This window comes from Amphiura filiformis, chromosome 5 (genome assembly GCF_039555335.1).
Source record: "Amphiura filiformis chromosome 5, Afil_fr2py, whole genome shotgun sequence".
NCBI classification, from domain to species: domain Eukaryota; kingdom Metazoa; phylum Echinodermata; class Ophiuroidea; order Amphilepidida; family Amphiuridae; genus Amphiura; species Amphiura filiformis.
In genome coordinates this window covers 70,574,379-70,646,467 of record NC_092632.1, presented here as the reverse complement: position 1 = coordinate 70,646,467, position 72,089 = coordinate 70,574,379, and the positions used below count along the sequence as shown (strand labels likewise).

The following is a 72,089-nucleotide window of genomic DNA, read 5'->3' as shown; positions in this document are numbered from 1 at the left end:
GGCGGAAACTCTAATAGGCACAAAGGACCAATATGCGATACGTAATCTATTTCCTCTTCTTTCTATATCTAACCTCCTTGGGCCTACATATTAGTACTGATCATGGAGGTAGTAGAGAAGGAGAAAGCTCGCACGCATTCTATTGTACAATCATAATTGCCGCCCTTTGAGGTTTCCAGATCAACGTTTTGATTATGTAACACGATTATCACTTATAATCTTTTGTGTTGTATACATGCATGGTCGCACACTTGTGTGCGCTATAAATATGCTAAAATAGCATAAGTCATTCTAACTTGATGAAAATGATGCACATTTTATGCTTTACAACCTCTTTCATTGCCTATAGTTTAAAAGAGGGCTCAAGACGCGGTTGATTTTGAAACCTCAGGGGAGGAACAATTGTTAAAGTTTTGGGTAAACAAATAAAATCGGACCAACTCGGGCAGTACCGGGCAACACTGAGATACTTCTCGTTTGATGGGAGAATTCCTCAACTTAACAATGTGCAATTTGTTTTAATAAGATCTTCGTAATTTTAAAACAGTGGTAAAAACAATTTTACCCGTCCTTAAAATGTGTGTGAACTGCACCATTCCATAATAAACTGTTAAGAAACATTCTGGAACAACATGTTTCAACATATTATTCGTAAAAAACATCATATATAAAATGAAATATGAATATTCAAGTTCAACAGTTAAGTAAATGTATGCGCATCCATAATACATGTTTTGCGCATACGTGACTTACTTGTTACTAAATATGAACCCCCCATTAGACGGAGTCATTCCAGAAATTATCGGCAATGATCATTAGATCAAAGGTATATCTGTCTCTATTGTGTTTACAATAGGATTTACGTAATGAGCTTAACGCGAGCTCACTCCTTCTCTACTACCTTCATGTACTGATATATCATACGCTGGCGAAATTACGTAATTAATCGGATTAATTAACATACTGAGCAATAGGTGAAAACAATTTTGACAAAAGGAGTTGTCCTTGTCAATTTGTAGACATGTACTTTTGATTATTTACATAGCTTCTTCTCCAATCACTGTGTAAAACATCCATCCAAAAATCTGATTGCTATTATTATATGGATGAATGGACATATCACAAAAGGATTGCTTATCTCAATAGGGCATGTACTTAAGCATTTTTTTAACTGACCGGCGTTATTGGGCGTTTTATCGGAGGTCACCGAGTAATGCCGAAGATCAAAATCGATTTTATGTATTGTGTATGTATCATAGGACGCTCGTATTAATTGTCTCTATGCGCTTGAGAATTCAACAATATAAATAATGGTAGCTCTATTATAATACACATTAATGTTTTAAGCAGATAAAATTCCAAAATATAATACGTTTTCTGCCTTTGCTTGTCACGTGGTAGGCCTATGTTGAAGTTGCGATTATATTTTTAAATAAGTTTCAGCTGAATAACAAGAAGACACGTGGCCTAGTGGTCTAAGGCGCTAGGCTCATAGAGTACTAAGCGTTGCGCCGTGAGTTCGAACCCCGCCTCTGCCAAACTTTAAAAGAAGTAAATTAAAATTTGACTTTTTTAATTTCATATTTGGGAAATGTGACTGGGAGAATTTATGTATGGTGTGGAGTGGTGTGATAGGGCATGTACTTTAACTGGCCGGCGCGGTCCGGTGACTAAGTCTTTATTGGGCGTTTTATCGGCAGTCAACGAGTAATGCTTAATTAAGTATACCTCTGCCATAAAAGTCATCTCTTGTGTTGTGACTTGCCTTATCTTGGCACCTTACAAACCTATTTAGAAATAAGCCACGCAGTCACAAAACGCACGAGGGCCTATTTAAAATTAAAAAATTGCGCCAGATAAAACCTTTGTAATTGTGTAACTTTTATGCTGATTGTTGGTCAATGACAGGAGTGAAGTTCGAGTACATGACAAGTAAATGGGGGTTAAAATCGATTGTATTTCTTTCATGCATATAAAACAATCATCACTTTTCAAAGATAAGCCAAACGTGTTAACTAATTACATGTATGCCTAACGCATATGTATGCCTTACTCTAAGCAATCGAAACAAATCCCATTGAATTACGTGTGGACAAAGTGAATTTTGACCCTCTGACGTAAAACTAGCACCATTTTGTTAATTTAGCTTCTTTTGCTTTAATTTCTTCATCACATAATCTTAAAAAGATATACATTTAGAATATGTAACATTATCATGAATAGCTCTTCTATAATTCAAGCAACCACCCTCTGAAATTGGGTAAAGTTGTTTTTGGCCCACACTGTATATGAGATTCTAAATGCTAGGCCTATCTTCAGTAGATATAGCCAAAAAATCCTAAAACGCACACGGTTACTCTGCGCGAATAAAAAAAATCGGCATTCGGCCTATATGCCGCGCTATTAAAAAAAAAAAGCGGGGGATAAAGAGGTAAAAATAGAGAAACAGGCCGATGCGGAAAGTGATGAGTCTGTAATATCGCTTTAAACTTTCTGATCGGGACTGATGTATTAGAAAGAAAAAACTCGCCGCTACATGATGAAATAAAAACTTTAGAGAAAATAATGTAAAACATTACTTCTAGAGTAGAAAGATGCAATGAATCGAGATGAGATTAGCAAAAAATCCTAAAACGCGCACGGTTACTCTGCCCGAATTTAAAAAATCGGCATTCTGCCTATGCCGCGCTATTACAAAAAAAAAGGGGGAAGAAAGAGGTAAAAATAGAGAAACAGGCAGATGATAATCTCTGCTTTATAAGTGTCGTTTTAAATTTTGGTCAGCTTCGGCATTTTTACATTTCTTTATAACTCTGCAGTCGACCTAATGCCGATTTTTCTCTGAGCGCGGAACCCCGTTTAATGCAGTTTTGCCATTTCGCTGCCGTACTGAATCATCTACAACGCGTGCTAGGCAATATTTTTTTGTTTTGTTTTTTTAATATTATTGTAATTATTATTATTATTATTTTTTTGCTTGCTATCTTCTGAAGATAGCAATTTTGATCAGCTTCGTCATTTTAACATTTCTTTATATAGCTTTGCATTCGGCCTAGTGCAGATTTTTATACTAAAAGAAAATGTGGCGAGACATGCCGTAATTTGCTCGATTTTGGTACCGGTGTCTATAGAGGTCCTGCATTGATTTACATGGGTAATATTAAAATTGAAATATCTCAAGAACCGAATACCATATGACTCTGAAACAAACTTTGAAATAAAGCTTTTACATTTCTCTATCTGTTTTATGTCATTTTGGTGTCTGATTTTGCTATCAACTGCAGATAGCTCAAATTTAAATGCCCGTTGGTTGTCGTTTGTGTCTGCTGAACGAGATAAAGGGTACATCACAAAAAAGCTTTCCAGAGACTTCCCAGCAAAACACAAAACGTTTTAAAAACGTTTTAAATAAGTTATATTTTGGCTTTTGGTTTAGGTAAAACGTTTTAATAACATTAAAATGTCGGGTTATATAAAGGTCATGATAGCGTTTTAAAACGTTTTGTATGAAAACACACCACAAGAATATTTTTTAATGTTTTCAAAAAATGTTATTGTAAACTATTTTTGCAAACATTTTAGCCAAATATTGTGTCAATACTTAAATAACATTATGTTAAAATATTTGAACCCAGTAAACACAGAAATGTTCTTAAAATGTTTTTTTCAAAACCTTTTAATAACATTTAAATGTCGGGTTATATAAAGTTTATGAAAACGTTTTTAAAACGTTATTGAAAATATTTTGGGCAAACATTTTTCGCAAAATATTTTTTCAACTCCAAAGTAACATTCTGTTTAGAATGTTTTGTATCAAGTTTTCAAGAATGTTTTTGCAATGTTATTAAAACGTTTTTATACCCTTTATATAACCCGACATTTAAACGTTTTCTGTAAAACATTTTTGTTTGCTGAGCAGTAGATTATCAAAAAATGTTTTGTACGGTTATGAAAACGTTTTATACTCTTAATGTACCCTTTATATAACCCGACATTTAAACGTTTTCTGACAACCTTTTATAACCTTTTGCGAATGATGTCGAAAACGTTTTGTGTTTGCTGGGTTTACGTGCTAAATAGGGGTCGCGTTTTGGCCATAAGTCGAGTTACGTCCAACTTTGAAATATCTTAACTAGAACAAAATTCTGAATAACATTTCTGAAAATGACTACACATTTTAGGTCCGACTAATTTTTGAGAAAATTAGTGCTAGGCCTATATAAAAAGGCCACATTTTCCTGTGTTTACATCCGACTGCTAACCGCGTTCTGACCTCGTTTGTTCATGCGCACATAATCGTAAATATCACTCAAATTTTCGCATTTTCTTTTCAAATTTGTAGAGATCACATTCACAAGTTCTATTAAAACACGATTTTCAACGCTAAAATTGTTAATATTGTACCGATTTTCTAGAATTTTTTGTTTTGGTTTAATTTGGGACTATATGCGTTAATTTGGGACTATATGAGATTCTAAATGCTAGGCCTATCTTCAGTAGATATAGCGAAAAAAATCCTAAAACGCGCACGGTTACTCTGCGCGAAAAAAATCGGCATTCGGCCTACGAGGGTTGGTCAATAATATCCCGCAACCATTATTTATCTCCGCTCATGCATGACTTAGATGACTGTTACTTACGATCAATAAAGTTTGTACTTTTGTCTTTCAAAACGCACAACAATTAGTATCAGAGTACCTTTAATTACGTAATCTCATTTACATAAAGTCATTGCTATATGTACACTGACAATTGTCAACATTGGCGAGAAATTTGAATTGGCTTTGAGGAACCTGTAATAAAAAGAAGCAGAAGTAAGGACCAAAGCAGTTTACAAGCCTTATTTTTGGTATGAGGTAATCTGAGTATATTCGATTGATAATTGTGAAAGAAGAAATGTATCCGTCAACAGATGAGGAAAGGGACCATCTTTGAACTTCACCAAAAATAGGCCTATAACAACAAGCAAAAATGGTGTGAAAATCGCGAAAAAGAGCCCACACGGCAGAAGAAAGAATCCAAATTATCTCCAAAATAAAACAAAACCAAATATGGTTTTTGGTATGGTATAGAGATCATAGTCAGGACAATAGAATTTGTTGCAACAAAAATAGAAATATGCGCATGCGTTGATGGTATGCATGATTGAAAGTACCAAAAATGTATGAAAAAAGTAAAAATTCATCAAAAACGCGCTAAAAATATGACTAATACAAGGTTTGCGGAACAGTAGCTGTGTGAGTGAATTGCTATACCAAGTCTAATGCTAAAATTAGACACACCTTTCGAAATTCAAATTTCTTATTCAATCCAGAGCCTCTCTATGGTGTGCTACTTTAATTACAAAAACAAGACCTTTTGAAATTAAGGGTTCATTAAGAAAGAAATGTTTATGGTATTACCACTGGGACCTCCCTTTTTTTATAATCAGTAGATACCCAATCAAACCAGGTACCATTGGTTAAATTTTGTCATCGATTAATCTTTCTATCTCTTATTATGTAAAGAACAATGGGTGATAAAGCCTACTCAAAATTGGAGATATTCAACACGATTTCTTTTCTTTAATAGAAATGGTATATGTCTAAAAAGAGTCCAGCATCATGCCTATGTTATCGGTTTATAAAGCTGCAAAAACCGTGCCAGATTCTATACTTTTATTCTCGAGATATTTGGAATTATGTAACAATACCTCAATTTGGCGCGAGATTTTCTTGACTACTTTTCACCATAAATCAGGCAGTGCCCATACGCTATTGTGTTTATGCTAATGTCATTACGTAATCAAGCATTCAGCATCGCTAATACATATTCGTTTTGAAAGACAAAAGTACAAACTTGAATTTAGCGTAAGTAACAGCCATCCAAGTCATGCATGAGCGGAGATACACCATAGTTGCGGGAACTTATTGACCAGCCCTCGTATATGCCGCGCTATTTAAAAAAAAAAAAAGGGGGGATAAAAGAAGTAAAAATAGAGAAACAGGCAGATGCGGAAAGTGATGAGTCTGTAATATCGCTTTAAACTTTCTGATCGGGGCTGATGTATTAGAAAGAAAAAACTCGCCGCTACATGATGAAGTAAAACTTTAGAGAAAATAATGTAAAACATTACTTCTAGAGTAGAAAGATGCAATGAATCGGGATGAGATTAGCGAAAAAATCCTAAAACGCGCACGGTTACTCTGCCCGAATTTAAAAAATCGGCATTCTGCCTATATGCCGCGCTATTACAAAAAAAAGGGGGGGAAGAAAGAGGTAAAATAGAGAAACAGGCAGATGATAATCTCTGCTTTATAAGTGCCGTTTTAAATTTTGGTCAGCTTCGGCATTTTTACATTTCTTTATAGCTCTGCAGTCGGCCTAATGCCGATTTTTCTCTGAGCGCGGAACCGCGTTTAATGCAGTTTTGCCATTTCGCGCCGTACTGAATCATCTACAACGCGTGCTAGGCAATATTTTTTTTTGTTTTGTTTTTTTAATATTATTGTAATTATTATTATTATTATTATTTTTGCTTGCTATCTTCTGAAGATAGCAATTTTGATCAGCTTCGTCATTTTAACATTTCTCTATATAGCTTTGCATTCGGCCTGGTGCAGATTTTTATACTAAAAGAAAATGTAGCGAGACATGCCGTAATTTGCTCGATTTTGGTACCGGTGTCTATAGAGCTCCTGCATTGATTTACATGGGTAATATTAAAATTGAAATATCTCAAGAACCGAATACCATATGACGCTGAAACAAACTTTGAAATAAAGCTTTTATATTTCTCTATCTGTTTTATGTCATTTTGGTGTTTGTCTGATTCGTGTGATTTTGCTATCAACTGTAGATAGCTCAAATTTAAATGCCCGTTGGTTGTCGTTTTTGTCTGCTGAACGAGATAAAGGGTACATACCATAAAAAGGCTTTCCAGAGACTTTACGTGCTAATGAGGGGTCGCGTTTTGGCCATAAGTCGAGTTACGAAATATATATTTGATATCATCTTAACTAGAACAAATTCTGCATAACATTTCTGAAAATGACTAGGGCCTACACATTTTAGGTCCCACTAATTTTTCAGAAAATTAGTGCTAGGCCTATATTATAAGAAAGGCCACATTTTCCCGTGTTTACATCCGACTGCTAAGCGCGTTCTGACCTCGTTTGTTCATTCGCACATAATCGTAAATATCATTCAAATTTTCGCATTTTCTTAAGTTCAAATTTGTAGAGATCACATTTACAAGTTCTATTAAAACACGATTTTCAACACTAAAATTGTTAATATTGTAGCCTACCGATTTTCTAGAATTTTTATGCAAAGTTTAGGACTATTAATAGGCGTGATAAACTTTTACCGGAAACCGCTTCACAGGCGGATTTAGTGGTATATGAACCCTAAGGTTCGTATGCACAAAAGATTTTAGACCGGGTCTAAAGTTAGACCTGGTCTAAGTGGAATTTAGTCCCAGGAGAAAGGTCATTTTCCTTTACATTTGCTTCAGTTATTTTGCATTATTTTTTAACTTATTTAAATCTTTAGAATTTGCTAGCTACTCTAGGAAGGAAATAAGATTAAAGGACAATTCCTGATGGAACTAAATTCCACTTAGACCAGGTCTAACTTTAGACCCGGTCTAACTCTTTTGTGCATACGGACCTAAAGCGATATTTGTTCTACTTAGGCCTACTGTATACTATTATCTAGCCGAAATAAAATGCAGGCCTATGTTTTCATTGTCCCCTGCGCGAGATATATATTTTCGAGTCAAATTAGGCCTACTGGTGCTATATCTAGGCCTACTGAGAATCAAATTAAAATTTCAAATGTTGCGACATTTTGTTTTGGTTTAATTTGGGACTATATGAGATTCTAAATGCTAGGCCTATCTTCAGTAGATATAGCGCAAAATCCTAAAACTCGCACGGTTACTCTGCGCGAACAAAAAAAATCGACATGCGGAAAGTGATGAGTCTGTAATAGCTTGTAATATCGCTTTAAACTTTCTGATCGGGACTACTGTATTAGAAATAAAAAACTCGCCGCTACATGAAGTAAAAAATTTAGAGAAAATAATGTAAAACATTACTTCTAGAGTAGAAAGATGCAATGAATCGGGATGAAATTCTAAATGCTATATCTTCAGTAGGCCTAGATAGCGAGCAAATCCTAAAACGCGCACGGTCTGCCCGAATTAAAAAATCGGCATTCGGCCTATAGGCCTATGCCGCGCTATTAAAAAAAAAAAAAGGGGGGGGAGAATGAGGTAAAAATAGAGAAACAGGCAGATGATAATCTCTGCTTTAAGTGCCGTTTTAAATTTTGGTCAGCTTCGTCATTTTACATTTCTTTATAGGCCTAGCTCTGCACTCAGCCTAATGCCGATTTTTCTAGTTTTGCCGTTTCGCGCCGTACTGAATCATCATACAGGCCTATATGCGTGCAAGGCAATGTTGTTGTTTTTTTAATATTATTATTATTATTATTATTTTTTTTTTTTTTGCTTGCTATCTTCTGAAGATAGCAATTTTGATCAGCTTCGTCATAATATTTTAACATTTCTTTATAGCTTTGCATTCGGCCTAGTGCAGATTTTTATACTAGGCCTATGTGGCGAGAAATGCCGTAATTTGCTCGATTTTGGTGCCGGCGCGGCGGTGTCTAGCCTATAGAGCTCCTGCCAGTGGCTCCTGCATTGATTTACATGGGTATTGATGAAAATTGCCAAACATTGTCAAACTCAGCCTCAAAAAATGTCAAATCTAAAAGTGAGTTCCCCCATGTAATCATTGACCTTCATATATGAACGTTTCTGTATTGTCATGTCTGCCTTTGCCTTTTTTTCTTTAAAAGGTGCCCTGTAGGCCTAAATGTGTGCCAAAATTCACGCCTCCCCACCCCTCCTCTGCCCCATCGTTTCGACGCCATGGGCTCATAATAGCTCATAATTAATATTATTTCATAGCCCCTCATTGACATACACGTATCACCCCCCAATATGAATTCACCCAGCCCAGATTGTTTGAATTCCCCCTCCCCCTCCCCAGAAAATCCGTAAACGTCTTGCGTACTAAACATCGTTTTGAAGTACTCATCCTATATAATTGGGTGACGAGTTGTCACTAGCATGTACACCGTTGCAATTTCTCTGAGGGGTGAGCTGCATTTCGACGTTTCTCAGTTAGAAAAGTCGTGTAAAAACAGGCAATGTGCTGATTATGTTTATCTATATTATATCGATAGGTAAGGTAGGTTTATGCTTCCAATATGTGTCACAAAACGTGTTAATTTAAGCTCTTACTAACTAGTAGTATGAGTAAGCTTACCAAATCCATAGAACTTATGAGTAATGGTAGGTATGTGACTTAAAATTAGGAAAGTGTTGAATCGCCTGGAAAGTTATACCATTGGAAAGAGCACAAGAAATAGGTTTAGAATGATACCAAAATTATCACTTTAAGTCATAAAATGATGAAATTAGACTAATTTTATGTCTAAAAATTGGCCCAGTTTTGAAGCCACATTTTCAATGCAAACATATAGGAGGCACTGTTGTAGGCTGTCTGTGGTCGGGAACGGACGTGTGTTGACAGAGCTGCTGTTTTTCAACCAGTTTTTACCGGGGAAATGATATGGATGCTACACCAATCTTCCCTGGATTTGGACAACAGTTATCTGGAGTGCTTCGAGCCATTGAAAACGAACTAATTTTGGAGCCCGTCTGGACTTTAAAACGGACAACTGGGAAAATATATTTAGACATCGTATGGTCCAAAATTAAAATTCCCGCCACAAGCGACGTGTGCAAACCGGCCAATTGCGTAACACAAAAGCAGTTGGATGATGAGCATAAGGAAAATCAACGAGCCGTAAAAAAACACGTTGAACCCAATGCCAATCCTGATCCCGGCTTGAAAAAGAAAAGGAAGAACAAGTCACCTTCAACACGGAAAAGAGACAAACTGAGGCTTGAGAAATGGCTTTCACAAAAACGGAGTGGTTCTCATAATAGTGAGCATAAATCTTCGAGTGATTCAGCTGTACCATCCTCTGTAGGATTGACTGTGAGTACTGATTCTGCCACGGAAAATATACCAGCAGTGTCATCTACCCCCAAATCCGATGTTGAACATAGTGATTTCCCCAAAAACACTGTAGGCCTGTTTCCAATTCCTACTTCGCTTGGCAAAACTGTTTCCAGCGGAGATGATTGCAGTGCTGAACTTCTGACGCCAAGACAGGAAAATTTACCGTCTCAGTGCGAGAAGCAAGCAACATCCACTAGAATTGCCGCGGTTGAAAATCCAGTTGAACCCATTCTTCGATGCTTCAATTTGGACTGTTTGGTTCCTGAGAAAGAAATACCAGGAAAACTCAAGAAATGCACCAGATGTTCCATTGCATTGTATTGCAGTAGAACTTGCCAGACCAAACACTGGCCTAATCACCGTGCAACCTGTGGAAAATAACTTTTCTTTGTCTTCAAGATGTTTGTTTTATAATTCCTTGTGAAACTGTGAATTTGTGACTATTGATATTTATTATAGTAGTAGATAGCCATGCAAGGATGTGCGATACTTTTGCCCCGGATTCACGGCGATTCAGTCTGACAATTTCCGTGAGTGCACCTGTTTTCCACAGACTTCATTGGATTTTAGTTTTGTGAACTTATAAATTTGTTGTTGTTTAAACTCTATCTTGCTTTGCATGTAGTATTTGGTGCATAGTTTTTGAACTTTTGCTGACTTTATGTTTGTGCTAAGTAGTTTATAGAATCATTGTTGTTGAACTTTTGTGAACTTTTCCTTCCTATAATACCCTGTGTTTCAGGGGTGCGCCTACATAAAGGCGGGATTTACGAACTACTACTACTACTGTGACCATTTTTATCCAATCATGCATGGGTGCACAACGACCCACACACAAGTGGACTGTACAAAGTGTATTGAGTGCAGTTGATTTTTCAACATTTTCTGTGCATGCTGTTACAAATATCGTGCTCAAAAACAACATTTCGGTTTTCAGATCAACTAGATATTTGGCATGCATGTGCCTGAGTATATATACTTACTAAAAAAAAATAGTTTCAAAGAAATAAAATTCATCTGCATTGAACAAATGAAAGTTGAATTTTACCTTAATTTTTCATGATGATTTTCTCAACTTTCAAAAATCATACAATTTTTTAAAAAACATGACTAGAAAGAGAAAAATGTAAGCTTCAAATACATTATTTACTTGCCAATGTACCTTTAATAATACTATTTCTACAGGAGTTCAAACAGAGTGCTCTGTGTACAAAAAAAAAAAGCACAATTAAGAAATTGGCTTCACTAAATGCTCCAATGAGCAGCTGATAGTCACATACCTAGTAATGGTAATGTTTTTTATGTTGGGCACCAATTGCGTTGCATTATCTTCCATGGTCTATGGTTGCATGCGTATTTTTCAAGCGAATCACATGCTTTTACAGGTTTGGTACTATAACTTCAAAAGTTTACATTAGAACCCAATTATAGTATATATTCTGAGAGCATATACTCGGATGATTTCAGAAACGAAACAATGGGAGTCATTATACAGGGTGACCCATAAAATATACAGGATGTAACAAGCAAAATAAGGATGAATATATTAATTCAGTTAGGGGTGTCACCCCCCGACATACATTGATAATGTAAAAATTTGACAAATGTTTAAAATAGCTAACTTAATTGCCCACCCAGTCATATGGAACTTATGGCGGTCAAGTAATTCAAAATGTAGATACAGGGTTGTCAAAAATCTATCTATATTTATATAAATTTCTTCAAAACACACCTTATTTGGCACTGGAAATGCAAATTTTCATGATTGAGGTATATAACTAGATGTAAAATAAGCTCAACAATCCAGTTTTGAAAGTTAAAAGAGAATACGATAAAGCGTTTTTGTAAAAATTGACTTTTTTGACCAAAATTGAACGTGTGAGGCGCGCTCTTTCAGATTTGTCGCAAACCTTCTATGTTTTACTAGTTTTTAGTTTACTAAAGTAAAGAGGATCACAACCAAGGTCTGCTTAAGAAATTTGAGCATTTTAAAATGTTTTGTTTGCCCGTAGCACCCTTTTGAATGTTCCCTACATTGAATCCCTATTCAAATGCATAGAGGTCAATGAACTTTATTAGTGTAGCAACAAGTAATTAGTAAATTTTAATTGTCTAATTAACAAATACTGAGGCAATGAATGCTAAACATGATATCATTTAGCCGAGATCAAGTACAGAAACAAGTAGAAAATAGAAATCCATCAATAATGTTTATTGAAGATCATGTGGCGGAGGATCACCATTGTACAGCATTGTGATCCTCCACCACATGATCCTCCACCACATGAGCCACCCCTGACTAATTAGACTTAACGAGTTACAGTAATTAGTACAAATGAAAATCATAAATTTTTGTTTCAGAAATTGAAAGGCCAATGTCTAAGGAACAAAATAGTACTAGACAAGCTCATAATAAACATCAAATAAATAAACGACATGCATGTAAACATGTCTTGATGAGTAAGAATGCAACAGAGTCACCCTTTTTAGGTGCCCAGTATAAAAAACATGACTTAATAGTACATGAGTAATACTATAGTAAGAATTCCAATTGAATGAACGCAGCTTTCAACAGCTGCACTCGATCCAACCGCGATCGTATATCGCGTATTTCAAACTACAACGCGAACGCACGACCTTGGATACAATGCTAACCAATGACGAGTGCGTTGGCATGGTTGGATTCACTTTCGCGTTACTCACGCACAGTCGCACACGCTGGCGTACATCACGCAGTGTACGCACAAATTCGTCATGCTATTAAAAGCTGCGTTCATTCAATTGGAATTCCCACTATAGTAGTTACATCATCATCATGGCATCATTAGATTGCATACATTGCATTGCTCACGGTTGCTGGTCAGTTGCTTTTTTTAAAATTCATTTATATTTATAATTTATTTTTCCTTGTTTCCCTGTTGCTGGCCAATTTCATATTTAAAAAAAAAATTTGTTTCCTTTTTGCCATGCGGCCATGTTGGTACACCCATCGAATGTGTGTCATCAGCCCTCAGATCAGGAACCCATGGATTCGATCCATGTACCATGTTGGCCAGTTTCATTAATTTTTTTCATATCATGATTTATATTTATATATTTCGACTTCGATTTATACTTTCTTCGATTTTTTCTTTTCATCCTGACATTACATTTTGCTCGCTTCAAACATTCCAACTATTTACTTCCAATTTTTATTTTCCTTGTTTATTTTTCACCTTATACATTACAAATTTACATGTATTTTTGCCCACTTCAAAATTCAATTCCAAATTTGTTCGCTACCAGTCATGCCAATACTCATCATGCACCTGTTAATACTAGTGCGTTGCTGAAGCATGACACCGTATAAAGCAATGGAAGTAAACACAGCCGATCACAACAGGCAATCGCATCAAAAATGTTGCTAAAATTACACTTCAGCAAAATTTTAGACAGTCCAAAATAGGCAAATCTTGCTCAAAAGATACAGTTGACTCATCTAAATTTCAACATTAACAGAATAAATAACCTCCGTTGCAAAAAAATTGTACCGCTGTCCGACCGAAAAACGATAGCAACGCACTCTAGCATCGAATGCTATGATGCGTAACTATCGTGTGCAAATTCGAAGCTAGAGTTCTTGAGTAAGCATTGCATGATGATATCATAGCCATTATTGCACCATGATGTAAAGCAACATTGCAATTTGGAAGTAAGTTCCAACATTGATCACGATGGGTATAGCACATCCTGAAAAATTGTTCAAATGACATGTCGGCAAATTGTTAGGGGCTGTGCAATAATTATGAGCCCTGGTGGGAGGGTAAAATGGGAGGGCGGGAAGAAATTTTTGGCAAGCTGAAAGGGGGCGGGGCAAGCAAATATTGGCAAGCCAGGAGGGGGGGGGGCAAGCGATTTTTGGCACACATTCATGGGGCACCTTTTAAAAGGGCATTTCGTGATCCACAGCATCATTCCCCCACAAAGTTGAGATTTTTATATCACTGGAAAACTGCAGAATAATTCGTTTTGCAAAGATATCATGAAATTTTAATTTCGTTCTGGTATACCAGAACAAAATTACAACACATTCTCTATGGAGCAGTGTAATACACATAATCATGCATAACTTGCAAACGCAAAATCAGAAGCAACTGAAATTTTGGGAATAAGCTTTTTTCGTTGATATCTACTGAAATTGTCATAAGAGGATGCTAGGATCACGAAATACTCCTTTAAATCGCTCTCTAAAAAGACTTTACGAAAACAGTATGGAAACGCTTGGGGGGGGGCAAGCAATTTTTGACAGGCCGAAAGGGGGGGGGGGCTAAAGTGCCTGAAGTGGTTATCGTTCCACTTTCACTATCCAAACAGTAAGGGGGCTATCATTTTTTTTCGGAAGGAGGTCCAAAATTTACAGAAAGTAGGCGTCAATAAAATTGTGACACCCCCCCCCCCCTATTTTGGGAACAAAAATTTTATTGATCAATCAATCAATCAATCAATCTTTATTTTCATTCAAAATACAACATTACAATAACAGCAAAACATACACACTACTTTGAGCGTCATACCTCCTTGGCATTTCGAGATAAGTAAAGGACCCCAAATACATACACATTTATGACCACCCCCACCACCCCCTAAACAGGCTAAAATTGTATTGAAATCAGTCTTTTTGAATAAAATAAACATACTATCTGGGGTCATCTTGTTCATCAAAAATTTTATGACCCTCATATTTTTCTTTCCAAAGATTTATGACCCCACCCCCATCATGCCCGGTGATTACATCAAAAATGTAGTAAAATTACATTTCAGCTAAATTTTAAACTGTTCATAATAAGTGACCTTGATTTGCTCTTAAAGATCTTGGTCATCAAAAATTTTATGACCCTCATATTTTTCTTTCCAAAAATTTATGACCCCCGCCCCCCCCATCATGCCCGGTTATTACATCAAAAATGTAGTAAAATTACATTTCAACTAAATTTTAAACTGTTCATTTAAGTGACCTTGATTTGCTCTGAAAGATCTTGGTCATCAAAAATTTTATGACCCTCATATTTTTCTTTCCAAAAATTTATGACCCCCCCCCCCCGATCATGCCCAGTGATTACATCAAAAATGTAGTAACATTGTACATTTCAACTAAATTTTCAACTGTTCATAATAAGTGACCTTGATTTGCTCTAAAAGATAAAGTTGACTCATCAAAGTAAGTTTCATCCAAATTTAAATATCCACAGAACATTTAAAATGTATTACAATTGGACCTCCAATCTCGGGTAATCGAGCAATTACCATATAATACAGTTTTGGTACCGTAATGGGCAAGGGTAGCGCTAGAACTAAACACTCCAGTGTCCGCAGGGACCCCCAAACTTGCAGAAAATTAAAAAGTAGGGGGTCCGGAGTAGAGTTTGGCGAGTCTGAGTTGCACAAATGCAGCATAAATAGTATGTCTGCAATAGCGCTAGATTGAAAAACTGGAGGTCTGCAGGGACCCCTGAACTTGCAGAAAATTTAAAAACAGGGGGTCCGAACTCCGAACTCTATTTTGGTGGGTCCGGGACCCCAAAAAGCAACCTAGCGCTACCCCTGGTAATGGGAGCTTTATGGTATCAATCATGTACATGTATGTACAGGATAATTTTTTAGAATTATGTCATCTATGATATAGATAATGTTCAGTGGCGTAGTGTAGACTGGGCACCGACCATGATTGGGGGTCACTTGGTCTGAATCCTCCCAATTGGGCAGTCAACACCAGTTTGGTGTGAAGGGGACCCAGTAATGGCCAAATGAATTCTGACCATCGCTTATACAAAAAAGACACACCAAATACCAGAATTTTCCTCCGAACACCAACATTTCCTGGGAAGGAGCTTCCCAAACTCCCCACTTTTTTGAGCCATGAAAGCTCAGATCACTTGTAGTTTTGTAGAATTTGATACCGATTAGAGGAAAGGGCTGATTTATTTGTTTAATTTTTCTGTCCAGATTTTTCCTCAAAAATATTATCCCAAGAGGGAAGTCTGCCCCACCCCCTGTGGTTACATCATGATTAATCCTTTCCCTTTTTTCTTCTTCAGGGAATCTGAAAACTGTGCACAACAAACAAGGCTAATACCAGCCATACATGTGTGTATGCTATTCGTCAGAAATTTTTGGAGAAAAGAGAATCAAACATACAATCCATGAAAAGTACACATCATACTTGAACTTAGTGGTACATTGTTTTAAAACTCTTTGTTACAACACAATGGCAAAACGCAGCAAACTTCAGCTCCAAGTACTTCAACTATACAAGATGTTCTTGAGAGCATCAGAGAACAAACCTGGTGTGAAAGCGCAAGTGCAGCATGAGTTTCGGGAAGGAGCCAAGATGGACAGAATGGATTTGTTGAGAATAGAACATAAATTAAGACGAGGAGAAAGACAGCTGAAGATGTTGAAATCAGGATCTGTTGATGGTGCTGGAACATTCAGGGATGATGACTCGGGAAAAAGATGATAAAGACTTGACTTGGTGCAACAATTGAACTCAGTTATCATTTTAAATTAATTGTATAAAATACTTTATGAAAGATCTGAAATTGTACACCATTCAATGCAGACCTTATGGGGTATGAACGTTTGGACAGTATTTATTGTGGGACATTAGAGCACATATCGAATTGCATATATCTTCAATATGAAAGATCAAAATTTTCAATTGATCATCGGCTTTTCCTCCCAGCTACATACATGTACACTTAAAGAATGTATCATTAGATTTATCAAATTTACTTGAGGACTGTTATATATCAAAATGTGAAAAATATCAAATTTTAATAATTTGTCATAAAATTTGTATTATATCGTGAATTTCAAAAATGAAAATTATTTGATATCAGAAAGACATTCTTCAGTATTCAGAATGCAATTCGATATGTCTGATGTGCTCTCATGTCCCACAAAAATACTGTTGAAACGCTCAAAACGCTCATTCCAGATCCCTTAAAGTACCGGTATGCAGTGGGTTTATATAAAACTATAGCTTAACGTAACATTGGCCTTTTTGAAGTATGACGTTCACAAAAGGAGGGCAGTCTTCAATCTGGGTAAAACCCTGCAAATTCAAAAGACTTTACCCTCTTTGTGCAGCGCCATCCTATTGTGTCCGCCATATCTCAAAAAGGTTTCATATTTGGTCATAACCAGCAGGGTCTTAGGTAGGATTTGACAAGTTCGTGTCATTTTCACTAAAACTCCCTATCCAAAATTTGACCCTGAAACATCACCTTCTGGGGGGGGGTGTGTGGGGGTTCGGTCAGCTCAAATAGCTACTACTATAGAATTGGCTTATTTCCCTGGTCTTGTTTTGAGTTCACAGAACTTACTCAAGCTTTATTTTTAGAATTAAGCATTTGCCAGAGGCATTAGGGAGGGATCACTATTTACACCAGGGGAATGGAGGATTTTCATATATTTTTGCTCCAATATTAAGGTCAAAATTTCATGTCCCCCTCAAGTCAATCAAAAAATTTTGTGCCCCCCCCCCTAAAATCCTCTGTTCCCCCTCCCCCGGCATGAACCCTCCCTTAATCATGTCTGTCCCAGGAGCCAACTGTCCACCTAAAATGACGGGTGGACAGGTGGCTGACTAACACTCTGATAGTGATAACCTGTAACAAAGGCTCATTATGAGTCATACTGTAGTTATAAAGTCCCGGCAGGCCCGTACGCAGGGGGGGTGCGGGGGTGCAACACACTCTCCCAAATTTGGAAAAGTATACAAATTTTTACGCTTTTTTGAACAAAAAAGATCCAAATTTTGTCCGCTTTTCACAAAATCGCCACCCCCCCCCCTTGAAAGAGGTCCACTTTTTCAAAATCAGCCCCCCCAATGAAATCCTGCATGCACGGGCCTGAGTCCCGTATAAAGTATGCAAATTGTCTTTTTTTTTCAACATGGATATGGGAGAGTGTTGCACTGAGTCTTTGTAAAGTGACAGTTTTATTGTCAGCATGGTCAGTGCCGGGGGTCAGTGGTAGAAATTTTCCAAGCAGAGTAAACTTGGAAAAAAATCATCCCATTGAACCACTCACACAAGCAAAATTGCATAATTGCAGTTTGTACACTAATTTGGTTCATAATAAGGTGTTCTTTTGTTCACGGACAGATTTAAATAATCAAGTACCTCAATAATACAATTAGCTTTTCCAGTTGAAATCCATAAACATGAACCACACAGGGAATTTAAATTTCAAATGGAGTTACCTGAATAGGTGACTATATTTGAAATCAACACCCCGTGTGAGATATTAACTTAAATGGTCGTGTCTTCCATAGGGGGTTTAAGGATTTCAAATGAAATAACCCAATTTTGCTTGAATTTGTCCCAGAATTTTGAGGTGGGTGAAACTTACAATTCACAAATGCTACTGACATGTATGGTGTGAAAAGGACTTTGAATGACACAAAATAATGATTTACAATAAAGCACAAAATTGATGCAATAAGTTTGTAGAACTTAAAAAAAAGTATCTTTATTTCCCTGATAACACAGCAGAAAATGGCCAATTCATGTAAGTACACAATGACATTTTATATTACATAGCCCTTTTTGAAGTATGGGGGCACAAAAGGAGAGGGCGTACTTTGGTTTGGGTAATCTTTTGTCAGCTGAGAAGCATAAATCAAAGTACGCCCTCTCCTTTTGTGCCCGCCATATTTCAAAAAGGCCAAGTAAAGTAGGTATTACAGTTTTTGACTGTTTTTGATAAAAGTATCCCATTCTAAAAAAAAGTGGTTTTCAGGAAAACTACAAGCAAGTAAACAACTGATCATGGTTAAGATGTGGAAAATGTTGATAAAAGCATCCCCCATTCTAAAAAACATGCCTCAAAGCCTTATTATTTTGTACAGTTTGCAATCGTGTCTTGTAGCTAATATAACCAATTGTCATTTTAGACAAGGTTTGCTCCTGTGATTAGCAAAAATGATTCCTTTGCTAACTTATAATTCAATCTGTCGAGACCATTTTAAGATTAATCTAACAGAGGCACTGCCTGCATTGTACATTTGTGGCTAAGCAGAAGGAATGTGTCATCAGTTGTTCACTTGCTTACTTATTCTGGGTTTGTTTATTTGAAAGGCTTTTGTGAAAAATCATTTTGCCTTTAGAACCAAGGAATATCCCGAGGGTCATGAAAAATCTAAACATTTTGCCTTTGGAACCACAGAATATCCATGTATTCCGACGTCCAAAGCAAACGTTTTGATTTTTCGCAAATGAATATTCACCCTTCATGAGTATTCACCCTTCACAATGGGCATGATGACCACAACTCTGCCTTTTTGGCACAGAAATGTGTCTTAAAACACAAAACATCAGGATTGTACACTTTCATTTGTTTCCTTTTGATTACCAGTTTAAAATTACTTTGCAGTGTTTGCAAAGGTTGCTTGCTGTTTGGTGCATGTAGTAAGATTTGTGTTGTATCAAGGCCTTGCTATGGAGGATGAAGAAAATAAAAGTATACAGTATTATATTTGAAAATCTATCACAAAGTTGTTTTATTTCTTCACTTGTAAATTACAAGAGCACAGTCATCAGGTATGCTTCTTTCGTATACAGAACATAAGTTTGTACAAAACATTAAATATCTAAGGTTACAAATTAAGGTGATAACAACCCCTGATAAATTTGTGACTAATTTTGCATTTTTCTCAAAAAATAACTACACACTGGTCACTGGTAACTGGTTACAAAAGTTATGTATATTATAGGGGCAAGGAATCCAATTACTTCACTGAAATTTCAGTGATTCAAGACAAGTGGTTTGTGTGTTAAGAAATGAGGTTCATTCTAGCTGTACCTCTTTTCAGTCTAGATTTGTCCTCAAAAATATTATCCGAAGGGGGAAGTCTGCCCCACCCCCTCTGGTAACACCATAAATAACTTGCCACTTGTCTTGAGTCACTCAAATTCCAGTGTAGTAACTGGATTCCTTACCCCTATAATATACATAACTTTTGTTATCAGTGTGTTATTATTTTTTGAGAAAAATGCAAAAATATTCACAAATTTATCAAGGGGTGTAGTACCACCTTAAGCTCAACTCTATTAAAAGGAGGATGGTCTCATTTTATCCCATACCATTTCTGAATTCATTCTATGACCTTGAACCCCACTCCCCACCAGTGAAGTCTCATACCAGTATTCCCTTTTGTGTTTTTGAAGGCTCAATTTGCTGGCGTAGTGCATGTTAGAATATGACCATTGCTAGGTCAACTGGCTCACGCTTTCTTTGTTATGAACCACTGATCAAAATGATGCCATATCATAATTCAAAATAGGTGTATAAGCCTAGGCTTGAACCAGTAACCAATGGATACTAACGTGCACTACATCAGCAAATAGAATACTGTGTGAAGATCTTTCAGCCCTAATAGGCACAGGGCTTACCACTGATATTTTGATGAGGTTATTGATCAGACCATAAATAAGTACAGAAGTGATAATCTTATTCTTTAGGATGGCCAGGTCTATTTTTTTCCCAACAGTGACACCCTCATGACCTGCCAATAACCCGTGTCCTTTCATAGCTTACATAAAGTTCATTCATACTATGCCGCAATTGCTATGCGGTGTGTTGCGTTGCTGCACTGCATCATACTGCATTGTGGTATTGCAATAAAGTTAAATACATTTTAACTTTATTGCAATTGCATTGAGTTGCGGCAAAAAGTAATTGATATAATTATCGGCACCACATCCCAAAGCAATTGTGGTGTAGTATGAATGGACCCATAGCAGGGCAGACCCAGGATTTTCAAATTTGGAAAATTATCAAATTTGGGGGAAGGGATGGAGAGGCTAAAAAAAGATAAGTTAAAACAGGAAGATTTTACAAAATTTTTGTACATTTACTCAGAATTCATGTAAACATTCACAAGTATTTTGAACCCCATCGCAAACCTACCTATAGCCCCTGAATTAGTGGTGTGCCAAAGTTGGTGACATTCCAGGCTGAAGCCCCTTGGGGCTTGGTACAAAAACATTAATTTCAGCCTAATTTGGAAAACTGCAGTCAGTTAGCCCCTGCTCCCTGATTGTTTAACATCCTTGGCACTGATATAACTCTCACCCTTTATTGTACACCTTTAGTACTAGACAAATTACGTGGTATAATCAAGCAAAATCAGTCTGAAGTTGGGCATATTCAATTTTCAGTTTTTTTACCTGATTGTATAAAGCATTAATTCGCATAGCTACATTTTGCAGCAAACCTCATTGAAATTGAACATTTAGTTTCAAAGATATGAACAGTTGAAGTGTTTCTAAAACAATATGCACAAAAAGAAACTATTGTCTTTGTTTGGCTTTATCTGAAAATATACAACTTCCAACTGATTTTGTTTGATCTCATCACATATTATGAATTCAACAATATGTTGGTATTTATACAAAAAGGGTATCACTAGCTTCACAGTTCTGCACTCCTGCAATTTTAAAATAAATGTATAAAAAAACAGCCTGATTCTTTTGATTTCAAAATAATACTCGTCTTCATCTCACAAATAAACATACTAAACTTTGGTTCACCTCAAGTTTGGTAAGTGATGCAGGTTTTGCTGGTTACATTATTAAATTGCACACATAACGTTAATGTGGTAGAGCCTACATACATGCATACATGTGTGGTTTGTGGGTACACTTGTTAACATGAAAATGCATTGATGTCACTACTGAACTTGAGGTGATCCAAATTGAAGTATATATACTGCGCCAAATAAGTATCCTTACACTTGGAAATATAATCATAATTTGAAAACTGAACCATATTAGGGTAAATTTGTTTTTTTAATGGATGCGCTATCTAATAATGCACATTATGACACCCCATTGAATTTAATGTGACCTCAAGAAGTAAAGTTACAAGCAATTGAATAGACGAAGATCCAGTTTTAAAAGTGGCAAACTGGCCTATATAAGGCACAAAAAGATTCCAACAAGCGCAATAAAGATACAGCACAGTTTCTGCAATGAAACTTTATTTAAAGCAGTTTTATGTCAGTTCTTACTTCTCTGTACTCTTCATAACTTTCATTTTATTTGTCAAATCTTTTGTTTCAGTTTTCTTTTGTTCCTTTTGTTTTAAATTAAAGGCACACACAAATTAGCCATTCACCACTCTAAAACCAGATGTCTAGTCCGTGGAGTTTTGAATAGGCCTGGACCTTTGTCTAATCAAATGCATGTAACTTTGCTTCTTGAAGTCAGATTGGATTCAAATGGGTGTCATAATGTACCGGATTAGATAGTGTATCTATTAAAAACATTATTTTGTTAATCTTTTCATAACTTGTCTCTTATCATTTAAGGACTACATACATACTATGTGGACATATCCAAGTTTCCAAGGTCATTGGATGGTGTTCCAGCACCTACATGTAGAGACAGGAGTTGTCGAAAATGTTAAATCTAAAATATTTTCACTTTGTTTTCAATCCCTAGGTGCTACCCCTGCTTAGCCCCCCTCCTACGAAAAGATATCCTGATGCCGCCACTGTATACCTCTAAATTAAAAATCACTATATTTATCATGTCATGATAGTAGACTCCCATACTCTGACTTCCCTGATGATTAAATATTCAGATTTAATCTTCAAGTTTTGGTGGACAAAATCTCAATCCAATAGCCATCAGGATCTTTGATGAATGCAAGACCTGTCATCTTCCCTGCAACAACAAGAAAAGAGAAATAATCACAATTATGGTACTAGATGTATAAACATCATCAAAAACGTGCCAATCTTTTAATGCATGTTTCATACTGTAATACAGCTTGTCACTCAGTGAGCGGTGTGACGCGAGCATTGCAGACAAAAGGACACAATCAAAGCTTGTCATTGGCTGATATGCCATGCTGCTTGCCACAGCGACAGGAAATCTGACGGGGCATAAGACCTAAATATGATGTACAGTGTACATTCATACAGTGTGCAAGCATATTGAATGTGAACGGTGAATGTGTCGAGTACACAATCAACAACTTGTTTGAAGCAACGATGTCCGTTAATGCCCAAGGGGTACTCAAGTTTGGTCTGGGTATGGGTGGCCACTGAGAATTTAAAAGTCGACCCATCAATATACAGATTTTCAAGTAATTTGGCTCCATCAGCCATTGATATACCAAAAGTTAAAATTTGCAACCAAATTTAACACAAATTGTCTGGTATTTACAACTATTCCCAAACCTTTGAGGAAATTTCAAACCTTTTGGCTACAGTGAAACAAAATTGGCCTATTTTCAGGGAAAAAATGAAAAAAAGTTACCAAAATTGGACCAAAAAAAAAAAAAAGGGTCATTGATATACCAAAAGGCCAAAAAATACTACCCACGTTTGCGGCACGTCCCCATATGGTCATTTGTACGGAGTACCCTCTCCATCAATGCCCTGTCAATCTTACTACATGTATTTGCCAAAAAGTGTTTTAATACATGTTCATGAAAAATATGTAGAATCTGGTAGACTTTTTACAAAATGTCAATATGCACCACACAGATAATCATATCGACTGCTCAGTACCAGAAGTGCGAAAAAGGGAATAGCTGCTTTGTGAACATTTAGCAATTTACACACAGTATATTGTATTCATCTACACATGGCACTTACATATGGCAGCTATTGCACTTACCCACTTTTGGCACTGAACAGTCGATATGTGACTTTGATGCTTTATATTACACTGGCATACTCGGAATATGGTAGCAGTTGGAGCAACATGTCTAACTTTTCTTCAAATATTCTTTGCTGACAGAACATTTTATAAAAAAAATTCTACCAACCTTGATTTGGTTTCTTTATAAATTCTACACCCAGCTCTTCGAACCTTTTGCAAGCGTCATCTACATTAGGTACGACGACTCCAATATGTCCTGAAAAGTAAAATAATTTTGAAACAAATTCTTGAACAATCCGATAGAAGTCAATACCAATCCAATGATTATAATTTATATTGCTAAGTTGAAGCAACTTTAAAATGGCAGCCACACTCAGATCTTAACCATACATTTGTAGTTATAGATGTTTGTTTTTTTAAACTGTTTTCTAATCATCTAATTATCAAATTTTAATATTATAAAAACCCTTTATAACTTTTTGAAAAATATTTTTTAAATGTTTCAAAACATCATTTTTGTGTTTGCTGGGTAATGAAAGCTGATGTTAAGGGGTACTACACCCCTGGCCAATTTTGTGCCTATTTTTGCATTTTTCTCAAAAATTATAGCGCATTGGTGACAAGTAAGATATGTATATTATAGAGGCAAGGACTACAACTACTGCACTGAAAATTCAGCAACTCAAGGCAATGATTTATTGATCAAATACTGGTTTTCCTCATTTTTGACTGTAACTCCACAACTGTTGTCTGTGCTGAAATAAAATTTCCAGTGCAGTAGTTGTAGTCCTTGCCCCTATAATATACATATCTTACTTGTCACCAAGGCGCTATAATTTTTGAGAAAAATGCAAAAACAGGCACAAAGTTGGACAGGGGTGTAGTACCCCCTTAAATTTCCTGTCATATACATTAAGTAAATTATGACAAAAAGGATTTTTTTAATTAAAACTTCTAATAATATTGTTTTTGTTTGTTTATTTTTGTAGTAGATGCCAGTTTTCACTTTAGAACCAATTATGCTAGATCTTTGGTGTTTTCAGTAAATGATAGCCTATTGTATGTATAATGTAATAATTACAGTAACTAAATTTTCAAAAATGCCTCCTTTGGCCTCCTTTGGCCCCCATGGACCAGATCGTGTCACAATTATCAAATCTACTTTTTCATGAAGGTTTTAGCCAAAAAGTAACAAGTGAAAACAGATAATCCGAATGTAAAAAAAAAAAAAAAAAAATTTTTTTTTTTTAACATTCGGATTATTTATTATCATAAAAAGAGCCAATCGTTACCTCACTTACACCTCTGGAAGAATCAACTTTCATTAGCCTAAAACAAGACATTGAATTAATAATACAGTCTTTTGACATTACACTATGATAACAGAAAATAATATATCATCTTACCAAATCCTCTTGGATCTGAGTTACCATTGTGGTATCCTTTGAAGCTTTCATCTGTATCAGTTCCATAGTTGCTGTAAGGAGGATCAAATAACTTGAAATAAGTCACCAATGTGTTGGATGATAAACAAGATTGATATTTTACAACAGTGTTGTTTTCCAATAAATTTAAAAAAAGCGCAGTGATTTATAGTGCAGGGACAACTGTGCAGGGCATGTCAAGCATATGGAAAAGCAGAGGCCTATCCATTGACCTCAAGGTACGCCTACTTCGTGCAACTGTGTTTTCCATTGCCACTTATGGATGCGAGTCTTGGGCTATGACCAAGAATGATAGGAAAAGAGTAGATGCTTTTGAGATATGGTGTTACAGGAGGCTTCTACGAGTGACATGGAAAGACAGGAGAACAAATTCCTGGATCCTCGACAAGATTGGTACAAGTCTAACCATCAGAAGCGGCATAATGGAGAGAAAGCTGAAGTACTTTGGCCATATTGTCAGGAAACATGGAGGTGTAGAAAAACAGATTTTGCAAGGGGCTATGGAAGGCAACGAGGAAGAGGACGCCCACCAACATCTTGGACTAATGACGTGAAGCTGGTTTCTAACCAGGGAATGCAAGGTGCAACACACTTGGCATCAGATTGAGTGAGATGGCGTACTCTTGTGAAGACCACAGCAGCGCTACACAGCGCCACCTGACACAGAGAGAGACGCACAGACACAACATCTAGACGTTGATCCACAAGCCTCAGCACACTTTACAGGTTGTCGCTGACCACTATGGCCCCACATCATTCCATAAATCATTAACAACAACATTCAGGGACTTTGCTGCTTCAAGAGCGCACACCCTAGACATACCACAAATAACCATCGCAACCAGGATCAGCTCCCCGAGTTTCGTACGGGTTACGACGAGACAAATTAGCAGTGAGTTCCTTGTCCAGGGGAATTTCAAGCTAACTCAATTAGCTGCCTTTCATCTTCAAACACAATTATTACCACCCATCTCTTTTTTTCATATTTTCAAAATGTATTTTGAGTGTAATTTGTGATTACATACGAATGAGCCGTAAATGTCCTCAATTGTATTCTGAGTTACAGTGTAAAATGGGCATGAAGGTCGTATTCATAGGTACCTCAATTTGGTGCTACGTACCTCATTTAATGAGATACACGTAGCACCAAATTGAAATACCTATGAATATGACCTTCATGCCCATTTTACACTGTAACTCAGAATACAATTGAGGACATTTACGGCTCATGTACGGTCACATTTGGTATTAAATCCATTAACCAAGATTGGATGGAACTGAGACGAATATACCTAAAGGGATAGGAAGCGAGCCTATTTGTGTGTACTTTAGATGCTGCTATGTGTGTTCCACCTCTGTTATGGCATCTATTTGGAATCACCAATCCACTTTGTTGGCCTGTAACCAACTATAGATCATTGTAGGTTGACTAAACTTAGTGCTGTAATCGATTGTCCTAAGTATCGATAGTCGGAAAATACATAGACTTCCGACATGTCGAAACACTCAATGTCAGTATCGATACACAAACGACATGGCACACATGCTTAGATTATCTCAAATTGCGGATTTGCAATACCACTTTCGTTTGTTTGATGCATGATCCATGTAGTTTTAGCTGTTAGGCTTCAATACACTTGTTGTTAACTTGTTTCTGGAACTTACTGATAATAAAATTGGTAAACTCAAATCCGTGTTTCAAACAGCGTGAGTATCGATAATAGTATCGACATGTCGGATGTTTGCCTCCCGACATATCGATACCCAGAAAGCTTATCGATTACAGCACTAACTAAACTACATCAACAAATCATTTAACATGGCCAAAAAATAAAAAAATGTGAAAAATTGACAATTTTCATGCAAAAAAGTGGCAATTTGGTTAAAATCAGCTAAAATTGCCCAAAAATGCTTATTTTTGTGTCTCAATTCAGAAAAATATGGTGAACTTTTGAGATTTTAAAATGCAAACTTGACCTTGTTTAAATGTGTCTCCAGGTCGAGTTTTAATTTAAAAATCTCTAAAGTATACCACATTTTTATGAATTGAGACACAAAAAAGGGCCAATTTTTGCCATAACAGACGTGGCACACACAAAAGTGCTTGCTTCCTATGCCTTTAGGTATATTCGTCTCAGGATGGAACAACCCAACAATAACAATCGATGAAGTCCTGTAAATGTACATACCGAAAAAAATTCATTTGAATGATATCTTGGATTTGGGTGGTGTGTTTTTTTGCATTTTCAGTCTCTTTTGCACCAAAGTTGGCTATATTTCTGCTGCAAAAAATATCAGTTCCTACTTTTGAAAACTTACCAAAAACAAAATTGAGAACACCCCAATTAATTACATTTGATACTGTTCTTTCAACACACAGCTGTACAGTAAAGTTTTACATTGAATGTTATGAAAGGAAATCACACAATAATATGTATACTTACTATGTGAGCTCAATACACCCTGGTTGCATAAAAGCCCACTTTTTCCTCTCAGCTTTGTCTTTGGGAATATCTTCTGCTTTTGCAAAGCCCATGAAAAACAATGAGAAAGTCATAGAAGGGAAGTCTATCTCATGTAGTAACCTGTGAAAATATAGAATCAACAGAAAGAAATTGTTACTGGCAAGGGGCTGTGCAATAATTATTTTCCCCCCCCCCCCCCCAGTTTAAAATTTCCAAATGACCTGCCAAATCTTTAGGTTCCCAATTTTCAAACCTTAAATGGATTGTTTCTGTACTGTTTTCCTAAGCCTTTTTAGAGTGTACTATTTAAAAGGTACCCTGTAAATGAGTGCCAAATATTGCTTCCCTCCACCTCGGCCAGCCAAAAATTGCTCCGTCTCCTCAGCTGGCCAAAAAATCCCCCAATTTTACCCTAGGGCTCATTATTATTGCACAGTGAGATGGGTCAAATATCAGCTTAAATCTGATTGCATGATTGACATTCTGATGAAATTTTATGAATTTTAGTATCTTTCTATTCTAAATTATAAATAACACTATAATTATTATGTATATAACTGAAAATGGGAACCACTCCCAATGACAAATCTAGAGAAATTGCATTATTTCCTTCCAACCAACCAAACAAAAATTTGAGTTTCTAGATCCTCTCTGAAGCACTTTTCAGGCATTTTAACCAAAATAGGAGACAGGCCAACTGGAATTATCTTCCATGTGTGTATATCTGTTTAGCGTGACCAAATATTGCCACCTCGACATATATTTTCTTGGTGTGGCAATTTAAGCCGTGTGAAAATATCTGTCAATGGCAAAAACCTAGCTAGTACACACAAGGAACTATTTTTTATACAATTTTTTCAAAATAGCCCTTGTAATAAAAAAAAAAAAAGAAAGAAAAGTATTTTGAGCCCTAAATATGTGTAGTCATCCAACACCATCCATCACCAACAGCAAAAGCTACCAAGCTGATCCCTTCAATAATTGCTGTCATATAATTTTCTAAAAGAGCTGCCATAAAAAAAGAATTGCCAAATGGCAACTGAAGATTTGTGAACCAGATGATCAAATCAACCCTGACACCAGATCAAGAAAGCTGACTACACAGGTCACCAGAGGACTCACACTTAAGTTCTTCTTCTGCCATGAGAGCCCGGCCAAAGAGTCTTCAAAGACTGGGAGTGGGATGCCTACCAGAAAGTGCAGTACGTCTCAGCCAACATAACCACCCTTACGAGTTTAAAATTTTCATATAAGTTGTAGTTGTAGTTTATAGCTGTAGTTGAAGTTGCAGTTGTAGTTAATGCGGGAGTTAATGATTATAAAATGTGATGACAACTACAAATATAACTACAAAGTCAATGATAAAATACATTTACTCCACCCGAGTAGCTTCAAAATAGAACTGAATACCGCCCTAAAACCTGTACACATACTCATCTGTCATCATCAGATAGAGAAGACAAGAATAAATCGAGTACCCCAGGTTACCTCACTTACCTCATTCCAAGCACTCTAGAGTAAAAATCCAATGATTTCTTGGGATCTTTGATTCGTAACATTGTCTGCTGCATGATGAAATCCTGTTGATGACAACAAAAATTTTGAATCATAGTTGAAACAAATGTCAAAGTTGAAATTCAATTACAACTTTAATACTGGGCCCAGGCATTGGGCTAGATCCAATTATGATACCTAATCACTGGATGATCACATGTATCACCTAATGCCCAGATGATAAGGCCAAGTAAAAAAATAACATGTGTATCGTCCGCACTTTCTCAAAAATCAGTGAGGGAGGCCCTTATTATTTGTTATTATGTTATTTTTTTACCATTTATTTCTGTGTAAAATTGCAATTGCAAAGTGTTTGTCAACATATCATAAAAACAGGGAGACCCCCTAATATTTTTGTTATTTCCATGAAGCCCTACCCCTAGCTTGAAGAGAGTGTTTGCAATGTTTTTTATAAATGACCGGGATAAATGATAACCCCAAACTTCTTACATGTCTTTTCATTACAACCATTTTAGAAACAAAGTAAGGGATTAAGTATATGTAAGAAGAAAAATAACAAAAATATTTGAAAATCTCCAAAAAAAGAAGATGGCGGGGACGATATACAATTTACATGTTTTAATAAATAATAATGCTTTAAGGGGGTACTACACCCCTCGATAAATTTGTGTCTATTTTTGCATTTTTCTCAAAAACTAATAAAACAGTGGTTACAAAAGTTATGTATATTATAGGGGCAAGGAATCCAATTACTACACTGGAATTTCAGTGACCTAAGACTAGCGGTTCGTTATTTATGATAAGAAAAGAGGTACCGCTCGAATGTACCTCATTTCCTATCATATAAACTGAACCGCTTGTCTTGAGTCACTGAAATTTCAGTGTAGTAATTTGATTCCTTGCCCCAATAGTATACATAACTTTTGTTACCAGTGTGGTATTATTTTTGAGAAAAATGCAAAAATAGTCACGAATTTACCACAGGGGTGTAGTACCCCCTTAATAAATCACCAAGTCTATTTTAAATGTATTCCAGCTCCCCTCTTGGTTGAGCACTTTACTGTGGATGATTTACATTTACTTGGATTTATTTACATAACATGTTATTTATTTTATTTGGCCTAAAAACACTCACAACACTACTGGCCATCTTCTATTATTATGCATAGTTCATCATTTTTCACTTGCAACTGCCAAGTACTAGTTCCAGTAACTGTAACTCAGTATCTTCATTTATCATTTTATGAACATTATTAGATACTAAGTCCGTAAATGTCATCACGTTTTGATAGAGACTGAAGTCTTGCTGGCAGGACTACATTTGTAACTCAGTACTTCATTTCGAATACATGTACAACCAGCTGAAACAATCAATAATTTCTATTATTGCATGCCAAATAATCCATGGGTATATTCATGTTTTGATTTTGAAAAAAATGGCAGTCAGAACTGAAAAATGGTGTAATCAAAATGGAAATTCTGGCAAAACTATGACATATACATGTATAGCTCGGACCCGGTATGTGCTTTAGAAATTTGGCAAAAATCTTTCATAAGCTATTACTTTGAAAAGCTAAAACGTTGACCAAAATCGAAAATTGAAGACTAAATTTCACACCTAAAGTTTAGCACCAGGATTTAATTTAAAAAAATACAGTATCTTGCATTATGATTTTCTGCTGATATTTACTGAAAAATAAAATGCAAATTATTGCTTTTCATTTAGTCGAGAAAATGTACATGTATGAAAAGGTGTAGCTCACAATTTTGCTCATTTCAACATTGATTTCAATTCAATTCAATCCATTCCAGTGCATAATTAAATGACTGAGTGAGCCTTTTATTGTTCAAAAGGTTCTAACTAGTATGAATAAGAGCACCAATGGCGCTGTGGCTCTTTGCTTTTTGGGGACAGTGAAAGTGATTTTTCTTGGGAGTCAAATGCTAACAGGTGACATCATTTGATTATGTGACAGGTCACATGTTGGTTGGTACATGTAGCTATCTCATTTGCAGAGCATACATTAATCAATTTAGGACAAATTTGAACTCAGATGACCCCTGGGTGACCTCAGATGACTCGAAATGCCCTTCCAAAAATTTGACTCCAAAAGTTGACTGTACTTACCAAGTTTCATGCCCAGACAAGTTTTTAGTAATTTGACCTCAGATGACCCCTGGGTGACCTCAGATAACCCTGAAATGACCTTCCAAAAACTTGACTCTAAATGTTGACTGTACCCACCCAAGTTCCATGCCCATATGACAGTTTTTAGTAATTTGACCTCAGATGACCCCCGGGTGACCTGAAATGACCCCGTAATGACCTTCCAAAAACCTGACTCTATTATGTTGACTGTACCCACCAAGTTTTATGCACATGCGACAGTTTTTAGTAATTTGACCTCAGATGACCTCTAGGTGACCTCGGATGACCCCAAAATGACCTTCCAAAAATTTGACCTCAGATGATCCCTGAGTGACCTCGGATGGCCCCTAAAGGACCTTCCAAAAATTTGACTATAAATGTTGACTACCCACCAAGTTTCATGCCAATGCGACAGATTTTAGTAATTTGATCTCAGATGACCCCTGGGTGACCTTGGATGACATTGAAATGCACTTCCAAAAATTTGACTCCAAATGTTGACTGTACTCACAAAGTTTCATGCCCATATGAGTTTTTTGTAATTTGACCTCAGATGACCCCTAAGTGACCTCAGATGACCCCGAAATAACCTTCCAATGATTTGACTCTAAATGTTGACTGTACCCACTAAGTTTCATGCCCATACGACAGTTTTTAGTCATTTGACCTCAGATGACCCCGGGTGACCTCGGATGACCCCAAAATGACCTTCCAAAAAATTGACCTCACATGACCCCAGGTGCCCTCGGAAGACCCTGAAATGACCTTCCAAAAATTTGACTCTATATGTTGACTGTACCCACCAAGTTTCATGCCCATACAAGTTTTTAGTAATTTTACCTCGGATGACAGGTTAAAACAAGGGGTCATGGATGACCCCTTAACTTACTTAAAATATTAAAAAAAACACCTTGTGGTCAAATTTTTTTTAAAGGTCAGGTGAACAATTCTTATGACATTACTATGCTTATGCCCCCAACCCAACCCCTGGACCCCCTCAAGGTATTTCATTTGGATTTTTCATAATTTTTTTATTTCATCTATTTCAATCAAATTCATTTCAATAAAATTTATTTGTTTCACTTTTATTTTTGTTTATTTTTATCATATTAATTTTGCATTTTCTTATTTTATTTATTGTGTTTTTATTTTCATAAGTAGGCCTAAATATCACTATTTAAATATTATTTTATTCTATTTATTTACTTCAGCGCTCCCAATAGCATCTATATAAATAAAAGGAAGTCGCTAAATCTTGTGCGCGAATAGACTCAGAGATGATTTCACTTTCAGCTCTGATTTATTGGTACATTGATCGGGTACATATTGCCATTAAACCATCTGAGGTTCATTTTTGCCAACATTGGTGGTAACTAAGAGAATAACATCAAAAACTGTCGTGTTGCTATGCAAAATCGATCGCAGTGGCATTGTGGGTAATAAGGACAGTGTGAACCGCGTAATAATATTTCCCTTAAAAAACCATACGCAGAGCAACATTGCCCGCTTTTCTGCCAACTGCGAGGTGGCCAAGAAATGATTCAGGCTATCTAGATGCACAACAGCGCATAATTTAATAATGATCTTACGAGCTTTTCGTCCCTCACGCAGATATCGCGCCCCATTTACCGCCACTGCATCAAGGTTGGCAGCCAAGAAATTAAGGCTACGACGCGTGAATCAGGTCTTTGCGTCATCACTAAGGTAGCGTAGGAAACAGTGGTCTGGTATAGTCTAGAGTGGTGATAGTGCCTGCGCGTGGAGACCCGGGGTGTAGACAGTCAGTGTACAATTTCATTATTTATTCTAGGCCTATGAATCGTCCGGAGATTGAGGAATACGGGAAATTATTTGGTTGAAAACGGTCAACAAAATGGTTAAACCGGAATTTTTTTTCTTTTGCTTTTTTATTGTCAAAACTCAGTGGTAGCGCGCATCGTAACTAACTGGCAGCGTTGGTGTTAGTGCGTTGGCGTACAAGGGATGTGACTCGACGCGCGCGAATTAGCATATGCATAGGCCAACTTTCCGTGCCAGAGAAATAGAAAAGAAAAGAAAATAGGACAAAACTGAAAAGGTAGGCCTACTATGGATGGGTTATGGGTACAGGGTTGTGGATTAGAGTAAATAAATAAATAAATCTATATAAATAAAAGGAAGACGCATATGCATAGGCCAACTTTCCGTGCCAGAAAAGAAAAGAAAGTAGGACAAAAAGGGGTAATGGCTTTGGTTAAGAGATTACCAAAATGATAAAAATCGTAAGGATACGGGAGGCAGGAAGGAAAAAAAATGAAAGAATAAATAAATAAATAAATAATTCATGAAAAAAGGAAGCTAAAATAATGAGAACAGAATTAAATACAAACGGGAAATCACAAGCTATAACTTAGGCCTATAAGCAGGAAATATGAAAAATGGGAACAAAATAATAGAAAAAAAAACTTAAACCAAAAAGGACAAATCTAAGTAAGGGTAGATTTATAAAATAATGCATATGAACGGGGTTCAATAAATAAATAACATGGGAACGGAAAATCACAAGCTAAGCAGCATATCTATTGGAACAAAATAGATTTATGTAGAAGAAACTGAAAAGAAAGAAAGAATAAAATGAATAAAAAGGAAAAGAAAGGGAAGACAAAAAAGATACGGGTATTATACAGGTTACTAAATGAAACGGGAGCAAAATAAAGAAGGAAAGAAAGAAACTAATCAAGGAAACGTAAGAAAAAAAAGCTAAAATTAAAAACTAATCAGAAAATATAAGAAAAATGAAGCCAAAATAATGAAAACGGAATTAAATATATTAACATAAATAACGGGAAATCACCAGCTAAGCAGCATAAAAAGAAGCTAAAAGGGAAACGTAAGAAAGGACAGATTTAGAAAATAATGGGAATGCGGTTAGGCCTAAATAAATAAATAACATGGAAACGGAAAATCCCAAGCTAAATAGCAATTTTTTAATGGGAACAAACTAGACCCATGTAGAAGAAACTGAAAAGAAAGAAAGAAAGAAGCTAAATGGAAATGCAAGAAGGAACAGGTTTAGAAAAATAAAATTTACCTTTTCAATGATTCTACCTTTTCAGTAATTCCTCCTGTTTTAGTGATGGCTCCCATTTACTCATCTAGCGGGGACCCGCGCGAAGCGCGGGTATCCCGCTAGTTATGAATATTCATTAATAGCATAATGAACCAATCACTGCCGGTCGAGCTTTTGTCATACAGGCTTGATATAGCAAGTACGTAAAATTTCCACCGGTGAAATATATTCTTTTGGCGTTCCTATTATGCTCGGATTCGACTATTTGAGACAACAAAATGTCCTTATTTTAACAGTTTTATGTAAAATATACTCTATCCTATGTATGTTCATACGAAACATGAAAAAGGTTGCTTTGGTGAAAGTTATGAAATTGATGGATTCCAGCGACCATTATTTTTGAAAGATCGGAGAACATTCATCATTTTCTGGCGACAATTTTGCTTTCGTCTACGTAAATTGCTATGTGATTCTTCGAAAATTTACTCACGAAACTAGAAGCGAAGCCATAAAGTCATCATTATTGATTCTTAATCTGCTGTAAAATGTAGTATATTTGTGAATATTGATGTCAAAAGCTAAGAATAACGATAGCTTCGACATGGTTTCATCATAGCTCGATGGTTTCATGTTTACACTTTTCTTTGATGTAGCCGGCCCTATTAAATTGTAATTTGTTTTCAATAATATAATTGAAGATTTCTCCACTTATCTTTCCTTAAGGGCTCTTTCTCCTTTTTTATTTGGTGAAAATTCAGTATTCAATCTCAGTCATACGTATGTAGATAGCGAGTTGCATTCACGCGCTGCTGCCTTGGGGTTGGTATCTGGGTACCGGTAGGCCTATGGAATGAATATTTGCTAGGTTGCGATGTGCGCTACTGCAGCGCTAGCAGCGATGACCGGCCCGCTGGACATGTCCCTGGCAGGTACAAGCATGATCCCGGTATGATTGCCGTGTGGCAGGTATGCATTTTATTATATTCCAGTGATCATCATCAAGATTTACAAGCAACTAATGACATAGCTAGATCTCCTTCCACCTCCCCTTGTGAAATTGAAAATGTCAATGGTATCATTCGAACATTATTTTCTTCCTAATCATCTTGGTAAACTATTTTCATGATAATTATTTTATCAAAAGTAGCCGGCGTATTCAAAGTCCGAATGTAGAAAATCACGACCTTGACCCGATGCATAGAAAATAACCATGGATTCAGGGTTGCCAAACCAGCGATTTTGTAGCCTATTGGGCGACTTTTGAAGATTTTCCCCGCGACTTTTCCCTGCCCCCATATAAACCAATGGTAAAGAGAAAAATTGGGTGACATTTCGGTTATTTGACCCGCCATTCAAGCTGAAATTTGTTGGCAACCCTGGTTGTTTAACCAAAAATCATCACAGTGCTTCGTACTGCACTTGCGCAAGCAAAATAGTCCCCCAGGAAAGTCATTTGTTCAGATTTATTTGGGGATTTATTCAAGATTCAGACATGTTCTTGACTATTTTTTGACATTCCTTACCTATCTCTTTATTTAAATTATAAAGAAATAGTGAAGAAAAGTTAAGAAGTGGTCAAATTATTTCTGATCTGAAAAAATCTTAAGAAATGTACCTCCATTGGTTTCCGTCTGTATCACGCATCTTAAATTATACAGACCAGAATAATCTCTAGCACACACAGGGAACCAAGATATAACTTGATTATCGTGACTATTTTGGTCTTTTTTACCCAAAAATAATACTTTTATCGCCTGAATTTCAATAAAATCTGGAGTGCAATCAATTCAAAAATAACTTAGCCAAACTTAGAAACGAAACTTAAGTCTTCATATCAGTCATTAAATTATCCTTAGCATAATAACCAACAGCGTATTGTGGCCTGAAAATGAATGCTAGTTAGTTGCATGACAAAGGCACTGATAGCTCCGCTCAGAGCCAAAAACTGATAGCAGCTTGTGATACTAAGTTACATTCTTTTTCAAGAAGGTGCGAGTATTTGTTCATAAGTCACATACCTTGTTTGGCACATGTACACACAATGTTTAATATGAATATGAATAAAAACTTCTTCCTTACACAGCCCTGGCCTAATGTATTCATGTATGATCATGTATTGTGTAATTTTTAAAATAGCCAGGCTCACATCACACACTGTAGGTGGCGCTATTCGTCCATAGGGCAGTGGAATGTGCCTGTACTGTCCAAAAATGGCTTTACTGTGGGGCTCAATGGAAAAAATTACTAAAAATTAATTTTGACAACCAAAACCTAAGTGATGTTGACTTATGTTGGTACTAGCATAATAATGGATTCATAAGCTATCACATAGTGTAATCTATGTTCCACCAAGTGGACACTCGTTAAAGCATAAAAGCAATTTGTGTGTAAATCAAGACCATCCAAAACAGCTTTCTTACAGTAAAGAATAGGAGGTCATCTGGGGTCACATACAGTAGTGTACATTGTACATGTGCCTGCTGTCACAATCTCACACACAAAATTTTGGGCAATTTGGTGACACTATTTTGTCTGTAACTTCAAAAGTATATGCACTAGAAACATGATTGACCCCTTATTGTTTAGGTAATTTGATTCTCTTTCAAATGAAAGAACTTTCAGCTAAAAATATTGAACTTCAAAATTTTATGAGCATACCTATTTAAAATGATTTGATTTGTAAGCTTATTGAAAATCAAATGTGTCACTTACTTTTGTGCTGGGGTCAGGCTCTGCACACAAACTTTGTACCTCCTCAAAATTGAGGCTGCTTTTTGCCATTGTGCTGTTGTCTGTTTAGTTCACAACTATTAGATCAAAACGTATTTTAACCACTAAATTATGTAGTGAATGTGTGACCCTGGTGTGACCACGTACACCTACATGTATAGTGACACAAGTACAAGGCAAACAAATCAAGGTCATTCTGTTCATGCACGCACACACATGCAGGTCAGCTGGCGATGTAAACAAACCTCTTCACAAGCACAAGAGTCAACACTTTATTAGTACTTCCCCTACCTGTAGCGTTCCACTCTGTTAGTATAGAGATTACAACTACCCGTGGTGCTGGAATTTCAAGATCGCTAAAATAATTTACAACACTATTGCTGATTGGCGGAAAGGTCCCGTTCAGCCGTGTTTAAGGGTGAAAAAACATCCAATCGTGGAGGGGTTTTCATATGAACATGCTAGCGGGAAAGGACAATCAGTTCAAAGATGTCTACTTCGAATTCGTAAGTTATGTCATTTTCTAGCACCTTTGTTTGTTTATATCTGTCTGTCATTGCATATGTCTTGTATGAAAGGACATCAATGATATTGATATTTATTACGTGAAAGTTTTATGTAACATTGCATTGGGTGTAATAAGAGTAACTAAAAAACCGAACGTAACCCCGGTAAGCTTAAAGTACATGAAGTAACTCATCATGCTCATCACATTCACATATTCGTCATTGCCATCATCATCATGAATGATCATGAACTTCAAATATTGGGCATGATCACGACATGAAATTTTCAAGTAAGATATTTCACATGGAAATTAATTTAATTTGTTTAAAAAGGTGATTATTTAAATGTAGTACAGGGATCTATTTCTATATACGATGATTTTTATTTTTGGGTGGATCATCGACATCGTAAATCATGAAATTCAAATAAAATTCATTTTGGCAAATGAGTAATGTAATGATTATGACATCCCCGGCCCCCAACTCAACACAAAAAATGACAACCATGAGAGTTACCAAATAGCACGGAAAGGGGTAATTTTTTACCAGTACCAGTAGTAGCGCCGAGGACCATGAAATTGGGAAAATAGGGGTATTTAATGTGGACAGTCCATGAAAGTTGGATAAAAGGGTACCGTATCTGCGGTAGTTATAGGGCGGTACTTGGGAAAATCCGGTAATTTTATGTCAATATTTAGTGTCACTGAAAAGGGGTGTTTGAAATTCTAGTCATTGAAAAGGGGTGTTGGAAATTCTAGACATTGAAAACCTCAAAAAAAGGGGTTGTTTTTGTCCAAATTTTGTCCTCGATTTTGCATGAAAAAGGGAGTAAATTTGATGAAAAATCATTGCAAAGGGGTCTTTAAGGGCGTACTACACCCATATACTGGTTTGATTGGTCTAAATAAATATTTTTTCATTTACATGTTTTTGTATAGCTAGGCGATATATGCACGGATCATGTGAAATAAAAAAATATGAAAAAAGAAGAAAAAAGTGCTTTTAAACAATTGTAGTAAGTCATTTTAGCCCTATATATATTTTGTTTACTGTATCCTAGTTACTCAGATGCGTGTTTCATAACAAACCATGATTTATTCTATTCAGCATGTTCAAGTAGGGTACATGAATAGAATACATTAAATCCTTTGTTATACTCTCTATAGAAAATCTAGTGGTGCATGCAAAATATATAAACACTTACACAATGGATGTATAGTCATTAGTCAATAATATTATAATGTGTTGTTAGGAGAAGAAAAGGCTATTAGGTCACCGTATTGTCAGGTTATAGGTCAATTGGTTCAGGTCAAATTTAAGCATCAATTTTGAATACACATGTGAGAGTTTGTGATATCATAATGAGGAATAATTTTGATATTCTGTCTTTAACTGGATATATATCGAGAAGTGCAAGGTGGATATACTAATATACCTTGGGATGTAAATGGTGAGTACAATTTAGAATGCCTAGTTGAGACGGATTTCACAAATAAATATAAAATAGTTACCAAAATCACAAAGCGTTAAGCTTACGGAAAACTACCCAATATGGTGGTATAGGTGACAAGAAATAAAAAAATTTTCAACATTGCTGTAGTATGGTTGTGGTAACCTGTTACCTGTGGCTTAATTAAGTTTCAGTGAAATAATGTCGCAAGTTAAAAATACAAAATATAGCTCAACATTGAAAATAGAAGCATTTTAACCAGTTCCTTTTTGATAGTTGTGGAGCACCAAGTTCATGAAGTCATAAAAGAAATCAGGAACCACTTATTCCCATTTACATATGAGTCATTCCATGTCAAATCAACCAATGGGTTGGCAGGTCACCCCTCAGATTTTGCTGAAAATCATTTCTAGCATACCTCTATGGCAATAATGAACACATGGAAAAATTAACGCTCAACTCAAGCGGTTTGAAGATCTGGGTTGTCAAAATTTCACCCAGACCCCCCCTTTTTGCTCTCTTGAGTTATGTCGATGAATTTGTCGCGTTTTGGAACACTCATATTTTGTCTCTAGGAAAAAGATATTAAGCTGAAAATTGCTACCTAGAGTGACTTTCACCCAAATAAGCAGAATCTGGCCATAAAAACAGTGTAGTGCTTCCACTTTAAAAGTTATGGGTCTCCCAAAACCCCTTTTCGTTTTGTCATATTTCACCGTGTACGGTTTCCAGAGCCCACTCGTACTCTAAAATAGATATCAGAGAATGTTCAAACTTCATATTTATGCTTAATAGGCCAATATCTCTCCTCTGAAACAATAACAGACCGTTGACACCTTTAATTAGGTATTGGATTGGACCCAAAGTTTGCTCTGCAAAATGAAATCCTGAAAACACCGCCCCTACCAGTTGACCTTTGACCCCGCAGATGAAATCCGACACACTTGAAACTTACACAACACATACTTATACATTTGATATCTACCTATACCAAATCTTAACTATGTAACTCCACCCTTCTTGGTTAGAGTGGATTATGAAATTTGGGTATTTTGCCAAATTTTACACACATTGATATAGGATGCTGGCTAATCTCTGTCAAAAAAGTGTGAAATTTGTGAATTTTGAAAAGTGGAGTTACAAAGCTAAGATTTGGTACAGATGTAGAATAAGTGTTTAAGCATTCATGGTGTAAGTTTAAAGTTTGTCGGAATTCATCTGCGGGGTCAAAGGTCAACTGGTGGGGGCGGTGTTTTCAGGATTTCATTCTGCGGAGCAAACTTTGGGTCCAAGCCACAATTTAATTAAAGGTATCAGTGGTCTGTTGTTGTTTCAGGAAAGATATTGGCCTATTAAGGATTTTTATGAAGTTTGAACATTCTCTGATATCTATTTAAGAGTACAAGTGGGGTCTGGAAACTGAACACAGTGAAATATGACAAAACGAAAAGGGGTTTTGGGAGACCCATAACTTTTAAAGTGGAAGCACTACACTGTTTTTAAGGCCAGATTCTGCTTATTTGGGTGAAAGTCACTCTAGGTAGCAATTTTCAGCTTAATATCTTTTTCCTAAAGTCAAAATATGAGTGTTCCAAAACGCGACAAATTCAACGACGCGACTCGCGAGAGCAAAAAGGGGGGTCTGGGTGAAATTTTGACAAGCTGTATCTCCGAAACCGCTTGGAGTTGAGCGCTAATTTTTTCCATGTGTTCATTATTGCCATAGAGGTATGCTAGAAATGATTTTCAGCAAAATCTGAGGGGGTGACCTGCCAAGATTTTCAGCAAATTGGTTGATTTGATATGGAATGACTCATATCAACTTTATTTCCCTAACGTGTTAGCAACACATACATGTATCCAAAATGTTAACGAAATCCGGTGCTAGTAAGCTTTCCAAAATGAAGTGAATTTAAATCATCAGTGATGTACCACCTTTTGGCTTCTACTTTTAAAAGCATGTAAGCTACGTTGATACCGATGCCACCAATAAAACGAGAAGATTTGCCCCTTCATTTTGCATACCACTTTGTCCAATTTTTTTTTGTAATTTCTTGACAAAATGAAAAAAAATGCAAAAAAAAATCAATGGGTGTAGTACCCCCTTAAAAGATTTGGTAACTCTCATGATTGCCAACTTTTGTGTTGAGTTGGGGGCCGGGATGACATCGTAGTCGTAGCTCTAGACGTCGTAGAAAATACATGCATGATGTCACCCAATTAATGCCATTGCCATGAATGCACCACGCAATTGAATAGCAGACCGGCACTGTACAGTACCGGCTTTGGCTGGTTACGGTTACCAGAAACTTTGTACTCGTGTAAGTAAGGCCGAGTAAAAAAAATACATGTTTCTCGTCCGCGCCCTCCTCCTTTTTTGAAGATTTTTCAAATTTCTTTTTATTTTGTAAACTTTCAGTTAGGCAAAAAAAAAAAAAGGTTTGTCTCAAAGCTCACGAGAAATTTAAAACAAATGCGAAATGCAATTTTTTTTTTTTTTTTTTTTTTTAAATTCTATTCCTGACTTTTTTCATGGTATTTTGAGAGAAAAGTCTGATTTTCGCTGATTTTTTCTGGAAAAAACTATTTAAAAAAATTTTGAAATAAAAAAAATTTCCGCATTTCTTTTTTGTCAAATCGTGCGATTTTACAAAATTGAGACAAACCTTTTTTTTTTTGGCCTTATAACTTGCCGAAAAAGATGTTTCAGAAGTTGAAACTTATTTTACGGCTTTGTAAATATGCATAATACATCATTTAAGAAGAGTTTTGTGATCACTATAGGGGCCTACCTCTCAAAGCAATAAAATAAAAAGGGCCTCCTCCTTTTTCTCAGATATCAATCTGTATGTCGAATACCCAAAATATGGTGCCAAATATAGGTATTTAGCGTCGTTTTCCAATAAAAAATAGAAAATAAAAAGCCCCTCATCCTCTTAATTTTTAAAAACCCGGACGAGAAACATATTTTTATTTTTACTTGGCCTAACTCGTAGTATGTAATCGGCAATCGGAGCCTACAAAACATAAGCGTAGATCCCGGGGGATAAATCCCCCCAATATTTTGCCAGGGGGGATAAAATGTTCCATACAATCATCCCCCAAATGTTGACGCCTGTATGTATGTATGGATTTCTGACCAAATTAAACCCATATTTGGCCATTTTAACATAAAAAGTGCCAAATTGTTTGCACTTTGCGCAAATTTATTCACCTTTTGAACATTATTTCACCAGTATGGCAAAAATTTCTGTGCACTTGTACCATAACCTTATTTTGTCGCCAAAAGGTGCTGACTTCAAGAAATTTTTTCCAACCCCATCCCCCCCCATGGCGAAAAGAAATCTACCGTAGTAATACACTGTACGTATTGTCCCTCAAGGTGGTTCACAATAAAGAACCATCTTTTACAAATACCCATACATAAGAAAATAGATGCATTTGTAGGATTGTATAAATTAAACTTGAAATCGTATACATGATCGGGAGTTACTCTCTAGACCATGTATACGATCCATTAATAAGAACTAAGCCGTTGAGGGATGAGAAAATCGCCGGAAGCAGCGGTCAATCCCACTGGAAATGTGGATCCCAATGGTCATTCTGAAGAAGCCATCAGCCAAGATGGCGAAAGTATAAAGCTAGTGAGTATTTTTGTATTTGTCAATCATAAAATCTAATCCAAGTTTACCCATACATAAGGATGTATAATTATTGAAACAGCCATATTATTGCCATGTTTCTTTTACAGATCACTCGGTGCAATTCCAAAAGGTTACAGCGACCAGTTTGAAGAGCTGTACAATGAGACAATCAAAAGTCCACTAGCAAAGGTAAATATCACTAGCATGATTGCTGCTCCACCAGTGAGGAAGGGGCTCAGCTTGATTGTTCAGCTTATAGCATTGATCATGTAGTGTATGAATATTCATGAGGAGTATAATTTAGCAAACAAGATGGCACCCTCCAGCTACTAAATTTCATCAATTGTATGAATATTTATTGAGGAAAATCAAAGGCAATAAAAAGTCAAGCAGTTGCAACCTTTTACCTTTTACTTAAAAATGTATCTGTAACTGAAAAACAAGTTCTAGAAAACCCCAGATTATTCTAATGCTAGTTTTGGTAAGGAATGCTAAATTTTCAGGTGAATGTAGCAAAATCAATACATGTATACTAGGAAGTCCGCGCTAAGCTTTACACCGCGTTCTGCACAGTCGTTGATAACACTGATGGCTCCAATGCTGGCAATGAATATTTGATGATATGCTGGAGAATTTGGCCATGTATCAACATCTTTGAGAAAGTCAGTGTTTATTTGCAGGATGTGGATAGTGAACCATGAGTCCTCATTGACCAAGTCTCCAAAAGACTCCAAGAGATGTTGCAGCGGTGATCTTGGTTGGAAACTCAGGCTTTCCAAAGGCTAATCCAGGGGCACCATCTCTCCTGTCAAGTACCATAGGTGACACTTTAAAGCTTTAATTGCACTTGAAGGAATGGCTGGATTCACAGCCTCATGAGCAACCTGTGAAACAGATTAAGGTCATATGTGACCGTACACCCGAATGAGCCGTAAATGTCCTCAATTGTATTCTGAGTTACAGTGTAAAATGGGCATGAAGGTCATATTCATAGGTATTTCAATTTGGTGCTACGTGTATCTCATTAAATGAGGTACACGTAGCACCAAATTGAGGTACCTATGAATACGACCTTCATGCCCATTTTACACTGTAACTCAGAATACAATTGAGGACATTTACGGCTCATTCGTGGTGTACGGTCACATATGCCATGGGGCATCAGCAGCTGAAGTGCAGGTCTACCACCACAAACTGTAGATCAGAGTGGTGAAGATAACAAATTCTCTCACTTTCGGCACTTGATAGGCAGCTTTTATGGTACCTTGTGGCAGCTGTGAAAGCTGGGCTTTTTTTATCAAGCAAACAGATCTTTACTGAGTAAAGATCCTATGCCATCCACCTGGCTTTGTGGAGAGCTCCAGGTTGCTTGAATTTAGCTGACATTACTGCATCATCACTTCCTAGAACTGATAAAAAAGAAGACCAATGATTTACACAACATGCAGTGTTACTTTGCTCTGAATGTCATTTATGTTTATTGTTGACCTTTGACCTTATTTGGTTGACCTTTGACCTTTGCTGACATTGAACTCTGTTGACCTTTGACCCTCATCTGAATATCCAAGAAACAAATCCCACAGCAGAGTATTAAAGTTAAGTTTGATATGGCCCTCTTCTTTCCATTAATTACATGCATTATATAGGATATTAATGTGTTTTTAGAGTGCAAAGTTCACTTTACTACATGTTTCAATGGACAAACCCATTTTCGGACTTCAAGCATGTGGTGGCCCCATAAGACAAACTCCGAATTAAATAAAATGTTCTAAAATTCTTATTCTGAAGATGACAGAAAATAATATTCTTCTACTTTCCAGCTCTATTTTGAAGAACTGACGGACACCAACACTGTAACGAAAGGACTGAATGGCCATCCGGTAGCAACGCCTAAAAGAAAAGCATCCGAGTCAATAATGCCACCACCAGTATCGAAGAGTAAAGGCATGGTGCAAAAGTACCTATTATCACCAGTGGCTAAGATTATCCAACAAATGAAGAAGAAAGCAAATGGCAAAGAACAAGGTAAAAATATGATGTTGAATTTGCTTTGAATAAACAGACTTGCTTCAAGTCCTTGGGTGTTCTTAGTTAGTGAATGAAAACTACATCATAGTACATGGAAGCTTTGCCGCATCTTTCAAAAATTCCTGTTTCATTCCAAAATGTTGGAAGTTATTTTTTCAAAATAATTATTTACCATCATGACTTCGACATTTTAAAAATCTATTTAACATTTCACTTGCTAGCCCAGATAATGAACTCTCTTATCATACTTAGTACCCCTAGGCATACTGTGCGCTGCAGGGGTTGTCTAGTGTTCCAGCAAAATGCCCAAGCATGCTTCTTCATGAGCTGGCCATACACAAAAAAAATCTGACCTGTCTAAAAATCTGAAAGAGTCCAGTATATGAAACTACTAGTCTATACATGGGTCAAGTCAATCCATGGCACCACAGACCAATGGCATAAAGTTTGTATGTCCCAGATTGAGTGCAAACTGAGATATCTCCAAATTATTTTTGTCAACGCACCTATCAAATTTATTTTGAAGTGCATGCTGCTTTGAGCATGCTAAGAGTTATGTGCGCAAACCTTCGATATATTGCTTTGTGATGATGAAAACTTTATAACCCTTTTTCTGGCTTATTTTATCTGCAACAGTTCATAACCAGGAACCAAATATTCAACCTGGTAATAATGTTGAAAATCCAAGACATAACATCAAGCAGAAGACAGCAAACAACAGTATTCCCAGCTTTGAGTGCAGTGACACAAGCTCAGAGAGCAGTAGTGATATTAGCGACGACGAACAGGAACCACAGACAGATTTACCTCCCACCACTAGGAAGGGTAAAACTAGCACTAACCATAAAGCAAATCTGCACAGGATAATACAGAAACACAAATCACCGGAAAAGCGGACACCTACAAGTGTTTCTTTAGTACCCCAGGACAAATCAAAACCAAGAACTCCTACAGGAGATGATCTACACATACCGGCTTCGATAAAAGACCTGCAGAAGTCACTTACACCGGAGTTTAAAGCGATGGCTAGGACATCATGCAGCCCAGCAAGTGGTAATGACGTGTACAGGAATAAGAAGATTGATATCGATTCTCCAAATGGTCCTGATGTGGTGGAGGGACATAACGAGGGTTCAAATGATCAGGCTTGTCCCGATGTGGAAAGTAACTCGCCCCAGCTATCCAAGGGTATTGATGAGAAGTCTAGGAGGATCAGGTCAAGGAAGAATGCTAAACAAAGGAATGCAAACCCTGAAGTTGAGGACACTGACAAGAAAGAGCCAAGTCAAGGTACTTTTTGCAAATTTTTCTTACCATTCATAAATATAGCATCAGGAGGCATGCAATTCAGGTTTGGTTTGTGTAGTTGCAGTAATGGATATAACAAAGTCGAATAAATAAGAAATTAATTTTGTATTTCATATTTTTATTAGGCCTGCACGACGAAGTTGCCAATAATCGCGACTACGATTAATGACTGCCAATTGGTGACTATTCCTGAAAGTTCAACAAACAACAAAATTGCAGTAAAGATGGGTTCTAAAAGTGCTAAAAATTGTCTAAGAACTTGTGCTACCGCCTTGAAAATCTGTGAATACTGAAAGTTATTTGTAACTAAACATATTACTCCTTCCTGTGTATATTTGTCATGTACAATGTAATAGGCTGCAGTGGCGTGCTTGGGGGGGGGGGCAGGGGGCACATGCCCCGCCCCCACTTTTGTTGGAAATTGGGAAACGCTAAAACCGCACCTTACACACCTAAATCAGACTCCATTCTGGGGAACTGAACAACCTGGCCCCCCACTTTCAATGTGCTGCGCACGCCACTAATGGACTGATTGTTTACTTACTGCACAAAGAGTGTATGTTTTGAAGTGTATTCTGAATAAAAAAGAAAGCTTGAACTTCAAGCAAATTTTGACCTTTGATAGTCGCCAAAAGTCGTAGTCGCGACTATGTGGGTGGCGATTAATCAGCTACTAAAACAGCCTAATGTTGTGCAGCCGTAATTTTTGATCATGATTAATATTTGAAAAACACTTGACAACTGCTTTAAGAACTCTCAAAGCTGCTTAACCAGGAGAGTTTCTCTTTATAAGTATGAAAGAATGTTATTTCAAGAAGAATGATTTTTTTGTGTAGTTTATGGAACAGGGTGTACACAGAACATGCAGATAATAGTAGCTCTGTAGAGTAAATCTATTAATTATGTTGTACTTTAATTAAATTCACAGAACCAGCCGAATTGAAAACACCATCAACCCACACAAACGCTGTTCTGCAGAAATCCAAAATGGAGCAAGATGATGAGACTCCCAAGCATTCAAAAAAGGCAGTTCAATCGAACCAGATGATGAGACTCCTAAGAATTCAAAGATGTCAAAGGTAATATATTTTGCTTGTTCTCAGCAGTGGCATAACCAGAAATTCTTCAGTGAACGGCTCTTTTCAGAGCCACCAAAACCTTTAGAATTAGTAGATAGGCTAGATCTGCTTGTTCTCTGTTGTCAAGGGGCGGTCTTCAGTGAAAGGCTCTTTTCAGAGCCATCAGTAGGCAAGGGGCGGCCTACATGTTTCATTCTTAGGTACTTTGTCCTGAAGAAGTCAGAGCTATTCCTGACGAAAGCTTGACAGTTCTAAACTTGTCCGACGGCAAACCCGCTAAAAAAACCCACTAATAACCAAAAGTCAGTAGGGACTTGCGTACAGGCTCAGGCGATTGATATCATAAAAAAACAACCAATCGTTTCTTTTAATTGAGACAACCTAATTCTCTTATTGACAACGTTCAATTTCAACATGTTCCAGTGTATAAATTGCGAAACTTGCAGCGAGAGTTGCAGGGTTTTTTACCAATTTTTAAGCTTAGCCGAAGGGAAAAAACCCTGTTCTACATGCTCGAATGACCCAGATTTCCTGTTTTTAAGATTTTGTTACCCTTAATTTTGGGTAGTGCTGTTCAAGCTCAAACATTATGTGGGTCAAGCACACAAACTGTGATACAGAGTTGTTATAAAAATTGCGCACAATTTTGTAATTTCTCTTCGGATATGACATTGCATATATTTTCTTGTGTGTTTCCAGCAGTCTCTGCAAGGTGGGGAAGTAATACTTGATGATTGGTTTATACAGATGGTACCTAATGGCAAGGGAATCAGGGTACAAGGACACAGAAGGTAAGAGCCACATTCAATGGGCTGTTCCATTTAAAATCCACACTACCCTTGTGGAAGATTTTGGAAATAACTGCCACAGGGGGAGTATGAATTTCAAATGGAATGAGCACATTAGTCAGCTCCATTTGAATTTCATACACCCTCTGAGAAAGATTCAACCTGAATCTTCCCCTGAGGGAGGGTGAGTTTCAAATGGAGCTGCTAATGTGTTAATTCCATTTGAAATTCATACTCCTCCTGTGAAAGATATTTCCAAAATCTTCCACAGGGGTAGTGTGGATTTTAAATGGAATAGCCCAATAGCGTAAAATTACATTCTGAAAATTGACAAAACAAAGCCAAACTGTACTGTATAGCATCCAGCAGAAGCATTGTGTTTGGTCCGTATGCACAAAACAAGGTATACCAGGTCTAACATTAGATCTGATCTAATTATGGAGGTTAGACTTACGGACACTTTTATTCTTTTTCTTTTCCTCCTTTAACAAAATCCAAAAGTCAAACCGCAGCCATCTAATATTAAGCAATCATGTATTTGCCCTTAACAGGATCTAAAAAAATATAGAATATGTTATGTAAATACTAAACATTTCCTTAGAGAATAAAAGATAGATTTTGTCTTTTGCCTATCAATATCGTGTCATAATGGATGGGCTGGCCAATATTTTGAGTAGTGGATGCCGGGCGCAGCCAGTATCCACTACGATAAAAATATTGGCCAGCCCATCCATTATGACTCCACACGATATTGGATAGGCAAAAGACAAAATCCTATCTTTTATTCTCATTCATATTCAGTTTAAATGTAATTTTTGTGAGAAAAACTGCTTTGTTTTGTATTTTTTATAGGAAAATTGATAAGTAGCACAAAGACGTATCTCCCTCAGCCATTGTGCATTCATGGAGGGCTCAGCAGCACAAAGACGTATCTCTCTTAGCCATTGTGCATTCATGAAGGGCTCAGCAGCACAAAGACGTATCTCCCTCAGCCATTGTGCATTCATGGAGGGCTCAGTAGCACAAAGACGCATCTCCCTCAGCCATTGTGCATTCATGAGGGTTCAGCAGCACAAAGACGTATCTCTCCTTAGCCTTTATATTCATGTCATACTCTATTAATGATTTCAACCTATACCATTGTTTGTTTGTTTGTGTTTATCTAGTTGTGATCCGCCAGATTCATTTTGGAACAGCAGTGTAATAACACGGCGTATTGATAGAAGTACAGTGACAACAAAGTCGGGTACTGTGTATAAATTGATTAGTAAAATGGATAGGATTGCAGCTAGGGAAGAAGGTATGCAGTCACACATATGTGACCATCCAGCACAACTGAGCCCTGAAGTCGCCAATTATCATTTTCGAGATATTCAACCAAAATATTCTGCTTGAAATTAGCTTTAAAATGATGTATATCATGTCTATAGTACTTGACATTTAAGTACTGAAAAATCAATAAATCCTTTGTTTCCTATTGTTTATTGTTAAGTTTAATGGAGCATATCTCAATAGTGGCACTGGCGACATCCGGGCTCAGTTGTGGAGGATGGTCACATATTGTAATTTGTATGGTTCTTATTAAGAAAACTAAATACATAGTGCTAGCTAGGGTTACCCTGTAGACCTGTCACTGGTAAGATTAGATCTGTTAATAAACATAGATTGAAAATATCTAAATAAAGCTTGATCAAGCTGAAACAGAAGAAATAGGGGCCCTAAAAGTCATGACCATTCCTAATGTTAGCCAAAATCATTTAAATCCTTTAAGGGGGAACTACACCCCTGTGGTAAATTTGCGACTATTTTAGCATTTTTCTCAAAAATAATAACACACTGGTAATAAAGTTGTGTATATTATTGGGGCAAGGAATCCAATTACTACACTGAAATTTCAGTGACTCAAGTCAAGTGGTTCAGTATATATGATCGGAAACGAGGTACATCCTAGTGGTACCTTATTTCTTATCATAAATAACAAACCGCTTGTCTTGGGTTACTGAAATTCCAGTGTAGTAATTGGATTTCTTGCCCCTATAATATACATAACTTTTGTTACCACTGTGTTATTATTTTTGAGAAAAATGCAAAAATAGTCACAAATTTACCACATGGGTGTAGTACCCCCTTAAGTTAGCCAGCATTATCTTTTTGCCATAAAACAGTCACTCATGCACCCATTAGCACCAATCCAGCTTGAAATGTGGGGGACAACCGACCAAAATGGTTACAAAGTGGATGAAAAGAACAAAAAATGGGTCATTTTGCCCCCCCCCCCCCCTCCCCGGATTGACGCCCATTCATGCACATCTCAGGTTTTGACCAGATTTCTAGTTTGTGGTATAAGATCTAAGGCCAAAAAAAAAAAAAGGTTTGTCTCCCAGCTTATGCTGCGTTTGTAAAATCACACGATTTGACAAAAAAGAAATGCAAAAAAATTTTTTTAGTTTTTTCCAGAAAAAAAATCGGCGAAAATCAGACTTTTTTCTCAAAATACCATGAAAAAAGTCGGGAATAAAAAAATTTAAAAAATCGCATTTCGCTTATGTTTTCAAATCACCCGTGGGCTTTGAGACAAACTTTTTTTTTTTTGCCTAATACTGATAGGTATTCACCTTCTTGTAATTGAACCACCATTCTTATCCTCTTACATATTCTTTTGAACATACCCTAGCACATTATCTAAAAGCTTTGTGAATTAAACTTCAACACTACACTATTTTTCGCTCATCTGGAACGTTTTCACTAGTCCGACTAGCGTCTTCAGCAGATGGTGATGCTGTGATGATATCTTGTCTACAATCGGGATATCTCTCACTGATGAAGGGGTCTGAAATAAAAGCTTTGTGTTGTGTGTTATTTCAGGTTTCAACGCCAAAATTGTTCGAAAATTTTACTGTGGCTTTCCCGTCAACTGGAAAGAATGTTTATCAGAGTTCTTGCATGAAGACAGGTAAGCTCAATACATCTTTCCGGTGGTTGTCACCAGTTATTTTTAAAATTTAAATATAATTTATCATTGTTTTATTTGACGATTTCTAACTAGGCACTGAAATGTTTGCCCCAGAAGGGGACTGAATTACATGGACCGTAGAAAAAAATAACAAAGTTATTTGATTCCCAGACCTGCACCAGACGACACTTAAACAAAAAATAATAATAATAATAAGTAAAAGGAGCTAGGACCAACAAGAGTGGCCCAAAGCTTTGAAGGTCAATCAACAGCCACACAGGGATCAAAGTTGCTCAACTTTTGTTTAAAAAAATGTGCCAAAGTATATTCCTCTTTTTAGTAGTAAGGATGCAGAAAAAGTATAGTTAACCCAATCTGCGATGTGATGTACTGTTCTTGTGTTTTGTGTATTTTATCAAAACAAAGGTTAAATTGGGGGCTTCACAGAGTTCAATACCTGGACCGTGCTCTGATTTTAACCAAACATTGGTCTATATAGGAACTTCATGAGAGAGAAAAAACATTACAAATTAATATGTATCTCGAAACTTTCTTTTGCAGAACTTTGAAACCAGTCAACAAAAGACGTTCTGTAGCACCAGGTCTGTTAAACAAGAAATTGGAAACACCCAGTCTGTTAACCAAGAAAGTAGAAACACCCAAAGGTAGGTTTACAGAAAATATTGGGCTGTTCCATTTAAAATCCACACTATCACTGTGGAAGATTTTGGAAATATCTTTCACAGGGAGTATGAATTTCAAATGGAATTAACATATTAGCAGCTCCATTTGAAACTCACTCTCCCTCAGATTAAGATTTAGGTTGAATCTTTCTCAGAGGGTGTATGAAATTCAAATGGAGCTGCCTAATGTGCTCATTCCATTTGAAATTCATACTCCCTCTGTGGCAGCTATTTCCAAAATCTGGGTAGTGTGTATTTTAAATGGAACAGTCCAGTATGATTTGGGTTGCAAAAATTGCACTGCTGATTTTTTTAAATGCCAAAACAAAATCAAAAACAATGCTTACAAATGTAGGGATGATTTGATAATATTGAGGGAACGGATCTAGTATGATCATTCCCCTTTTTCACTTAATGGTCAATTCAAAGTGCTTATTTAGAAATGATGTTTCACATAATGGATGCCTGTGTAATACGGTGGGAAAATGAGTTCAAGATATTTTACACAATTACAGTTCCTACCCTGGAAGAATGGCACTGGTCGATGTGTGCACCCTATTTATTGTGTAAAAAGAACGGGGTCATTGCAAGATCACACACAATACTACATGACTTGGTTAGCAAATGAGGTGTGGATGTTTCAAAGCTTTTCATGATGTGATTAAATCAGAACCAACCGTGTTTACGCTGTGTGTATAATTAAAAGGTAAATAATTACCTTTGTCTTTGCTTGCAGTAGGTGGAGTGACAACACCACTCACCCCAGTTAACGAAGTCTTGGTTAGAGATCTGCCTCGCTCCAGTAGTGGACGGATGATTAAGCCACCTCTTGCGTATTGGACCAATCAAAGGATTAGACACAACATATCTACAGACACGGTTGAGATCATTGCTGGTGGTACCAACTATCTCCCTCACAACACCTCGGAAACACAACTAACTGGATCAACAGAATTAACTCCGGTGAGTGTTTAACTTTGAACTGGAAAAGTGTCAAATTCTTGTTTATGTATGTACCTAAATCAACATTTAATATCTCGGCTGATTTTAAATTTCAATGTGTCAAAAATGTAGCAAATACAGAATAATCTGGATCTGGATCCTATCATAATACTTAGCCCAACTTTATAATCTTCTCGACAATATCCTTAGGCCTAATCCTTCATACTATATAAATAAGAAAATAATAGTTATTTTGTATTAATCCAAAATCTGAAAGCCTCAATATGGCAGTATGTATTGTACAATGTATATAATCTTGCTATCAAGACTCTACAGTCAGGAATTGGGTGAAATGTAAAGCCAAGAATTCTCCGCGTTGCGGAGGTAAAGCGGAAAACGTATTTCTGAGAAAAAATTTAAAAAATAAGCAAAAATGACCTAGAAAAAGAAAAAAAATACAATTTTCACAGCTCGAGTATCCCACAATCCTTTGCACGCCCGACTAAAATAGCTCTTGGGGCTTTCCTGACCTTTTGAACGTGTTTCAACATGACTCAGACACGTGCATTGCGCTGCTACTCGCTATTTTATTATGTCAGAAATGTGCTAAAATTACAAAGCGGAGAAAAGCGGAATTTAGCATTTGTAAAGCAGAAAATTCTTGGCTTTAGTGAAATGTTTAAGAAACATAAACTGCCTTTGGGCTCCCATAAAAATTTCATTACCTCCAGCTGCTTATGTACATTCATTTTTTAGAATGAGGGTGATTTTGTAATAAATCTTCTTTTGCATCTTGTAAAATTAATAGAATTTCTCAACACAGCCTATTTCATAATTTCTATTTTCAGTATGCATATAATAAACTGAAGCGAACATTGAATAGAGAGGTCAAGAAGTCGGGATCAGCACCTTCTAGACGTAAAAGACCAAAACTGACCAAAGAGGACACAAGCACCGATGGTGAGGATGATACATCAGTAGCCTCAACAGCAGAGACGGACACCGACAGTACACTGCCTGCTGTAAACCAAAAGCAACCATTGCAGAAGAATATGAAATTAAAACGTGAACGAACAAAATCTTTGCAGGAAAATGCAGAAAAGAGGAGAACTAGGAACAGCGTGGAGATTGTTGGGGTAGTAGAAAGTTCAATTTCAAACGTACAAGCTGATGAAAGATCAACATCTTGCAAAGGAAATGCAAATAAGAGACGGACTAGGGAAAGTGTTGAGGTAATTGGGGTAAAATCATGCAAGGAAAATGCAGAAAAAAGGACTAGGAACAGTGCTGAAATAGTTTGGGTAAAACCTGGCAAGCAAGATGCAACAAAGAGAATGACCCGGAAAAGTGTGGAGATAGTAGAGAGTTCAATTTCAAAAGTACAAGCTGATAGGAGAAAGAGCAAGCAAAACAAGGTGAAATTAACAGAACAATCAGAATCAGAAAATCTGGATGAAGCTGCTACACAGAGTGATTACGAATTAAGCAGAGATCCACCTGCTCCACCGAGAAAAAACAAATTAAAAAAAGTTGGCAGTAGTGTCTTGCCAGGGACTATCAAGTCTCCATTGTACTATGCAAGTCCAGATCCAACATCTGATGGCGACAGTAGCGCACAGGGGATTAAGCTGCCAGTTGTAGGCAGAACACCTTCTGTAAGTCATCCGTCCGTTGCGGCTTTAAGCGGTACAAATGACGACAAAGACACACCAAGGACTGCACATCTTAAAAGCGATGCTTTGGAACATGATTTTGCAGTTCAGCTGTCGGATGTGAAGAAGAAAATGACGGTCTCCAAAACACTAGGCTCATCACCTCTCGATTTGCAACGCGAGATTATGTCTGTTGTACAGTCGCATAAGCAAAGACGGGTTGCAGAAAGGAGCAGCAAAAGGAAATCAAAACGTAGCGAGTCAATGATTGGGTTAGGGGATACAGATACGGATGTGTACGACTTGGATAATTCAACCGATGACGCTTCAGAAGCATTGTCAATTTTACCTAGTCTTAAAACTAATCTGAAAGAAAAGAAAACGGTGCCTAAAATGAAACCACCATCTACGATGAGTTCCGCAAATGGGACCGACTCGGACAGTGATTTCACTAGAATGGTGAAATCTAAAGCAAATGGAGAAGTGAATGGTGCTTCAGGGGTGAAGACAAAGTCGACAAACGTGGGTCATGCAGGAAGTCTGCGAAGAAGCACAAGGAACAGAAGTAGCAGTGCAGAGAGTCTGCAGAGAAGTCAAATGAAGAGCAGCACCGGTAGGGAAAATGTGAGGAAGAGTGCAAGAAACAGGAGTAGCAGTAGGGAAAGTGTGAGAACGACTGCAAGGAACCAGAGCAGCAGTAGGGAAAGTGTGAGAACGGCTGCGAGGAACCTGAGCAGCAGTAGGGAAAGTGTGAGAACGGCTGCGAGGAACCTGAGCAGCAGTAGGGAAAGCGCAAGGAACAGGAGCAGCAGTAGGGATAATGTGAGGACAAGCGCAAGGAATAGGAGTAGCAGTAGGGAAAGTGTGAGAACGACTGCAAGGAACCAGAGCAGTAGAAGGGAAAATGTGAGGGACAGGAGTAGTAGTAGGGAAAGTGTGAGGACTAGTACAAGGAACAGGAATAGGGCAAATTATAAAGAAAGTAACTCGGACACAATCCCGAGCAGTGATTGTGAAGATCAAGAAAGGCATGCCTCATCAAAAACAAACTTTGGCTCTGAAGTGGGACAAAAGAGAAGACCCAGGATGAATACAAAAAAGACTGCTACGGTAAAGACATCTGAAATTATTACTTTAGACTCTGAATCAGAGGATAGCTTTATCAATGAACAGGATAAACATAGGTATGGCAAAACCAAAGTGGGTGATTGTAGCACAACCAAGTTACCCACAAGGCAATCGAAACAAAAAGCCGCTGAAAATATATGTTTAAATAATTCTGAGTCGAGTGGTTCTGAAATGGTGTCACTGAAAACCAAAACATCGGCAGCGCATCCAAATAGAACAGTGCTGAAAGCAAAAAGAACTGCTCAAAGTGCTAAATCAAAATTACAGTCGGATAAAGTTATTGACAGTACAGATGATGATGCTCTGAGACCTGCGTCAAGAAGAGGTAGAAGGCAAACAAGAAAGAGCGCTCAAGATGGACCTGCACCAAAAGAAGTTAACCCAAGAAATGCATCGGCGGAGAGACGGAAAGCAGGTGCGGAGGCACAGAGTGGAAATACAGCGGAAGCTGAGGATCCTAGTGGGATGAATGAGATAAGCCCCAGCACTGAGAAGGAAAATGCTACAACCCACAGGACACATGGTACATTTGAAAAAAGTGAAATGGATTGGTCACCCGTAGAGTTGGCTAAACTTAAACGGTAGGTTGAAAATTTCTCTTGAAGTTTGTACCCGTAATACCTCTGACAATAAAGCCCCACCCATTTAGATCGATTTGGAATTTTGAGGGTTTTTTTACAAGTGAGCATACTCGGCAGTCCACGCTTTTTAATGCGTGCCAGTTCAAAATTCTGAAAATTGGTAATTTTGGGTAAAAAGCGTGGAATGATATAAAGCGTGGGATTAAAATTAAAAGTGTGGGGCTTGTTCCAACTTACAGTATATTTTTATTGAATGATAAAATAATCATAGTTCCAAGAAAAATCGCTAAAACCCGCACACAATGTCGCAAGATAAAATTCCATTTGATGCAGTCTAGCACCTGTTTACGAGTGTCCAGTGCAATGTACACAATATCCTCCCCGCAAGCCCTGCTAAAACTCAAACACATGATATGCAAATGTCCGATTTCCCATGACGTGTTACGATGTGTGGTAGTTTTAGTTTATTCTTTACATCGATCGTATATGAATGAGCGATGTCATTAATCATGCATAATACACAGCGCACATCAAGATTCAATTTCATGACAAGAACAACATTTGAATGCCATAAAAGTAGAGTTATTCATTAAATTGTTTATTATACAGTACAGTAGTAGTTTTTCACATATAATTTGCATTGTTCACGTAATATATCAATGGAGAGAAAAACATCTGACTTGCACGTGTGATGATAGGTGCAGAATTCAGCGTACTTGATTTACTTCGAACCAAATTGCGTGTGACTTCATCAATGTATACAAGTAGCGGAAAAAGCAAAAAGTGGTGGGGGTCAGGAATTTTCAGTATAAAGGGTGCCTCAGTAAAAAGCGTAGGGGTCAGGAATTTTCAGTATAAAGGTGCCTCAATAAAAAGGGTGGGGGTCAAACCCCACTGCCGAGTATGTGAATACAACAAGTGGATACATAAGTGCAGATGACTTTCATGCAATTATTTCAGTCTATGTTTCCAGCCAGGGCCTGCAGTGGTATGCCGATTTGGCTGTGTAGCACCGTGTGACCTAGTTCTTTTTACGTTATAATCAGAAAGAGCAGACGCACACTGCTGTAGGAGTTCTAAATTCAGGCAATTTTGTTGTCCAGATTTACGCATTTTTATTTTGTCAGCCTGTTTTGGGCCTTTTAAGGCCCAGGGGATGTCACTCTCACACAAAAGTGCCTCCCACCCGCGTCCGAACACCTCTGAAATGCACACTTAATGGTGAATTTTCACATAACCAAATTGCACCCCTTAATGGCGAAACACATGCAAAATCCTACCCTAAATGGCGTAGCACATGCAAAAACATACCCTAAATGGCATCAACTGAAAAATATCTATATTGATACCCTAAGTGGCGTAAATAGGGAAATGAGCGAATTTAATACCCAAGGTGTCTTTTTGATGTTGCAGACATCTACATGTAGATACTGAAGAAAACATGCACAAAAGTAACAAGAATCAATTAAAAAGTGGTGATTTTTATCAAATTAGTGCAAACTCACTCAAACAATAATAATACTAACCCTAAACGTTTAAGGATTTGGCTGAAAAAGGACCCCTAAATGACGATGCCTTCTGAAAAAGTACCCCCTTTTCAAAAAGACGTCGACGACGCTGTGTGGTGAAAAACATACCCTTTTAGACGTTTTTCTTGGACACGGGTGCGTAGCAAGTCAAGTAGTGAGTGACCCCCACCCCCCGCGTTTTAAGGCCGAATTCACACACTTTTTCAGGCAGTTTTCAAAAAAGCCATTCTCATGTGATGTCGGATGCTATAGTTGCTAGCAGTTAATGTTTTTGATTGACCTTTGAACCGATTCAAACGGTCACATGGCCCAAAGCACTTGGTACTATACTTTTTTAACCACATGACAAGTGGCACATGACAAAATTGTGGGTGTGTAATTTTCAGCCAATGCTAAAGACAAAGATTATTGGTGCATATAGAAATTATTTTCTAATTTAACACATTAATTAATTTAAGTATAGCTTGGTCTTGCAAATCGCTTTTTGATTTAATGAATTTTATGCAATACCTTTTTGCAGAGCCCTTGAAGTGGTAAAACCAGATACAGCCATGTATTGGCAATGTGTAGCCTCAATAGTACGGACCAAATCAGCCCACCTATGTCAACAGAAACATCAAGAAAGCCTCGAGAATCAGATGAATCATAAAGCAACCAGCAAGAAAATGGACGATGGCAACAAACAGACAAACAAAGGTATGCATTATGCAATAGCACTGTTGTATCTACGGTACCTTTGCTATCAGTGAGGAGAGTACCTGCTACCAAATTATTCTTGCATTTTAGGGACCAATTCAACAACCTCAAAGTAAAGGTTTCTGCAATTTAATAAATCAAGCATATCCACTATTCAGAAGACGGACAAATAATTATATATTGATATGCGAACTCCATACTCTATACTAAAATAGAACTTATTCACAATTTTGTTGCCTTCGCTGCCCATTCAAGATTGTGCACTGTGATTTGTTTTGTTCAAATGTGTCGCGTGAGGGTACATTATTCTGCGATATTGTGTCCAGATTGCGTCTGTCAATTTCCTTTGTGTTCAATAAGTACATTAACAACCCACTCATCAAATGCTCTAGTGCTCATTAAACAAGCATGTCTGGGGTTGTTGTCTGCGGTCAATAGAAGCCAATCGGATTCAAATTCGGAGCTAATAGCGCGTACGGCGCACAGTTCATTCATAAATTTCCACTCGGCAACAGCATATTGCCTCAGCAGCCAATCAGAGACAAGTGCGTCCAACTCAGTAAATACGCGATGTATACTTAAAATACGCGCTAGTCAATGGTTTACTGAATTTGATTATAGAATGCGTTACTGAAGGCAGCAAATCTTGATTGTCATGTGATGTACATGAAACTGTCTTGTCTCTCTCAATAGTACTGCTCAAATTGTTCATAAATAATTATGGGTAACACCAAATTGTCAGGCACCAGGGTTTAGTTCAATATGGTAATCTTATCAATGTTTTTGGTATGCTATCCAGTTTATTATACTATCAACAGCTACATACGGTTGAGGACGGTCTCCCACCTGCAAATTATGGGTAGGTCCTCATTTCTGTTGTGAATCTGTTGTGTGTTCTTATTTGGCAGCAAACCCAACTGCATGCGCGCACACCACACACACACATAAATGGGGCATATTGTATTTGTTTAGTTAATACAGAGCCAGTTAAGCTAACAGCCAAGAGAGGTACAATGAAGCGTAAGAGACAGTTAAGAGATCTTGTAGAGCAACATAACCAAGGCCACGAAGCAGACTATTTTGATTCCACACCATTTAAAATACAGAACAAAAGGATCAAGGTATGTATACTATTCGCCCTTTGCACAGATCTATCTAGGGGTGTAAATTTACGGTTATTTGTCTAACCGTTTAAACAGACCACAATCCGGTCGGTTAACCATGTAAACGTATGTTTTTTAAAAAAAATCTTAAAGTTTTTGGCGACTTTGGAGAACCACTGGACCTACCGTATTGTTTGTAATAAACACTCCCCCTCTGATAAACGCCCCTCCAATTTTTCAAAAATGCAAACATTTCCATGCCATATTGTTTGACTTTGAGTAAGCTTAAAACTTGCATCAGTCATGTCATTGACGATCACTAAATTCAATTGCATGGACAAAACCTACTACGACTCAAACTTCCATCCATTTCATTGCCTAATTATGGTAGAATTTCACCAGATTATTGCTTGATGATGTACTTACAGGTGTAAATTTGTTGTATTTACCACGAAAATATCATTAACACGCTGTACTGTGGGCGCTGCCATTATTAGGTACTTGTGTAAATCCCTCCTTTCTACAGGAGCACCATCGGGAAATTTAACCCAATTTTAAAAGTTTTTTTCACTTTTTTCAATTCATTTCCAATAAAAGCGGCCCTTTTGGAAAAATACAAAGCCTCTGGGGCGTTTATTACACACAATACGGTAGGTCCAGTCGATTAAAACTTTCGAAAACTTTGAAAATTTTTTTTTAAACGGTTAGTGATTTTCCTAAACGGATACTGCATTTTACGGTCGGTTAAACGTGAAACGTGTAAACGTAGGCACCCTTAGATCTATCTGCCATCTTGCTACCAAAAAGAGGTTCTCCTTGCAAATGCATGCACAGCACAAAATGTGCATTTTTTTCTCACGCTTTTCTAGCAACATGCCATAAAGCTTTTGCAAAGTGTACATATGCGATAATTAAAGCATGCGTTTGACAGGCGTACACATACACAGCACACACTTTGCGGGTAGAACTTCGTTTTGAGGTGACTGTGTGAACTGCAGATTCTATATTAATACTTTTTGTGGCCCCACAACAACCTTTGTTGTGTGAGGCTTATTTTATGGTACACATATAGACTGGTAGCTAGCAGTACTGGCTTTGCACCCCCCAGGACTAAATCAAACCAACTTTTTTAGGTTCCTTAGATGGTCCCAATACACATTCAAGATGTGCCTGAAATCAAATCAGGAATAGTACTCACCATCTAGGCAGGGGTAGCGTTAACCCCCGATGACCCCCTAAATTTAAATTTAAAAAATATTAATTTTTCACCCTCCCTATATTGGGAATGTGCAAGCTCGGGGGTGAACTCTGACCCTCTACTTTTAGACCTTACTACACTGACTACACTGCAAAATATTTTTCACCCCCGAGATTTAGTTTTCACCCCATGTATTTGGATTTTCTGCAAGCTCGGGAGTGAAAAACACAGGAAAACAACCCCCGACTTTCAGGCCTTAATGCTACCCCTGCATCTAGGATGTTTTGCTACGTTATTTGACGTTATCTTATGAGCGACGGAAGTATTCTCCAATCCTTATGGAAATAAGAATAATCTGCCATTTGAAAATATCTTTAAACATACCAGATAAAATTTGCCATTGACTCTTCGAAATAAATGAAGGTTTACCTGCTTTTTTTCTGATGGACAGATTTCAGCCGCAATGGACAGTGATGATGAGGATGAAGGTAGCGGTTCATTCCAAACTCCTGGAATGGCGCGATTTAAGACACCAGGCTCAGTGCGATTTAAGACGCCATCTGTACGACCGTGGCAAGTTGCTCCTCTCTCAGACAAGAAAACACCTCATACGAATTTGCTCTCGCCTTTGGTTGCAGCTAATGTTGAAAGGTTTGTACAGAATGCTGAATGTATCATAGCTAGCAGTTTTATATTGAAATATCATTTCAAGTTGAAAGGATTTTAATATGGATCTGTAACACAAGAGTAGTGTCCAATTTCATAGTATACAAATATTGACTGCTATGGGGGCATTGGTAAAATTATAGGCCCAAGTGATCTCAAAACCATGACTATGCCCCAAGGCGTACCCGAGGGGCATAGTCATGGTTTTGAGATCACCGCGGGCCTATAATTTTAACCATGTCCCGAATAAAAAGCAGTTAATATTTGTTTTATATACCAAATCTTAAGATTCTTGTCATCTGTTTGGTTAAAAGCCTCGATTTTGGAAAGAGAACTTAATAGTTTCAATGCGAACGGCACAGATTACAATCTGCGATTTCTGCGTAACTTTAGCGCACAAAAACATTAACGTGTGCGTAATAGCATTTTACGCTGGAAAAAAAAGCATACGCAGAACTATGCCCTTACGCGCTTTTAACCAATCAGATGGCGGGAATCTTTAAATGAGTTATATAATAAACACTAAATTCATAATGTGACAAAGTGAAACTCTGACTAGTCTATATTAATAAATGTTTATTTACTTGTTACTAAAAATAGATGTATTTCTGTGAGAAATCATAACAAGTACAGCTTCTAAAGATGTGTTACTTTTTACCGCAAACTGATTTGTTACGATGAAAATTATTAATTTAAACTTCAACACTACTTGTTTATTTCGCTTACCGGGAGCGCTTTCGAGGAACTTCCTCGTCATCAGCCGATGTTGTTAGCTCTGATGTTTTCTTGAAGCGGCTAAGGACCAACCTGATCAGGTGACATCACACTTGATCAGGTTGTCCCACACAGGATCTAGTTCCAATCCTGTGTCGCGGTTCAGTGAAGGCCCCTGCTGCTTGATCTGAATAGCTTCCAGGACCCTCCTGGGAAATTCTTTTGTTTCTTTCTCCAGTACTTTTACGTTGTCCCAGTTTATTTGGTGCGTGTTCTTGCTCTCTTTTACATGTTCTCGTACAGCCGATTTAGAGCCAGCCGAAAAAGTTCCAAAGCAAGCTCATTAAGCTCTTGAAAGAACTGAAAGAGCAGGGTGTCATAGACAACAAGACATATTGGAAATTATATCCAACGGTAGCGGATGTCCCAAGATTTTACGGACTGATTAAGATCCACAAAGCCGGTGCACCCATCAGGCCAATTGTCTCGAGCATTGGGGCAGTAACTTACAATCTCGCTCGGTTTGTCGCAGACATCCTCTCCCCGCTTATAGGTAATACGGAACCTCACATCACGAATACTCAGGCATTTGTTGAAAGAATCAAAGATCTCAAATTAGAGCCTGATGAGTCTATTGTGTCTTTCGATGTATCAGCTCTATTCACCTCTATACCGGTGAACGAGGCCCTTACGGTGGTTCGCGAGTTATTGGAAAGTGACGACACCTGGAAGAAAGAGACAGCAGAAAATCTTGATGTGGACAGTGTTATCCAACTACTTGAATTTTGCCTGAACACCACCTATTTTGTATTCAGAGGGAAGTTTTACCAGCAAAAAGATGGATGCGCGATGGGAAGCCCCTGTAGCCCGTTGGTGGCCAACACGTACATGGAATGCTTCGAAAGGAAAGCTTTGTCATCAGCTCCTCACCCGCCGCGTTTGTTTCTTCGATATGTCGACGATACATTCTGTGTGTTAAAGACCGCACGCGTGGAAGAATTTACCAGTCACATCAACAGGCAGGATACATGTAAGAACATTCAATTCACCAGGGAGGAAGAGGAAGACGGGCAACTTCCTTTCCTCGATACTTTAATCGTGCGGGTTAGCGACGGCAGTGTGAAGATCAAAATCTTCAGAAAACCTACACACACTGACCAATATTTGAGTTTTGAGTCGCACCACCCTCTGGAACACAAATTAAGCGTGGTCAGAACGTTGATTCACAGAAGTGAAATTGTGACAGATCCATCGGATAAGGAAGAGGAGGTATCGCACATTAAGTCAGCGCTCCGTAGTTGCGGATACAGAGATTGGACCTTCTTACGTGCTCGTGAAAAGAAGGATAAATCTAACCCACAGGAAACTGTGTCCGAGTCCGCGAGTAGGGCCTTCACTGTCACCTTGCCTTACATTGAAGGCACATCTGAACGTCTACGTAGAGCGTTCAACACAGCAGGTGTGCCTACCGCATTTAAACCCTATCAGACATTACGTCAGACCTTGGTCTCCCGAAGACAAGGTAGACAAGTTGAAACAGTCCGGAACAGTCTACAAAATTGCATGTGCTGATTGTCACGCCACGTACATCGGAGAGTCGGGCAGGAAGCTAGAAAAACGACTTGCAGAACATAAGTCGAAAGCGGCTGGCTCTAAATCGGCTGTACGAGAACATGTAAAAGCGAGCAAGAACAAGCACCAAATAGACTGGGACAACGTAAAAGTACTGGAGAAAGAAACAAAAGAATTTCCCAGGAGGGTCCTGGAAGCTATTCAGATCAAGCAGCAGGGGCCTTCACTGAACCGAGACACAGGATTGGAACTAGATCCTGTGTGGGACAACCTGATCAAACCCAGCGGCACCAGGGGCAGGAAACTTCCGACTTCGGTGACGCCATCAAGTGTGATGTCACCTGATCAGGTTGGTCCTTAGCCGCTTTCAAGAAAACATCAGAGCTAACAACATCGGCTGATGACGAGGAAGTTCCTCGAAAGCGCTCCCGGTAAGCGAAATAAACAAGTAGTGTTGAAGTTTAAATTAATAATTTTCATTGTTATTACCACTACGTATGAATCTGTGATTTGTTACGGTTAGAATATTATGGAAAGATGTATGACTCTATTAAATACCTTTTGGTTAAAGAACTTACAAAGAAGTGGACCCCCAGGATGGGTTTAATTAGAGAATAAACGATAGGAATTTTTATTCTATCCTCTACCGTGTGATAGACGACAGGCAGGTCCAATAAAACATTGGACCTGCCTGTCAAATCTATCACACGATAGAGGATAGTCAAAAAAAAATTCCTATCGTTTATTTTCATTCTTAGTCAGTTAAATATTATTCTAATAAAAACTGTAAACTATTTTTTAAAGCAAAAATTAAATTACCGTCATAAAATTCCCCTTTTTCTTAAATGAACGAAACTTGTTTACAAGTTCACATCTTTTGTTGCCCGTACTGCTAGCGCGTGCGAGTATTCCACACTGCGACTACGCATACAACGCAGTACATACGTGCACCTCTATGAGCGTGTTACGCATTATCAACACTCATGATGACGTGGGGTTGTCTACAGCCTGATAGACGATACCCAAAATCATGCGATTGTCCAGTGAGATTATGTGTCTACCTAATAGACCACTCCCACTGACTAAGAATCAATGATGTAAAAGAAATTAAAACTCACAACTTTAAGATTATGTGACCTGTGTGCACATTTTCAATTCAGTTTGAAGTGGTCCCTCAACCAACCTTTTTTTCCTGCTAATAAGTTAAGTACAGCAGTCTTGGGCTATATGGCCTGGCTATGCAACAAGAATTGTTGATCATTGTTTTATTTTGTTTGTGTCTTTACAGAAAGCACATTGATACATACATCAGTGGTATACAGAAGAAGAAGAAAGGACGTACATTGTTGCCGGCACAATCTACTCCAATGAGAAAGGTATGTACATGCAAACTGTTTCATTATACGTAACAGTAGTAAAAATATGATGACTGCAGGTGATTTACTCAGATATTGCTGCAGGTCTATGCTTCAGTCACTCAGTTTTAAATATTGAGTCCATTCACTAATTCAACACAGATATTTTGGATCTTAATATACAAGTGGTATTCTTTGAGTGTTCATAATTATTTGCTGCAATATCTAGCAATTTTCAGACTGGTAAATTAAAACTGTACTGTATATTTAAAAAATAAGAAATCATTTTAGCAGATTTCAACTGTTTTTTTGGCTCAAATTTATTTTCAGTCCAATTTCACACTGTTTTTTCAGCTTTCTTTATTTTAAACTTTTTAAGCATTTTCACTAAACTTTTAGTTGTATTGATTGTTTCCTTTTCTTTCTTTCTGTTTTCTTCCAACGTTTCAGAAGCAAATGACCAAAACAAAATCAGATATGAGCATGGAACAAGCTGTAAATCAAGCCAATGCTGCTGGATTATTTGAAGCCAGACCTGCATCGGATGGTTCCGATTCAGACGAGCCGTCAGATTACTATTGGTCAGAAGGGGAACAGGATTAGATAGACAAAATTTAGCCAGCTGTCAAAGGACAACAGTATGTGTTTTCAGTTAAATATCTGCCGTCAAAGCTGGGATTCTGTCAAAGCTTGATGGATAAAGATAATTATCAGCATATACAAACTTTGAGTTTTACATGTATAATATATAATATATAATATATAATATACATGTATAATGTATAATATTGGATATACATTGTATATCCAATATTGGGCTATTCGATTTGTAATCCACCCTCCCCCCCCCCCTATGGAAGAGATAACCTTAATCTTCTACATAAGGGGTGACAATTTCGAATGGAGCACCCATAAGTGTAAGGAGTCATGAGCTGGTAGATCAATAAACAGCTGATTTTACAAGAGCAATACTATTCTGAGTCAGGGGAAATGTTATAACATCAAGTAGTCAATTTGTGTCTTCCAACTGCCTGTTATTTTTACAAATTTAACTTTCTTTATTCACTTGTCACATATGTGACCCGCTCTGACGAAACCCGCCATAAGTCGCACTCAGCCATTTCGAGATACGGCGAAAGTTGGGAAAGGGGTGAAAAACCTTCCAGATTTTGTTTTTCAGTTTTTATTATTTTTTGATTCATTAATACGTTTACTTTAACCTAGCATTGAAAACAAAATATTCTTTTACATCTAAAGCACCCAAATCGAGCATTTTCTGAGCCAAAACCAGGTCCTTAACATGTCATTTTACAACTTAAATGCCATTTTTCTTGCATTTGCCTTTTCTTAATGTGTCGCTTCTCGCTTCCCGACGAAAGACCGTAGAATGAGGACCACATGTCCCAGAAACATAATTTTGGTATCAAATAAAAGCTGAAGACCTATGCTAAATGATGACATCAAAAACTCAATTTTCAAAATGAGTGACTTAATGTCTGGTTTTGTGGGAGCAGGTCACATATTTGATTCACAAAAGTGAACTATATAGAACATCATAAATCAACATGAATAAAATTTGTATATGAACAACATGGGTGTCATAAAAATATACATCCAAGTGTGTTATTGCACTTGCATAGTGGCATTGTTTGCATTTTTTGGAAAGTGCAGTAACTTAGTAGTAGCATATTAGGGGTGACAAATGACTTCTCCCAATTTCAGATTAATACTAATTTTTTGGGAAAATATTATCTTGTTTTGCCAGATGAAATATAGCTCAACCCTAATGAAGCAATAAGTGTCCCTGAATGGATTTTGTTGTTGTGAAATTGTTGATTTTTACATATGTACATTGTTTTCTGTGAAAAAATAATAATTAGGAATTTTCTGTATAAGCTACAATGAAACTAGTGATAGAAAATACATTTTTTAATTTTCCATCTTGATGAGATGATGGACAGTACTTAATAATTTGACATGTTCAGTTGAACAAGATGCAGTGGCGTAGCTAGGGGAGGCACCAGGGGGGGCAAGGGTACAAAATGGTGCCCCCCTATTCCTGAAACAATTGTGTGCATGCTCCTATCATAAATACTACTAATTTAGTAATAATCAAGTTGAATTTCGGTTTTTAAAATGGTCTTTCAAATGACTATTTATGTTGACATGTGTTTGAAAATTTGACTTACCAATCTATGATTGAATTGGTAGATTTGGTGCCCCCCTGAGATGCCGCCCAGGACGTGTGCCCGCCCTTGCCCCCTGGCTATGGCACTGACAAATATCAGGTATTTTAGGACCAAACATAATGTAAACTTCAGGTAAGCAAATATTCTGCCATTGAAATAGCTCTTCCATTCCTGTTAGTGTTTGTACATGTTTTATATCGAAGGAATTAGTTGTATCACAAGTGTCACTGCAAACTGCATTTTTACTGTTTTGCATAATATTTTTGTAAACTTCATCTATGCAAAAAATGTGAGGTTACAGTACTGTGTGGCCTTAATTTATTACTTCCAGAAATCTACACATGTATGTAAACTGAGCTCAAAAAGAAACTTATAATTTTTCACAAGGTCATATCTTGAAATCCTGTCCATCAAATTGAACCAAAATTACACACAGATTTACTTCAATACTCTACTCTTAACACATGTCAGTAACCAAACAGCAAAATGCACTGACATGGGACAGCTTCCTGGACCACATTCACAGCCCAGCCCTGTTTCATGAAAAAAGTGTATGAAAAGCAGAAGGCAGCATCGTTTTATCATCTGTGCAAGGATCTTGTGTGCATTCTCCCCTTTTTTTTTGTCCTGGGTGCCAAATGTTGGGCTGTGAAAGTGAAGGAAATCCAGGAAGCTGTCCCATGACAGTGCATTTTGCTGTTGTGTCAGTTGGACAACTGCTTGGTTACTGACATGTGTTTTGAGTAGTGTATTAAGCTAATCCAGTGTGTAATTTTGGTTCATTTTGATTGGCAGTATTTTAAGATATGACCTTGTGATTCACAAGTTGTAAAACATTATAAGTTTCTTTTTGAGCTCAGTTTATGTATAGTTTGTTCAATTCACTGTATCTAAGCAGAAGTGAGAAAATTGATAATTGTCCTTTTTGGTCAGATTCATAGCTTGAGTAATCTCTAGCACATTTTTATGATAAATCAAATGTTTTGCACAGTTAACTAGTGCCTTGTATGTCAATAGGGAACTGTTGGTTGGTCAGTCTCCAGGGGGATTTTTTTGGATTTGTGATTTGGCACTCACAACAGGATTCTCACTTCTATTGATAAGGCAAAGATTAATGTCTGTTTAGCTGGTCTGGCCAGACTGTACACTGAGATTGATATGTCCTTAACTGTGTCTTTGTATAAATTTTAAATTAAATGTAAATATGTAGATGAGTTTGATTGTAAATGTGATGCAAAAAACCAACAACTATGCTTGGCTCATTAAAAGGTGGGAATGTATAATATTTGTACATACAATCTGCATAAATATAAGATAGGTATTTTACCACTTTGCACACTGTATTCAATGTGTCATATTTTATTGTACCGTTTTTCAAATTAGTAATTTGTGTCTGTATTTTTGTTTATTTTAATTTCAGGGGGGGGGATTCTAAATATGCCACCAGAGATAAACTTCGAATGTTGCACCTGATCATCCTGATGTCAGAGCAGCGACATGCCATGATTAGTTGCTGACCTGCGCGCGCATTATGGCATATTTTGTTTGATTGGGGAGGTGCCGGTGTAACATTCCAAGTTTAATGATGGCGGAGACTATAGCTGAATTTCATAGGCAAGTTATTTTTGGGCCCATTCAGTGATTTGCTCATCTGGACTATCGTAAAAATCATCAAAATTCAGATTTTCGCACCTTTGTCATTGTCATAAATGTGTTAACATAGCCTGCTAGTGGTTCAGCTGAATGCTGTGTATTTAACACCAGAGATGATAATCTTCCGGAAATTCCTGGAATTCCGGAAATTTGTCCCCAAAAAAAATCCGGAAATGTAAAAAAAACACATTTTTTTTGCATTAATTTTTTTTGCATTGTTTAGGAGGCGGTGATACCCTGCAGCCTATTCCCCGGACAAACCCCCTAAATGTTCAATACCGCGCACAAGCCCTCGGCCACCTGTCCAAGGACCAGATGGATTTTCAGGAAATTGATAAAATAAGGAATTAATATACTGACAGTTTATAAATTAGCTACATGTACGAGGGGGTATCCAAAAGTTTTTGACATCAACCAGAAGTGAAAGAGCTATACCAATGAAATTTTGTCAGTGTAATCACTGGTCCTTATGTACATTATGGTCCAAAAATGGTCTCATAAGTATGTTTACTTTTTTTTTTTACAGGTGGCGCTAGATGGGCAGTAGGCGCATAACCTGCAAGATGGTGAAAATTTAGGCATGCAGCGTGATTAAGTTCTTGCATTTGAAGGGTTAGGCCTACAATGCTCAGAAAATCTATGATGAAATGAAAGCAATCTGCGGTGATGATTGCCCATCATATGGCACTATTGCTTTTTGAAAAAGGAATTTCTAAACTGGCCACATGTCCCTCACAGATGAGCCAAGATGTGGACGTCCATCACTTACGGATGATGCGGCCACAGTGAAAAAACTCAAGAAAGTGGAGGATCTTATCATGAAAAGGTTATGCGCTAGTACTTCCCATCTAGCGCCACCTGTGAAAAAAAGTAAACATACTTATGAGACCTTTTTTGGACCATAATGTACATAAGGACCAGTGATTACACTGACAAAATTTCATTGGTATAGCTCTTTCACTTCTGGGAGATGTCAAAAACTTTTGGATACCCCTCGTATTTGAATGGGGCTTCAACTTCGTCAATACTGCTGTTTTCTTTGTTTTCTGCCAAATTTTTCATTTCCCAAATACCAAATTGTAATTTTAATCACTTAATGTTCACTTGAAAGCAATTTATAAACAATTTTATTTTTTTTTACACTGAATGGGTCTTTAAGTAAATTTGAGCACTTAACATGTGCCTTTAATTCAATTGCATGTTTAGTATAGGGCTCTATGGTGGTGCAAAAAAAAATCCAAAAACAAAATATTTCCAACAAATACAACTTGTTTTACAGACATTCATCAAAGTAATACAATGAATATTGTTATCATTCTTATCACCCACTTGAACAAATCTTTTTATGTAAGGTCATTGATATGTTTTGCAACTTGTTTTGGGGCATATTTGCATTTCTTGAAGAACAGCAATTTTGAATTATCAAAATTACTGTTGGGGGAAATTTTCACGGGAGTTTAATTTTCGTGCTTTTCGGGGTTGACCAGGCAGCTGCAAATTTTAACCCCACAAAAAATATTTATAACACATAGTACTTGATATAACTTCATTTGTAAATATCCAGAATTGAAAATTGGTCAAAAATTAACCCGGCGAAAATATCCCACTACGTTATTTTATGATAGGATAGACCTTCAGACAGTAACTAGTAATGTATGAGAACTTTTGTGAAAGAATACATGTGACAAAATGTTAATTTATAAGAATCATATATTGTGGCTTCAAAATAAGGTACACATAGTCCTGGACAGAGCATAGGCCTATTGTATTTAATTTAATTCACAAATATTGCAAATTTTCCAAGTTCAAGTGTAGACTTGTAAACAAAGGATATCTTTTATATTGCAAAAACTACTATGCAACAGAAAAATTTTATAGTGTTTTGTTTAAAATGTGTAGTATTATGTTATGTGATACCAGCTGAATTATAAAAGGCCTTGTCCTGTGTGCCATTTCACAAAGACTTTGTAGCATTCTCAAGTTTGATTTGTTAACCCATACAGGTAGCCCAATTGGGCGACTGTGAAGCTTTACCCCATCTGGGTGGCTCATCAACATTTGCTTCCGTGACTTGTTTCCTGTCTAACAGTCTTCCTGTCCCATACAATCCTGTGGTTAGGAGAAAATTTGGGCAACTTTTGGATGATTTGACCTGCGATTTTGGCTGTAATTTTTTGGCAACCCTGGTCACAGAATCCACATTGTCCTGGGATGATGGTAAATATGTAGGATTGAGGGTATTTGTGGATTCTAATGACTAATCTAGTGCAACAGCAGGTCCATGGAAATTTATGAGGGATGATAAAATACCTAGAACAGAAAATAAATCCAAATGATTCTATGGGTCTTTGTGAAACAACAAATAAGCCCCTGGACTTAGTGAAAACATGATAGATTAATAATATAATCAGATGATGCACCAAGTGGCAAAGTCCAGTATTATCTCATCTCTACTGCTCAGCGCCAGAAGTGGGCAAGTGCAATAGCTGCCGTGTCATGTGTAGTTGCCATGTAGAAGAGTATAAAGTTCTGTGTGTAAATTGCCAAATGTTCACAGGGCAGCTATTGCACTTACCTACTTCTGGCACTGAGCAGTCAATCTGTTCATGATAACCAATCATTCCATGAAGTGTGCTCGTGTAATGCACAAAATGCTTCACCCACTATGCTCCTGTTATGCGTCATCACGCATTTGTTAAGCGTAACCGAAATAATGATCGAGCCACCTGTTGGTGGGCTATATCGACTGCTCAATGCCAGAAATGGGTAAATGCATAGCTGCCCTGTGAATATTTGGTAATTTACACACAGTATATTATACTCATCTACACATGGTCGCTACACGTGGCAGCTATTGCACTTGTCCACTTCTGGCACTGAGTAGTCGACATGTGCCTCTTTAATCTTTGTGTGACTTATTCGCTGTCGTAGTGCACGTTATAATATGACCGTTGCTAGGTCAACTGGATCACGCTTTTTTTGTTACGAACCACTGATCAAAATGATCACAACACAAAGCCTATGGCATATCAAAATTCGGAACAGGTGTATGGGCCCAGGCTTGAAGCAGTAACCAATGGTTACTAACATGCACTACGACAGCGAATTAGAAAGCAACAAAAGCTAACCTACAGGGATATTTATGTGCAGAATACAAGTGGTAATTTTGTTTGTGCATTAAAAAATTCATCCACAGTTCACAGCTGTAAAACAAAACCATTTTGAGAACTTGTGTCTTAATTTCTGTTGGGAGATTCATTAGATTATATTTTGGGAGTTTTTAATGTTAGGAACTGGAAAAATGAGAATTGTTGGAGCACTTGTATAATGTGGTATTCCACTCCTGCTGGTACCCTGTGATTCTTGTGAGAATGGTGTGTCATGTCAAACGGAATAAAATCTTTTAAGCCGTGAAAGGAATATCCGGAATGATTTTTTTAAAATGTGAAACCTGTTAGCTGTACGTCCCAAAAAGTGAACCAAAATGACGTACTTTAACTGTTAATAACCCTGATTTACAAAGCAAAGGAGCTTGTTTCATTTCAACCATTATAATTTTGTCAGTTGAGCACAACTCACAAC

At 37.2% G+C, this 72,089-nt stretch overlaps 2 protein-coding genes across 4 annotated transcripts; one reads left to right on the top strand and one right to left on the bottom strand.

Annotated features, from left to right (window-relative positions):
- Nucleotides 1-20,388: 20,388 nt before the first annotated feature.
- On the bottom strand, nt 20,389-37,236 carry LOC140153649 (lactoylglutathione lyase-like). Its single transcript, XM_072176449.1, has 6 exons — nt 37,073-37,236; nt 29,145-29,227; nt 27,627-27,767; nt 25,144-25,214; nt 23,904-23,993; nt 20,389-22,792 (listed from the first exon to the last, which is right to left on the bottom strand). Exons 1-6 carry the CDS (start codon nt 37,139-37,141, stop codon nt 22,719-22,721), a joined length of 528 nt encoding a protein of 175 aa, XP_072032550.1. The 5' UTR covers nt 37,142-37,236; the 3' UTR covers nt 20,389-22,718.
- A 9,731-nt stretch (nt 37,237-46,967) lies between these two features.
- LOC140153648 (uncharacterized) lies at nt 46,968-65,353 on the top strand. Of its 3 annotated transcripts, none has more exons than XM_072176446.1 (12): nt 46,968-47,105; nt 47,808-47,896; nt 49,060-49,193; nt 50,759-50,846; nt 51,408-51,511; nt 52,266-52,492; nt 53,320-55,832; nt 57,882-58,057; nt 59,030-59,178; nt 60,810-61,009; nt 64,599-64,686; nt 65,116-65,353. In XM_072176446.1, the coding sequence occupies exons 1-12, from the start codon at nt 47,097-47,099 to the stop codon at nt 65,266-65,268; spliced, it is 3,930 nt and encodes a 1,309-aa protein (XP_072032547.1). In that variant the 5' UTR covers nt 46,968-47,096; the 3' UTR covers nt 65,269-65,353. The 3 variants fall into 3 exon arrangements, with proteins under 3 accessions (XP_072032547.1, XP_072032548.1, XP_072032546.1); XM_072176447.1 differs by having other exon boundaries at nt 47,004-47,105; nt 47,805-47,896; nt 52,269-52,492; XM_072176445.1 differs by having other exon boundaries at nt 47,004-47,105; nt 47,805-47,896.
- Nucleotides 65,354-72,089: the final 6,736 nt, after the last annotated feature.

What these genes read in the sequence shown, in the direction of transcription:
- LOC140153649 (XM_072176449.1), bottom strand. Translation starts at nt 37,141, where the DNA reads ATGGCAAAAAGCAGCCTCAATTTTGAGGAGGTACAAAGTTTGTGTGCA. An exon ending in GGGTGTATTGAGCTCACATA is followed by an intron (nt 25,215 to 27,626) that starts GTAAGTATACAT and finishes TCCTCCTTACAG; the next exon opens with CAACTATGGAACTGATACAG. An exon ending in CTCAGATCCAAGAGGATTTG is followed by an intron (nt 23,994 to 25,143) that starts GTAAGATGATAT and finishes TTTACTTTTCAG; the next exon opens with GACATATTGGAGTCGTCGTA.
- LOC140153648 (XM_072176445.1), top strand. An exon ending in GATTGCAGCTAGGGAAGAAG is followed by an intron (nt 49,194 to 50,758) that starts GTATGCAGTCAC and finishes GTGTTATTTCAG; the next exon opens with GTTTCAACGCCAAAATTGTT. An exon ending in GTTGCAGCTAATGTTGAAAG is followed by an intron (nt 61,010 to 64,598) that starts GTTTGTACAGAA and finishes GTGTCTTTACAG; the next exon opens with AAAGCACATTGATACATACA.